This window comes from Zea mays, chromosome 1, assembly GCF_902167145.1.
Source record: "Zea mays cultivar B73 chromosome 1, Zm-B73-REFERENCE-NAM-5.0, whole genome shotgun sequence".
Taxonomy (NCBI): Eukaryota; Viridiplantae; Streptophyta; class Magnoliopsida; order Poales; family Poaceae; genus Zea; species Zea mays.
The window spans coordinates 129,825,300-129,897,388 of record NC_050096.1 but is presented as its reverse complement, the minus strand read 5'-3'; the positions used below and the strand labels follow the sequence as shown (position 1 = coordinate 129,897,388).

The 72,089-nt window shown below is 48.4% G+C and overlaps 2 long non-coding RNA genes across 2 annotated transcripts; both read left to right on the top strand.

Annotated features, from left to right (window-relative positions):
* The first annotated feature begins 33,163 nt into the window (after positions 1–33,163).
* On the top strand, positions 33,164–37,267 carry LOC118476047 (uncharacterized). The gene is made up of 3 exons (XR_004855320.1): positions 33,164–34,352; positions 34,441–34,528; positions 37,224–37,267. It is a non-coding gene; the product is annotated as an uncharacterized lncRNA (long non-coding RNA).
* Positions 37,268–41,419: 4,152 nt separating this feature from the next.
* Positions 41,420–45,746, top strand: LOC103638623 (uncharacterized). Its single transcript, XR_558921.4, has 3 exons — positions 41,420–42,728; positions 42,817–42,904; positions 45,600–45,746. It is a non-coding gene; the product is annotated as an uncharacterized lncRNA (long non-coding RNA).
* Positions 45,747–72,089: the final 26,343 nt, after the last annotated feature.

Sequence of the window (72,089 nt, the reverse complement as noted above, 5' to 3'; positions counted from 1 at the left end):
TGCAAATACATCAGCTGACGCTGAATGCCGTGGTGGCCCTGTCGAAGTATGTCTGGGCGACGACTTCGTACGGCGGACAGCCATCGGTCGAAGTTTTTGCGAAGCATTATTGTTTACACTGGCAGAAGAGGATGATCGGGGACGAAGTTGCTCAGTTTGGGTCCTGCACATTCACGCCGAAGACCGGCAAGACCACGATGCCAGTAGTCGAGTTGGTCCCTTGCGCCCGCAACAAGTGGGGCAACTGGAATGAATTTTGGTTTTACGTTGCTGAGGGTACCGTCGAAGGCCACGAGGGACTTCCCGTGTCCGAGATGTGCTCTCATTTTTACTCAGCGTACCCGCCCTTTGAAGTGGCGGAGGATGATGTGGACGAAGGGGCCCTTCGGTGTGCCGCCGGCCAGAGTAGTGGGCGCGACTTGGTTGAAGAGTTTGTGGCGTACGGGGTATGGCCCTTGGCGCATGGTTGGGCGTTGGGCGAAGTATGCCCTCGCCAGATGCCTTTCCGTGGGGGAGAGATGGTGCGGAGTCCTGCCTTCGCGCTAAATCTGCGAAACCGTGATCCGGCCGCCTTTGTGCGTGAAGCTGAGGATGAGGCGGTGCGGCTTGTTGGGCGTTATGTGCCGAGGACCGAGGGCCAGCGCAGCTGGGAGATCCGCGGGTCGAATGACCGTTTGAATAGGGTCTTCGAATTGAACCAACTGCCGTATGACGGCTATCCTGGTCAAGACGATGCGGACCGCCGAGGGAAGAAACCGGTGGTGGAGACTAAAGACGACCCTGCGCCGGCGGCCGCCCCATCCTCTAAGAAGAGGAAACTAGGTACTGCCATGGGAGGACTTGGGGTTTCCGATGGGTTTGCTAGAGAGTTGATGAGGACATGCGCGGCCCCGGGGGAAAGGATGTCTTCGCCCGAGCTCCGGGAGTCTTCGGCTCGGATGCTGGAGGTTACCGGGGGTTGCTGGCCTAGGAATGTTCCTATCCCCCGCGCGGCCAGCGGGGACATTTTTACATCTCGCATGGTTCGCAAATGGAAAGTTTTTCCTTACGGGCGGAATATTGCTGCTGTTGTGTCGGCAGTGATGGACAAGGATCGCCAGGGGGCTGCGCAAAAGCGGCAGGCGGCTATCAGGATTGTTGAAGCCAGGCCAAAGAGGCAAAAGCGGGAGTCGGCGAAGGCTGCGGCCCCCGGCGGAGGCAAGCCGCCGCTGGCGGCGAAGTCAGGCGTCCCTGCATCTAGCAAGGCGCCAGAAGCAGCGGCGGGCGCCGGAGGCTCCAAACCGGCGAAGGCTGTGCCGCCGCTCAGCAGGGTGGCGGAGGCCGCGAAGGCGGCCCGAGCGTTGCCGTCGGCAGGCAAGCGTGTCGCCGACTTCGCCACCGACATTTGTGTGGAGGACTATCTTGGTGGTAAGTCGCTGGTTTTTTTTTAATTCGTTAGTGCGTTGCAGGGTCGGGCGAGGGCCAGCTTGCTATGGTTGCGCCTGCCGCGGCGATCACGACGGCTGCCATAGTGCCGAAGGCGAGGGGCGAGGCTCTTGGCTCTGGAGGCGAGGTGTCGGCCCTCGCGGTTGTCAGGGACGAGGCGGGCGCAGCGACCCGCCGGCTGAAGGGGGTGACGGAGGCGCTGAGTCAGGTGACGGAGGCGCTGAGTCAGGTCCGCTGAGCTATACTCTCTCCCCCCCCCCTTTTTTTTTACGGGAAACGGCTTTACATGTGCTCTGCAGGTGGCTGACTTCGCCAGCCGTACTGCGTCGGGGGCCCTCACGGCAGCTGTGTCTACCGAAGTCGAGAGACTTCGGACGCAACATGCTGACGCTGTCCGTGAGAAATCAGCCTCCGACAGCAAGTGCCGAAAACTGACGGACAAGGTGGCCGTGCTGGAGAAGGAGAAGGCTGACCTCCGGCGCCAACTGGTGGCGGAGAGGAGGGAGGCCAACGAGGCCATCGCCAAGGAGCAGGCTGCTCAGGCGGAGGCCAAACTGGCGCGGGCGGTGGGCAATCTTGCCAAGGAGCTCGCCGAACATCTGCAGGAGCGGCTCACCGCCCTGGAGAGCCGCGCGAAGGGGGCCGAGGCCGTGGTGCGTGCGGAGGCCGAACGGACGCGCACACAACTTATGGATACATATCGTGAGCTGGGTGCGCGGACCGATGACTTCGAGGTGCCGGAGCGAGAGCCCGGGCTTCGCTGTCTGCAGTGGGTGCTGGAGGAGCTGCAGGAACTCCCCGCTGTCGTGGGGGGGTTTATGTCGTACGCCTCCCTGGTCACCTGCGAGGGGGCGATGAACGCGCTCTCCCGCGAAGGGTGCCGGCACTTCAAGGTCTTCGACCAGGCGGATGAAGATTTTGATCGAGATGTCTATAAGGTTGAAGACCTCGTGGTGAAGGATTCTGCTGGGGCCCTCTACGACCGGATGTGGGGTCCGCACGGTCGCGAGGTGGTCAGGGAGCGGGCGGAGACGGCAATGGCTCAGGTAATATTTTCGTTTGTTTGGCATTTGTTGGATGTGGGGTGTGCGTGTGTTTGCTGAATCTTGCGTGTTTTGGCTTAGGCGTTGAGTGGCGAGCGGGTGGACGACCTCGGGGCGCTGAACAGCGCGCTGCCTGACCCGGAGCCGACCCCTGCGGAGGCCGTGTCCGGGGTCGCCCTGGAGCCAACCCCAGAGACCGCGGCGATCGCGACGGCTGCCCCCACATCTGCTGCGACCGGCGAAGACCTACCCCCAAAGGTGGCCGAAGGCGCCCCTGATGCCCCCGCAGCTGCTGTGCCGAGTGCTGAAGATCCCGCGGTGGAGGCGACGGAAATAACAGCAGAAGCGGCGGCGGAGCCAGCGGCGGAGGCTCCCGCAGCGTCAGGGCCTTCGCAGGTGGCATAGTGGGTGTAATAGGGTTCGGGGATTTTGGATGTGTTACTGAATTTTGGTTGCTGCGCAGGTTCAAGATTTTTGGCCTGCGCACGCAACCGCTACTGCTAAATTTTTGGCGGCTTCGACCGCGGAAGGTGGTAATGAATGTGGTGGATCTGGATCTGAATTTTCTGAGTTTTTTGATGTTGCTGATTCTGGGAGCTCGGTTGAGTGGACTGAGGAGTCGTCGGAGGAGGATTTGGACTATTTCGCGGCTTTGGATGTGGCTGCGGCGGAGACCTCGCCGCACGCTGCGGACACGCAAGATGTGCCAGGTCCCAGCACCGGGCGCCGACGGCGAAGGGCGGTTGCGAAGCGTAGAGTTAGTACGGAGGAAAGGTCTCGGCTTCGTGTGAGTAGGGCTGGTCGGCAGGAGCTGTTGTCTTTGCCGGCCGCCGCGAGTACAGGGGAAGGGGAACTGCGGAGTCTTTTTGCGGGTGAGGAGCTTAGGATAATGTTATTTAATTATAGGGAGATGGGAATTATTCCTAAGGTTGAGCCGATGTAGAGTGTGGCGCCCTCGCGTGTATATGTGTAAAGGCTTGTACGATGAAGTGGTGTGCCATCGCTTGCCTGTGCCTACGGAGGCGTTGTGTACTTTGTCTGGTATGTTTTGTTATGCTGTGCTGGTGTGGTTATAGTCGGTCTTAACGCGGACGGTTTGATGCTGTCGTTTCTGCTTTTGTTGTACTAGTTCGGCTGCGCCTTTTAGGCGGCTTCTGCGTGGATAGTCTCCGCGGTAGACTTCGGGTTTTTTTCGCACTTGTTGTGCTATTCCGGCTGCACCCTTAGGCGACTTCTGCGCGGATAGTCTTCGCGATAGACTTCGTGTTTGTCGCACTTGTTGTGCTAGTCCGGCTGCACCCTTAGGCGACTTCTGCGCGGATAGTCTTCGCGATAGACTTCGTGTTTTTTCGCACTTGTTGTGCTAGTCCGGCTGCACCCTTAGGCGACTTCTGCGCGGATAGTCTTCGCGATAGACTTCGTGTTTTTTCGCACTTGTTGTGCTAGTCCGGCTGCACCCTTAGGCGACTTCTGCGCGGATAGTCTTCGCGATAGACTTCGTGTTTTTTCGCACTTGTTGTGCTAGTCCGGCTGCACCCTTAGGCGACTTCTGCGTGGATAGGCTTCGTGATAGACTTCGTGTTTTTTCGCACTTGTTGTGCTAGTCCGGCTGCACCCTTAGGCGACTTCTGCGTGGATAGTCTTCGCGATAGACTTCGTGTTTTTTCGCACTTGTTGTGCTAGTCCGGCTGCACCCTTAGGCGACTTCTGCGCGGATAGTCTTCGCGATAGACTTCGTGTTTTTTCGCACTTGTTGTGCTAGTCCGGCTGCACCCTTAGGCGACTTCTGCGCGGATTTGTCGCACGCGAGGGTGGCTAGCGCTTAGCCTCGCGGTGACCTCGAATTGGTCGAATGTCGAAGACCGTCGTCGCGGTCTTTTTTCGACGCATGTTTTTGCGGGGGATTTTTCACACATATATTACATGGCTCCGCCTCGTTAAAAACCTCACCCCCCGGGAGGAAAAGAGTGCGGGCCGGTACAAGATTGTTTTTGGCGAATTACAAGGGCGAAATCAGCCCTAATGAGTCAAACAAAAAATTTGTGAAGGTTGTCGATGTTCCAGGAGTGCTCCAGGTCCTCGCCGTTTGGCGTTGTGAGCCTGTAAGCGCTGGGGGAAGCCTTTGTCTTGACTATAAAGGGGCCCTCCCACTTGGGCTCCAGCTTGCCCCTGGACTCCGTCCGAGCTGTTCGGACGAGTACGAGGTCCCCCTCGCTGAACTCCCTTGGGATGACTGCGTGGTCATGCCATGCTTTGGTCTGGGCTTGGTATTTGTTTAGGGCCTGTAGGGCGAAGACCCGGTCTCCGTCAATGAGATCTTTTGAAGTTGGCTCGTCCACGTCGGGGACGGCTGACGGAACTGTACGCGGGGACCCATGCTTTATTTCTTGCGGGGTCATGGCCTCCGATCCGTATAGAAGGCGGAAAGGAGTGAACCCAGTCGCCCTGCACTCAGTTGTGTTTAGCGCCCAGACCGCCTCCGGTAACAATTCGGTCCATCTGCCTTTTTTTCATCGAGGAGCATCTTCTTGACAGCTGTGAAGATTTTCCCATTGGCGCGCTCCACGACCCCGTTGGATTGCGGATGATAGACTGAAGCGAAGGCAAGCTTGGTGCCGATGGAGAAACAAAAATCCTTGAAATCTTGGCTGTCAAACTGCTTGTCGTTGTCAACTGTTAGCTCGGACGGTACTCCAAAGCAGCAAACAATATTTTGCTAGAAGAATTTCTGGGCAGTCTTTGATGTTATTGTAGAAACAGCCCTCGCTTCGATCCATTTGGTGAAGTATTCGACGGCTACGAAGGCGAACTTGAGGTTCCCCTGAGCGGTGGGCAGGGGCCCGACGATGTCCAGGCCCCAGCGCTGGAGAGGCCATGTATGGGCAATCAGCTTTGTATACTGCGAGGGGCTGCCTGACCGAGGAGAAAACTTCTGGCAGGCTTCGCAGGACCTTGTGACCCGATTTGCGGCGCAGATCATTGCGGGCCAGTAAAACCCTTGGCGGATCACCTTGGCAGTTAGGGCCCTTGGCCCTGCGTGCGAACCGCACGTGCCACTGTGGACTTCACGTAGGATCTGCATGCCTTCGGTTTCGGTGACGCACTTAAGCATTGGCTGACTGACCCCTTTCTTGTAGAGTTGGCCCTCAATCAGTGCGAAGTCCCGGCTTCGATGTCTGAGGCGCTTGGCCTCACTGACGTCGGTTGGATGATAGTACCCCTGTAGGAACAGGGTTATTGGTGCCCGCCAGTCTTCGGTCATGATTAGGTTGACCATGCGGTGGCCCTCGCTGTCATTAGTTATTTGGAGCCCTTCGGGGCTCCGGACGGCTGACGTGCCGATGGTGTGAAAGAACACGTCGGAGGGTAAGGGCTCGCCCCTGGCGGCAGCCTTGGCCAGTGCATCGGCCTCCTCGTTCTTGGCCCTATCCACATGCTGCAAGGTGAATCCCTTGAACTGTCTCTCGAGACTTCGGATGGCCGCGAGGTATTGCATGAGCGCGGGGTCTTTTGCTGCATAGTCCTTCTCGACCTGGCCGTCAACTATCTTGGAGTCTGTTTTGATGATACATGTGGTGACTCCGAGGGCCCTTAGCTTGCGGAGGCCCAGGATAACCGCTTCATACTCTGCTATATTGTTTGTGCATCTGTCGGATTCCAGAGTGAAGCTGAGGCGTGCTGCATATCTGTGTTTGACTCCGGCTGGTGAGGTGACGACTGCAGCGACGCCTGCCCCCGCATGGCACCATGCGTCGTCGCAATGGATGGTCCAAACCTTCTCTGTGGACGGGTCCGGCTGTGTTATTGGCCCAGTCCAGTCGACGCCGAAGTCTGCCAGGACTTGTGACTTGATGGCTGTCCTGGGCTCGAAGCTGATGTGGTAGCCGGAGAGTTCGGCTGCCCACTTGGCAATCCTCACCGATGCCTCCGGGTTTCTGAATAGTTCGCCGAGCCCCCTGTCTGAGGTGACTCGGACCTTGAATGCTTCAAAGTAATGGCGCAGTTTGCGCGAAGACATAACAACTGCATAGGCGATCTTCTCCAGCTCTGTCATGTTGCATTTGGACGGTGTCAGGACCTCGGAGACATAGTAAACAGGGCACTGTCTGACCGTGCCCTCAACTGTCTGCTCCTGCACTAGTGCCGCGCTGACCGCGTGCGGCGAAGCCTCGACATAGAGCAATAGGGGGGGCGAGGAGTCGGGGCTCGTGAGGATGGCCAGCTCCGACAGGTACTGTTTTAGTGAGGCGAAAGCCGCTGCTTGCTCCGGTCCCCAGGCGAAGTCTTTTGCACCGCGGAGTGTTTTGAGGAAGGGGAGACTTCGCTCGGCGGACCTGGAGATGAATCTGTTGATAGCGGCCAATCTGCCTGTCAGACGCTGGACGTCCCTGGCGGACTGCGGAGGCGACATGTCGACGATGGCCTGGATCTTGGTTGGGTTGGCCTCGATGCCGCGGTGTGACACCAGGTAGCCCAATATCTTGCCCTGGCGAACACCGAAGACGCACTTTTCCGGGTTTAGGCGGAGTCGTGCATCTCGCATGTTCGCGAATGTCTCGGCGAGGTCGGCGAGATGGTCCTCCTTATTCTTGCTGGCGACGACGATGTCGTCCACATATGTAAATATGTTTCTGCCAACCTGCCCTTCGAGTACTGTTTTGGTGAGTCTGGAGAAGGTGGACCCGGCATTCTTGAGTCCCTCTGGCATTCTGATGAAGCAATAAGTGCCGAAGGGTGTTATAAAGCTGGTGCTAGCCTTGTCTTCCTCCTTCATGTATATCTGGTGATAGCCGGAGAAGCAGTCGAGGAGTGACATGACCTCGCATCCGGCCGCGCTATCGACTATTTTGTCGATCCGCGGCAACGGGAAATTGTCCTTTGGGCAGGCCTTATTGAGACTGGTGAAGTCTATGCACATTCGCCATTTCCCGCTTTTTTTCTGCACCATTACGACATTGGAGAGCCACGTGGGGTAAGCCACTGGCTCGATGAATGTAGCTTCTAGGAGGCGGTGCACCTCCGCCTTGGCGGCCTCTGTCTTTTCGTCGGACATTTTGCGAAGCCTTTGCTTTTTTGGTCGCACCGAAGGGTCAATTCCCAAGCTGTGCTCAATTATGGATCGGCTGACTCCGACCAGGTCGAGGGCGGACCAGGCGAAGACATCTTTATTCTTGGCCAGGCAGCAGAGAAGCTTCTCTTCTTCATGTGAGGTAAGGTCTTCGCTGACAGTGACTGTCTGCTTGGGCATTGTGACACCCCAGGTGTCAGTTTCGTGTTGTGTCGGGAGATTTATCTTAATCTCGGATGCTCAGTGAAAATTTCTATCTCTTTATCACATTTATCTCCATTTATCAAGTTACTCATGAATGTTTCACCAAATTTGGAATTATTTGATCTCAAGAATAGCCAAATTTGGAGCCTGTTAAAACTTTTATTTCTCGGAGCAAATGCAAATTCGAAAGTCAATATCGTCTCGCAACTCCTGTCCAGACTCATTTATTCGAACCCTTGACAGTTGTGATATTATCTGATCTATGTCCGAATCCGCCTTCTCGATTTATAAATCTCGTCTAAAGCTCATTTGATCAAGCGCTCGACAGTTGCTAGTCGAGCTGTGTCCGAATCCAATTTCTCGATGTTCGGTCTATGTCCAAAAATTAATCCGAGTCCGTACTCTCAAGCGGAATCTCCAATGTGTTGTCCTCTAATAAATTTTTATCCAACTCGGCTAAAAATCCCTGTGTCCAATCTAAATTCGAAAATCAACATCGACAATGATTTTTATTAATCCCACTTGGTTGGCAAGTAATGTGGTGCCAACCACAAGGTGCAGTCGGTGGACGACCCAAGGAAGGATGGACTTAACCAGTGGATGCTCGCCAAGCGAGTACCTCCCCCAGCAAACACTACCTAAGTGTTAAATTAAAGGCAAGCCCCGGTTTTATGCATAACCGTTTATATATGCTATTTTACTACACTTAATGTTTGTAGGCTTGTACCGTGCACTTAAGTGTAGGAGTTGCTTGAAACCCTAGTTGCATGAACTCAGGATTCCTTTTGAGATGGATACTAGTATGCTAGGTCGAGTAGCTGCTATGCTAAATCAGGATCTCGGTAGAAGTCGAGTGATTTTTCTAGCACTCGCGCGAGGTCAGGAATTGGTTGTATCCACTTTTGATAACAGTATGGTGATGGTCTATGGACACGGATCCATGGGGATGCGTTGTCTATGAGACAAAATTGGAATAAGGATTAACGTGCGGATACCTATGTCAAGCGTTTGAATGTACTAAACACATGTCGGGAAAAATGGTAACCGGTAAACCTAGTACCTGAGTGAAGCCGGGCGCGGACTTTATCCCTCACGTGACCTGAGACTAGGTCTCCCATTCTAGATATGGTGGGTACAAGTGCGGCCACTGCACGGCGGCGGTCGGGGTCAGTGGAGCATTGTATGCCAAGGCGGTGAGGCCTGGACGCGAACGGGGAATCGATGGGGACGGTTGACGTGTGTGGGGACGGAGTGCCCTGACATGTCGTGTGTTTAGGTTTACCTTGCAAGGTTAAAACTCGATTCGAATCGTCTGCTTCTCGCAGCTAATGAGACTGCTTGATCCATTGTACTGCATTGAGTAATAAGTGGAAATGAGGTGACTGGCAAAAAGATGTTGATTGATAAAATGTTTGATACCATGTATGAATAGCTAGGTACACATCTAGTTAAAAGGATCATACTGAAACTTGAAAAGCTAAAACTTGATTTTAGACTCAGCTAGTGCTTTTGGCAAACCAAACCCCTCAGCCAAGCAGCTGCATGTCTAGAGGTAGAGGAGTAGACTCCTCACACCGGGTAAGTCTAGCTGAGTATTAGTATACTCAGCCTTGCTTGTGGCATAATTTTTGCAGGTACCTCCTTGATTTGGTTGATGGTGTGACTTGGCCTCCATCCCTGCCATCGGGATAGACGGTCGAGTGGGTTACTGCTTCCGCAGGAGAGGACCAGGAGGAGTAGCGTGGCCAGGCTTCGCCATGATACTCGGTTTTCTCCGTTAGTTATTTCCGCTGCACTAAAAACTATTGTTACTACTTTTGAAACTCCGATAATGTAATCACTATTAATACTTCTTAAATTTGTGGTATTATGCTTTATTGTATTTCTCTGTGCCTCGCCTTCGAGTGAGCTAGTGGTATTCGATCCTGGTAAGTGGCTTTATCGGACTAGATCCGAGGGACTGACGGGTTATTCCGGTTTAAGTGTGTTGCTGCCCTTACGGGCGTGACTTGGGCACTTAAGCGGGAATAATTCGGGCGGTTCTGCCAAAATCTGTGACACCCCAGGTGTCTATTTCGTGTTATGACGGGAGATTTATCCTAATCTCTGATGCTCAGTGAAAAATTCTATTTCTCGATCGCGTTTATCTCCAATTATCAAGTTACTTGTGAAGGTTTCACCGATTTCTGGTTTTATTCAATCCTAGAAAGGCAGGATTTGGAACCTGTTAAAAACTTTTATTTCTCGGCACGAATGCGAACTCGATAATCAATCTCGATTTATAAATCTCGTCTAAAGCTCATTTAATCAAACGCTCGACAGTTGCTAGACGATCTATGTCCGAATCCAATTTCTCGATGTTCAATCTGTGTCCAAAAATTAATCTGAGTCCGTATTCTCAAGCGGAATCTCCAATGTGTCGTCCTCTAATAAATTTTTTATCCAACTCGGCTTCAAATCTCTGTGTCCAATCTAAATTCGAAAATCAACATTGGCAATGATTTTTATTAATCCGACTCATTTTATTTCGATGCCGAATCTGTAACACCCCTGGTGTTACTATAACTAAAACTTGAGCATGGCATCATGAGCATTGGCATTGCATATGTTTGACACACCTAGAGTGCATTCACTAGGCAAAAATTTCAAACAAGTTGTGTTGTTTTAATGTTTTTGCAAATGAAACCCTGGTTAATGGACTTAACCCTAAATAGTGGTTAAAGGGGTAAAACTTAACCCAAGTTAAGAAAACCTAAAAGCTTTAGGGTAAAAGTCATAAAATGACCCTAAGAATAAACTTGAATCACTTTTATACCCCTGGGATACCAGAAACTTTAATTGGAACCCAGAAAGCTCTAAGTCCAAACCCTAGGGGCTTATGTGCAAAAGTGATGAACCTTTGGACTAAAGTATAAAAACTACTATGTTTGGACATATAAAGTCATTTGGTTCACAAATATGTGAATTTACAAGCCAAACCCTGAGATTTGGACTTAAGTGCAAAATGGACCTCATTTGAGTTCTACACTAAGTCTGAAATTCAGTGTTAAAGGCTCCACTTTAGGGCTTTGTAGCTTGCAAAGCATAGGGTTTTTGCCCTAGGTCACCACATCAAAGTTGAAGACCCATTATAGGAGAACAACTTTGCTAAAGAGTGCAAGCATAGTTGTTATGAGAAATTTAGAGAAAAACCCCATCAAAGTTCGACTGTCAGGTTGTTTTGAACTGAAATTCTGTTTAGCAGTGAACTGACATCAACTTCTAGCTCAGATTCAAGCATGATCCAGTGCTCAAATATGTTCAAGTCCTATAGTCGAATTGTAGATGGTATATTGCTCTACAATTTTGTTTAAGAAAGGCAATCGAGTTGCTGCACAAAATTGGAAGTTATGGGCTCTGGAAACTGGACTCTCAGTCACTCTGAACCGGTATTCCCATGGTACAGTGACCGCTTAACTGAAGAAGATCGGGTTTGTCCTCACCGCCGGTAGCCGCCGCCGTTGATCGCGACTCGTCACGATTCGTGCTCGGTGGTCTTTGGATAAGCACTGCCGATACGTGTCCTCAACGACGGTGAGCTGGAAGTCACCCCGCTCGGCCACGGCACGTTCTCCCCCCCTGGCTCACCGCCCGCGGTAAGTACTCGCCGTCGACCGCCGCCTCTCGGCCGGGTGCCGCGTGGCTCTACACTTTCACCGTGTCGCCATGACCTTCTCTGAACCCTCCGTAGCTCACCGGAGTTACTGCCACGCTATGGGACACGTACTCCGTGCGCCAAGCTTCTTCCTCCCATCCGGCCGCCAGCGCAATTTGCTCAAATTGATCGCCGCCGCCCATGAACTCTATAAATTGAAGCCACCACACGCTCCGTATGGTAGTCAAGTACCTCGATGTCCAGTATTGCTCCCAGTGGTTCACCGACGAGCTCTAATTCCAAGTTTCCCCCAATTCCATCCGCCGCACCGTGAAAACTAGCCCTCCCGTGGCCAGCTCGTTCTGGTGAGTCGCCATCCAATTCGTATACTGTTTTCGTGCCTCTGCATGCTTGTGATGCTCTCGGTGGCGTCCGTTTGCTCAGTCCGGCCATGGTTGTACGAGAACGTGAGCTCGACGCCCCGGTTTCCGCCCTGAGCGTGGGCAGAGCAATTTCTTGGAGCACCGTTCGAAATTGAGGGCCGTTCTTAGGTCGCCTTAGGTCCGTAGAGACTCTTCGACCATTAGCTTGAGTAGTCCTCGCCGGCCATGTCCAGTACGGGTCATGCCGGGAAGAATCCAGGGCGCGGCGTGGTCAGGGGCTATCGCGGGGAAGAAACAGAAGCTTGAGGGCGTTTCTGCAAATCGTCAGTGACTGCGTACAATAGTAAAAGGACCTTTTTCGGATTAGCCAGAAGCGCGAGGCCCTTTCTGCAAAATCGCCTGGGCGCGGGCGCGCGCGCGCGGGCGCGAGCGCGCTGTTCTCCCTGGACCTGGGCTTGTTGGGCCAGAATCGGCCCAGTACTGTTTTATCGTTTTCCTTTTTCTTTTCAGCAGAACTTTGAAAAACTGTAGAAAATAGTAGAAACATCCTAAAATTATGAGACCAATTTTCCTAGGCTTGTTATTTTCCATAGTATTTAATAAAAATAAGTTGGTGATTTTTAGTGGAAGTAAGAAATTTTAGGGTATTTAAAGTAGTTAAAAGTCTTGATTATAGATTTTTAGAAAATAATTGATAGGTCCTAAAATGCCCAAAATTTTTATATGAGTGTTATTCAATATTGAGAAGCCTTGGGTAAAGTTTGAATTGATTTGGACCTTGTTTGATCACCAAACCCCAAAACACCCCCCCCCCCCTGCCCTATGAACTCCTTTACCGACTCCGTAAACCCTAAGTTCCCGGAACTCCGTGAAGGCAAGTTGTATTCAAGACATAACTAATAAGTTTATGTTATCTTTGCATCCTCATGAGCATCCCATGGCATCCATTCTTATACTTATGTATGGTTATGAGTAGAACGTGAAGAAGAGGTAGAAGTCCCCGAAGAGCAAGTGCAACCACCTTTGGACACTCAGGCCAGGAATAGTTTCTGCTTCGACATTTGTGGATCCGAGCCTGAATCACCTGTTAACGAAGGCAAGCCCCGGTGCATTTGCCACCTTCCTTGATGTTTTTAAAATCTTTCTCACTTGCTTGCTGCATTAGGTAATAGGAGTTGATTGAGTAAACAATTCCTGCATTGCCTTCCTTGATTTTGATTACCCTCCTTAAAACCCTGTTTTTACAAAAAGGTTTTACTATGCTTAGTATTGCTTTAGAAAAACAAAAGGATTTGTTTTACAAAAGATGTTTGGCAAAAGTGGTCGGGATGTTTTCGAAAACAAAACTTGATGGTGGATCCATCATGGCCATGATGGGTCCAACATCGGAAAAGATGTACCTCTGTCAGGTACCAAGTTTTTGGGTTAAAAAGATTAAGCTGAGACCGGGCGGGTGACTTGCACGAGAAAGAGAGTCTCGGTGTAGTGTCTCCGTCTGAGTCAATTAAGGACCGTCTCGATGTAGGCCTGCTGACCGAGGACCCTTTAACTGGTCACATGCCTCGTCATGGGTAAGCCTTGCCTCGGGCAGACTAAGGCCGGAATAAGATACCACGAAATGGGAGTGGAGCGGTGGCGAGAGTAGCGTGTACCCTCCGTGGCAAGAGGCTGGACGGTGGTGTATCTGTGCTCTCGGTTTGCGTGAACCTGATCCGGTCTTAAGAACCCCGGTGGCGGGTTGACATATGCAAGGGTTAAGTGCTACATATGTCGTGTGATCGGAGATCCTCAGCTGAGTATAATCGATTCGGATCGCCGTACCTCCGCGGTTATGGAGACTTGGCCACTGACTTACACGTAGCATTCCACTAAAGACGATGGGCTCTTGTTAAGAAATTGGCTAGTGCAGGACCAGTGATTGAACTAGGGTAGAAAGAACTCTAGTGCAGGTAATTTTACTTAACTTAACAAATAAAACTGGATTTTTAAGGATCCACTTTAGTAAGCATTTCTGCAAAAACAGAGTCTTTGAATATTGAAAAGCCTTACCTTGACTCCCATATAGCCAGCATACCCTTGAGAGTCTTTTCTTTAGTCGGGTAAGACTTGCTGAGTATTCCATACTCAGGGTTTATCCCTTCGTTGTTTTTAGGTGAGGAAGTAGCAGACTTTTGCTGCTTCTGTGCCAAGGTGGTTCCAAAAGAAGAAAATCAAGACTGAAGTGCGGGAGGACTCGGTCCTCCACCTAGGATCTTTTGCTTTTGTCTTCTCGGGAGGAGTTTTTGCCTCCCTGGTTTGTATAATATTACTCTATGCACTCACTTTTAGTCTGGTCTGTAATAAAAATAACTCAAGCTTGCTTTTGAAATAAAATGTAAGTTTATGTAATTCGCTTCCGCATTTCTGTATCTCTGATGTTCTGTAATGTCTGCAAGACGGGTGAGACGTTCCTGGTAAGGTAAGGAAAGATACCGAACTTGTCAAGTAGTTTAGGGGCACCTACAGGGTTGTCTGATGTCCGTTGGACAAGGACAACTGTAGGTGGGCCTAATTACTTGGGAGGTTCCGTCACAGCTGGTATCGGAGCGTAGCCCTTCTTTGCAGATATTATGAGGCATCTTCAAAAGGATTTTCAAAAGTCTTACCTAAAAACTCTTTTCTCTTCTTACCTAAGTATTCTAAAGAGTCTATCTTAAAGACCAGATAGGAAGAGTGCAACGTATAGAAGGATTGAATCGACTAAGGTTGATTCTGTAATTATACATGCATCATGCTAAGAATCTTACTAATAACATTTTCCCCCTTAGAAAATATGCCGCCACGTACCAGGCTAACGGCACGCAAGTCCACGGGACCAATTGGGGTGCCTCGGCATCAATTGGCTCCCCGACATGAAAGTAGCAGCAGTGGAAGCAACGACCCCATCGGAGACCTTGAAGCTCGTGTGAGTCGACTTCAGGCAGCACTACAATATAGGACTGATGCTTGGGTCGCTGACGGTGATAGAATCAACGAACTGAGAAGGGACATCCGACACTTGCAGGATCAACTCGCTGATCGAGACTTAGCTCTTGACTGGGTCGTCCAGTCTCGTTTGCTAATGTGTGCTAAGGAAGCAAGGGCTCAGGCCCGAATTAAAGAACTTAGCTCGACTGTTGATAACCTACAGGTTTACTGCAATACTTTGCACGAGGAAGTCCATATATTATACTCACAACTACACCCAAGTGAGCCTGCGCCACCTGCTGAGGCAGAAGCTGGACCATCTCACGTTGCGGGACGTGCGCTGGGTGGGGAGTTAGACCTTTTTGAGCCCCCTCCTTCTTTGAGGTTGGTTGACGTCTGGACTCCCACACCTGACGATGAGGCCGCCAAGACTGATGGCAAGCAGGAATAAGGGTGTAATAGAAGTAGAGTAGTGTATGGTAGGGTATTGTAGGGTGTATTGCTGTATAATGGGTATTGTATCCTGTTAATAGGTTGAACTTCTGTATAATGGGTATTGTATCCTGTTATGTACTATCGAGTCTGTATCATTACTTTTTATAGTAATGTAAAATGGGAGGTTTTCTCTGGCACATTATGTTTACTTCAAATGTTTTTGCCACAGATGCCGACCAGGACTCGTGCACAGGATGCAGCCGGAACATCCGGGGGTCGGGACGTTACCCCGAATCCGCCTCCCGTTCCACCCACGCTTGCCGAGGCAATTGCTGCCTTGGTGAACGCCACAGCCGATAATACCCGCTTCCTGAGGGAGATGGCGGGTCAGCAACAGCTTCAACAACAAGCAGGAAGAGGATTCCAACAAGGTCCCCGTGAGACTACTTATCTGGATTTCTCTGAGACTCGTCCGCCTCTCTTCATCAAAGCAGAAGACCCGCTCGAGGCCGACGAATGGATACGGGTCATAGAGCAGAAGTTTGGCCTTCTACGCTGTTCGGAAGTACAGAAGCCACTGTTTGCAGCACAGCAACTCCGAGGACCTGCCAGTACTTGGTGGGGGAACTTTGTGGCCATCCAGCCGGACAACCATCAAATTACATGGAACGAGTTCAAAGCAGCATTCCGCGAGCATTACATTCCTGAGGGAGTGCTGCACATGAAACAAGAAGAGTTCATGAAACTGAAGCAAGGGGGAGATACTGTTAAATCAGTATCTCAACAAGTTCAATCACCTGTCACAATACGCAATTGATCAGGTGAATACGGATTTGAAAAAGAAGAATTGTTTTATGAGAGGACTGAACGACCGGATGCAGCGAAAAATGGCTGCATGTATTGATCTTACTTATGGAAAGGCTGTCAGCACAGCCTTATCTGTGGAGGCCAAATATGCAAATTCTGGGAAAAGTAAGGGATTCAGTGGTGATCGGCCTAATCAGGGCCCGGTAAAGAGGCAACGGTTTATTCTCCGGCCCTCTAACCAGAACCGTGCAAGTGCACCATCTTTCCCTTTCAAGCAGCCTATAATTATTCGTTCCAACAAAGCCCCTACTGCCTCAAGTCAGCCGGGTGCCCCAGGCACTCGATTCCCTGCGCTGCCAAGTTCTTCAACTGGATGTTTTAACTGTGGCAAATCTGGGCATTTTATTAAAGATTGTCCCTATCCAAGGCAAAATCAGGCTAATAATCAGCAAGGATCGGGAAATTCAGCTCCAGGCAAGGGAAGTACTTCGGGCAAGAATACCAAGAAAACGGGGCGAGTATATTATACGCAAGTGGCTACCACACCGGAGGGAGAGCCGGTGATGATGGGTACGTTCCCTGTGGCCAGTCACCCAGCAATTATTCTTTTTGATTCTGGTGCTTCACATACATTTATTAGCAAGAAGTTTGTGGAACAACATCATATTGCATACCATGAATCAAAGGAGGGATTTAAAATTCATTCACCTGGGGGAGACATTTATACTAAAGAAGTGGCCTATGGAGTGCCAGTAACAATGGCCGGACGGAACTTTCCTGCTAACATGATTGTTCTGAAGGGCCAGGATATAGATGTAATTTTGGGAATGAATTGGTTAACCCAACACAAGGCAATCCTCAACACTGAACTCAGAACCGTCAGGTTGAGCTATAACCAAGAAGAGATTCTCTTGACTCTCCCCGCAACCAATCCAGCCAAAGCTTCTGGTAGAGTCTATGAAGCCATTGTACCGGAGATCAAGAACATTCCGGTAGTATGTGAGTTTCCAGATGTATTTCCGGAAGATTTGCCTGGACTACCCCCTGAAAGAGAGGTAGAATTTGTGATTGAGCTAAAGCCCGGTACGGCTCCGATTTCCCGAAGATCGTACCGTATGCCCCCTAATGAATTGGCAGAATTGAAGATTCAATTACAAGACCTGCTGAATAAGGGATTTATCCGGCCAAGCTCGTCCCCGTGGGGTTGTCCCGCCATTTTTGTTAAAGAAGAAAGATCAAACCTTGAGAATGTGCGTGGATTATCGACCCCTAAATGAGGTCACCATCAAGAATAAGTACCCCCTTCCCAGGATCGACATCTTATTTGATCAACTAACTGGGGCGAGGGTATTTTCCAAAATTGATCTCAGGTCGGGCTATCATCAAATCCGTATTCGGCCCGAGGATATACCGAAGACCGCGTTTACTACGCGGTATGGATTATTTGAATACTTGGTAATGTCTTTTGGGCTCACAAATGCTCCTGCCCATTTCACTTATTTAATGAACTCGGTGTTCATGCCCGAGTTGGACAAATTCGTGGTAGTCTTCATCGATGATATCTTGATATATTCTAAGAATGAAGAGGACCATGCTCAGCATCTACGGATTGTATTGACGCGCCTAAGGGAGCATCAGCTATATGCTAAGTTCAGTAAGTGCGCATTCTGGCTGGAAGAAATTCAATTTTTGGGGCACGTGTTATCAGCTAAAGGAATTGCGGTAGATCCTAGCAAGGTCAAAGATATTCTGGAGTGGAAACCCCCAACAACTGTTCACCAAGTCCGGAGTTTTCTTGGACTAGCTGGGTATTATCGCAGATTCATACCAGATTTTTCTAAGCTTGTGAAGCCAATCACAAGTTTGTTGAAGAATGACACTAAGTTCAATTGGTCTTCTAAGTGCAATGAAGCCTTTGAGCAATTGAAGACACTATTGACCACTGCTCCGGTATTAGCTCAACCGGACATCACTAAGCCTTTCGATGTGTATTGTGATGCATCTGGCAGTGGGCTCGGCTGTGTACTGATGCAAGAGGGCCGAGTGATTGCGTATGCTTCAAGGCAGTTGCGCCGACATGAGGAGCACTATCCAACTCATGATCTGGAGTTAGCTGCTGTGGTTCATGCCCTAAAGATTTGGCGTCACTATCTGCTGGGAAATATCTGTCACATATATACAAATCATAAAAGTTTGAAGTACATCTTCACCCAGTCAGAGTTAAATATGAGGCAAAGACGATGGCTTGAGCTCATTAAAGACTATGAATTGGAGATCCATTATCACCCAGGCAAGGCCAATGTGGTGGCAGATGCATTGCGTCGTAAGACTTCCTGCCACTGTCTTATGGCGAAGATCTTCGAGAACACTTTGTGTCAAGAAATGGAAAAGCTAAACCTGGGGATCATTCAACAAGGAACTCTAAATCAGTTAAGGCTTGAGTCAATCATTTTGCAAAGAATAATTGATGCTCAAAAGGATAATCTGGGTATGAAGCACATACGAGAAAAGATAAGGGCTGGAACAGCCAAGTGTTTCAAAGAAGACGATCAAGGTGTGGTATGGTTTAAAAACCGCATAGTTGTACCAAAGAACGAAGAGCTCCGCCAGCAAATTCTGGATGAAGCACATCTTAGTCGTTATTCTATTCATCCCGGAAGCACTAAGATGTATCAAGACTTAAAGCAACATTACTGGTGGACAAAGATGAAGATTGAAATTGCACGCTATGTGGCTAAGTGTGACACCTGCAGACGTGTCAAGGCCATACACATGAAAACTGCTGGTCCATTACAATCATTATCAATACCAACATGGAAATGGGAAGACATAAGCATGGACTTCATTGTGGGATTGCCCAGGACCGCAAAAGGATATGACTCTATCTGGGTGATTGTTGATCGACTTACAAAGATTGCTCACTTTCTGCCGGTCAAGACAAATTCCCCGGTTACTGTCTACGCCCAATTGTACATTGCTCGTATTCTTAGTCTGCATGGTGTTCCAAAGACCATAGTGTCGGATCGTGGACCTCAATTCGTATCTAAATTCTGGGAAGAACTTCATAAATTCCTGGGTACTAAACTGCTCCACAGTTCGGCCTATCATCCTCAAACCGGTGGACAAACTGAGAGAGTGAACCAAATACTTGAAGATATGCTACGGGCATGTGTCCTGGATTTCTCACTAAAATGGGATGAATGTCTACCTTTAGTGGAGTTTTCATATAATAACAGTTATCAAGAAAGTATCAAGATGGCACCCTTTGAAGCTTTATATGGACGACGGTGTCGGACTCCACTAAATTGGTCTGAACCTGGAGAAAGATACTTCTTTAGACCTGATATGGTGAAAGAGGTTGAAGAAAAGGTTCAGAGAATTATCCATAATATGAAGAAAGCTCAAGCACGGCAAAAGAGTTATGCAGACAAACGGCGAATGCCCTTATATTTTCTTGAAGGAGACTATGTCTACTTGAAGGTCTCACCAATGAAGGGTGTATCGCGTTTCGGAGTTAAAGGAAAACTTGCACCACGATATATTGGTCCTTTTCTTATTCTGGAAAGATATGGGCCAGTGGCGTACCGACTTCAGCTCCCCGAAACATTGTCTGCTGTGCATAATGTATTCCACGTGTCACAATTGAAGAAGTGTCTTCGGGTTCCTGATCGAACCATTGAAGTGACTGATGTTGTCCTGGAACCAGATTTAACATACTCGGAACATCCTATTCGAGTTCTGGATCAAAAGGACAGGGTCACCCGAAGAATGTAATGCCCAAAATTGGTAAAACGAAAAAAAAAATATTATTAATAAAATAAATAAATAAGTAGTAAAACAATGAATTTTCAAATGTACCTTTAAAGAGACCATACATTTAAAAGAGTATTATCTTAATTGTGTGTGTGCATAAACTAAATTGAACCTTGTTGAAAGGTATGTGTTAAGTTCATTCAAACTAAATGATTGATGGATATTCATTTTTGAAGAAACTCACAATTTTATCACACACTCAAAATACTATTTCTTATAAAGAATAATATATAGATCATACTTGAAGCATGGCCTAATAAATTAATAAGGTAATTAATAAATACATTAAGCATCTCATGCTGGGATTTATTTTGTATTTGTATTTCAGTTTGAAATTTGAATTTGATTTGAATGATAGAAATTTGAATTAAATAGAAATGAACAAAAGAAAACAAAAAGAAAATAGTTTCCAGCTCCTGGGCCGATTTCTTCCTCTGCTCGGCCCACCTATCGGCTAAGTCGCGCCTGCCGGCCCACTACCGACTTATCCCCCCCCGTCGGCCTGCTTCTCTTCTCTGGTTTCGCTGACGGCTGGGTCCCACCCGCAGACGCTTCTTCCCCAAACCGATGGTGGCAGACTCTGCTAAACACGCGCAACCTTACGCCTGGGCGGTGAATGTCGCGCCCCCGCGATGCACTGGAGTCGTTACCTCAACTCCTTTCGGTGCGAAAATAGGGCAGCAGCATCCTCGGATAACAAACCTCTCCTCTTTCCCCGTGATCCTATCCGATATCCTTCTCGGGTCGGACTCATCGCTGTGAACAGAATCCGCGCAAATGTCGCGGGCACCAACAAATCGCGCGATCTTCTCCTCACCATGCGCCCGTCCAACCTCGACCTCTGGGGTATATAAACATGCCGTCCGCGCTCCTCCTTTGGGCCATGGTTCAGCTTGGGGATAGCTTAAGCGCGCAGCACCAATGGAACAGCGGGAAGGTTGGGATCTGGTGGCGGCCGTCCCGAGCAATCCTCGCCCGCACCATCGATTCATCCACTAAGCCAGCCCTGGAAGTTCCTCTTCACCGTCGGGGATGCGTCTGTGGGCGTGGCGTGGAAGAACAACCATGCCGGCATCCCCAATTGCTCGCCAGACGTCTCTGGATCGCCCCGTCGCCGTACACCCCCATGGCCGGATGAGAGAAATTAGTCGCCGTCGGTGCCCTGCTTTCCTAGCGACAGCCGGGTTCCAAGGAGAAGACAAGAAGGGTCGTGAGCGCATGTGGAAGCTTCTGCAACCCTCAATTCGACGTTAAGAGAGCTGGGGCACCGCGAATTGCTCACCGGAAGACTCTGCACCGCCGTGTCGCCGCTCCGTGCCGCGGGCCGACCTCACCATAGCACCTCAGCCGGTAAAACTTGGCTCATTAATTCACCTTCGCCTCCGCATTGTTTTGCGTGTATCCAATCGGGGGTTAACTCACTGATCGACGATCGGGGCGTCGGCGGGGGAGGGGATCTCCACCGTGGGCCGCGGCTCGGTGTTCACGGAGTCGGGGGGAGGAAGAGAACTCCGTGGCCGTTGATCCATGGATGGACGGTCCCGATTAGATCAAGCTTACCCCTTCGTCCAATCCAACTGCGTCCGTCGATGCGAGATCCAGCGGTGCAGAGTAGATCTTTGATTCATTAAATCCGTGCCGTTAATCTTTAATCCAACGGCTCTGATCGCGTACCGATTCGGCCCGAGATACATCTAATCCTAGCGGTCGATAGTCGATCGTGCGGCTGAGATTGCAAGATACCTCTTCGGCCGTGCTTTTTGCTAAAGAGACCCTCTGTTTTATTAAAATCAACCCGCCATCCCCGTTTTACTGTTTCCTGAGTCTGGGACGACTTACCCCGAGCCCCCTGACTTTTCTTATAATTGAGGCCCAGTCCAGTAAATAGGAAAATCATAGAAAATGATTTAGAAAATGATTTTTAGTGTTAAAATAAATCCAGAAACTTAATTAATTCATAACTAATTCATTTTAGCTCCAAATTGAGTCATTCCAATTCCTAAAATTTTGTAATAATATTCTCTACCATTTAGAATCACTGTTTTGACATGAACTCTGTCAGAAAATTTATTTATCATTTAATCATATTTTAATCACATTAAACCTTAGGAAAATCATAACTTGAATTCTATAACTCAAAAATTAATAATTCTTTTTCCTGTGATCTTATTTTAATATGTATATTATTAATGTGTATTTTGTTCTTATGTTTGGTGTAATGTTAATTTTGCCTACACCATGTTTGTTTGAATTGCTACGACTAGCAGTGAGGTCACGTACCATCTGAAGATCATCCTGGTACCTGGATTCTCAAGGCCCAGGCAAGTTGTGCCCTTGATCACTTCTTTTTACCCACTCATGTTCTAATTAATCATAATGATCTGCATAGGTTAATTTGATGGGACCCAATAGGTTACCCTAGTTTGTCTATCTTTATACCTTGTTTACCACTGAACTTTTTGGGTAGTACTTGCTAGTGCTTTATGTGGTTTTGGGTATGAAGATACATTATTCATGATCACACTTTTATTATCTGTTTATTATCACTGTTCATGATAAGATCATTATGTTAATTGGAACATGGAGAACCACCCGGGAAAACAGTGCTACCACAAGGGTTTAATGGGACGCCCTTGGCCGATTAATTAGGAAAGCTAGTGGAAGACTACCTTACCCGAAAGGGGCAAGGGCAGTAGGGGAGTGGTCAGTGTAGGGAGGCCCTCGGGAGGATTTTGCTGTGATGGCGGTCCTGCAAGGGATTCCTGGGAAGGCCCTCGGGAGGATTTTGCTGTGATGGCGGTCCTGCAAGGGATTCCTGGGGAGGCCCTCGGGAGGATTTTGCTGTGATGGCGGTCCTGCAAGGGATTCCTGCATTGGAGCTTCCTATAAACTGTAGCGGGTTTTCTGAAGCTAGTGGAACTTTGTAAAGGCCTCGTAGTGTTACCCTGCCTCGCCTCCTCGGTAGAGGTGTATGGGAAGTCGCGATCCCTTGGCAGATGGGTAACATGACTTGTGGGTAAAGATGCGCAACCTCTGCAGAGTGTAAAACTGGTATACTAGCCGTGCTCACGGTCATGAGCGGCTCGGACACTCACATGATTAATTTATGGAACTTAAACTCAATTTGTCATATGCATTGCATCGCAGGTGATGTTGTTACTTCTGTTCTACTATTTAATTGGGTTGGTATTTACTTATACTTAGTAATTGCTAATAAAATTTTGACCAACTTTAAAAGCAATGCTCAGCTTCAACCATCCTCTTTGGTAAGCCTTACACTTCACGTGAGCTCCCACCTTTGGCGAGTTCATGCACATTATTCCCCACAACTTGTTGAGCGATGAACGTATGTGAGCTCACTCTTGCTGTCTCACATACACCACAGGTCAAGACCAGGTACTGCAGGATGATGCTCATGGAGGATGCTGCGATGAGTTCGTGAGTGGTCTAGGTCGTCGTCTCCCAGTCAACTTTGGGTTGCTGGACCGTTGTCTCCTTATAATGTAATTATTTATTTTGTATAGAACTCCTGTTATATATAAAGATGTGACATTCGATCCTGTGCCACTTTACATCATATGTGTGAGACTTGGTCCCAGCATACCTGGTGTTTATGTTAGCGCCCGGGTTTTGGACCCCTAAAATCCGGGTGTTACAGAAGTGGTATCAGAGGAATGTTGACTGTAGGACGAAACCTAGATAGAAATGGACAAAACTATTATCTACTTACCTTTACTACTCTGATTCTTTCTAAACTTTTCTTATTCTTCTCTCATCTATTTCCGCTTTACTCTGATTATTCTTACCTGTTCCTTCTAAAGACAAAAGTGGATTTCACACTTTGAAATCTCGTACCTAAAGGGACCTTTAGAAATAGGAAACCTAATCTTAGGAACAAAATCAAAACTATTTTTGTAAGTACCTGCATGCCTGAATGTTTGTTCTTGTGATACATATATGATTTGGATCTTTGATTGAGTGTGATGAGTTGTGGAGTAATGACCACAATTCCATCTACATATACACATAGGCATAATTTTTTTTTTATATAAAATAATTAAACAACCTATATTGTCTCTCTATTTAAAAAAAATATATAGCTAGTATCCCATATCTATCTTATCTTGGCAGATTCTATTTTACCTTTTGAGATTCATCTTATCTCAAAAGATTCTAACTTATCCTAATAAAGATTCATCTTACCTTAATAAACCTATCTAATCTAAACTAGTCTCATCTAGATCATATCTAATCTAACACATTCTAATCTAGTGGGAGTAACTTAAATGCTGGTACAAAGGATAAGGCCATACTCCTAATTCACTTAAGACTAAATTGGTGACTTAAATCAACTCGGCTATACCCAACAACTTGACCTACATAACAGATCTATCTTAACCTCTTGTCCCAAACCCAGATGGAGACACCAAAGAGCAAGAAGGAGAAGATCAACCTCGACATGGAAGAATAGGAGTCAAATCAGATCTCGAGATTATTCAAGATTTACCACCTTGGATGGAGTCTTCCCTTACCAAGTTCTTCTTACCATCAGCTAACCTCACTCTGACCATCTCTCTTCTTACCTAACTGTGTGTCTAAACATATAAGATACCCATGCAATTCTAATTACCTGCTAAATAGTAAAAAAAAAAAAGAGAGACTTTTAATTTTTGAATCAAATAGAAACTACAATCTCAATTACAAACCAAACTTGGTATAATCTTTTTTTTCCTTACAAATCTCGAGGACGAGATTTCTGTTAAGGGGGGTAGGATTTGTAATGCCCAAAATTGGTAAAACGAAAAAAAAATATTATTAATAAAATAAATAAATAAGTAGTAAAACAATGAATTTTCAAATGTACCTTTAAAGAGACCATACATTTAAAAGAGTATTATCTTAATTGTGTGTGTGCATAAACTAAATTGAACCTTGTTGAAAGGTATGTGTTAAGTTCATTCAAACTAAATGATTGATGGATATTCATTTTTGAAGAAACTCACAATTTTATCACACACTCAAAATACTATTTCTTATAAAGAATAATATATAGATCATACTTGAAGCATGGCCTAATAAATTAATAAGGTAATTAATAAATACATTAAGCATCTCATGCTGGGATTTATTTTGTATTTGTATTTCAGTTTGAAATTTGAATTTGATTTGAATGATAGAAATTTGAATTAAATAGAAATGAACAAAAGAAAACAAAAAGAAAATAGTTTCCAGCTCCTGGGCCGATTTCTTCCTCTGCTCGGCCCACCTATCGGCTAAGTCGCGCCTGCCGGCCCACTACCGACTTATCCCCCCCCGTCGGCCTGCTTCTCTTCTCTGGTTTCGCTGACGGCTGGGTCCCACCCGCAGACGCTTCTTCCCCAAACCGATGGTGGCAGACTCTGCTAAACACGCGCAACCTTACGCCTGGGCGGTGAATGTCGCGCCCCCGCGATGCACTGGAGTCGTTACCTCAACTCCTTTCGGTGCGAAAATAGGGCAGCAGCATCCTCGGATAACAAACCTCTCCTCTTTCCCCGTGATCCTATCCGATATCCTTCTCGGGTCGGACTCATCGCTGTGAACAGAATCCGCGCAAATGTCGCGGGCACCAACAAATCGCGCGATCTTCTCCTCACCATGCGCCCGTCCAACCTCGACCTCTGGGGTATATAAACATGCCGTCCGCGCTCCTCCTTTGGGCCATGGTTCAGCTTGGGGATAGCTTAAGCGCGCAGCACCAATGGAACAGCGGGAAGGTTGGGATCTGGTGGCGGCCGTCCCGAGCAATCCTCGCCCGCACCATCGATTCATCCACTAAGCCAGCCCTGGAAGTTCCTCTTCACCGTCGGGGATGCGTCTGTGGGCGTGGCGTGGAAGAACAACCATGCCGGCATCCCCAATTGCTCGCCAGACGTCTCTGGATCGCCCCGTCGCCGTACACCCCCATGGCCGGATGAGAGAAATTAGTCGCCGTCGGTGCCCTGCTTTCCTAGCGACAGCCGGGTTCCAAGGAGAAGACAAGAAGGGTCGTGAGCGCATGTGGAAGCTTCTGCAACCCTCAATTCGACGTTAAGAGAGCTGGGGCACCGCGAATTGCTCACCGGAAGACTCTGCACCGCCGTGTCGCCGCTCCGTGCCGCGGGCCGACCTCACCATAGCACCTCAGCCGGTAAAACTTGGCTCATTAATTCACCTTCGCCTCCGCATTGTTTTGCGTGTATCCAATCGGGGGTTAACTCACTGATCGACGATCGGGGCGTCGGCGGGGGAGGGGATCTCCACCGTGGGCCGCGGCTCGGTGTTCACGGAGTCGGGGGGAGGAAGAGAACTCCGTGGCCGTTGATCCATGGATGGACGGTCCCGATTAGATCAAGCTTACCCCTTCGTCCAATCCAACTGCGTCCGTCGATGCGAGATCCAGCGGTGCAGAGTAGATCTTTGATTCATTAAATCCGTGCCGTTAATCTTTAATCCAACGGCTCTGATCGCGTACCGATTCGGCCCGAGATACATCTAATCCTAGCGGTCGATAGTCGATCGTGCGGCTGAGATTGCAAGATACCTCTTCGGCCGTGCTTTTTGCTAAAGAGACCCTCTGTTTTATTAAAATCAACCCGCCATCCCCGTTTTACTGTTTCCTGAGTCTGGGACGACTTACCCCGAGCCCCCTGACTTTTCTTATAATTGAGGCCCAGTCCAGTAAATAGGAAAATCATAGAAAATGATTTAGAAAATGATTTTTAGTGTTAAAATAAATCCAGAAACTTAATTAATTCATAACTAATTCATTTTAGCTCCAAATTGAGTCATTCCAATTCCTAAAATTTTGTAATAATATTCTCTACCATTTAGAATCACTGTTTTGACATGAACTCTGTCAGAAAATTTATTTATCATTTAATCATATTTTAATCACATTAAACCTTAGGAAAATCATAACTTGAATTCTATAACTCAAAAATTAATAATTCTTTTTCCTGTGATCTTATTTTAATATGTATATTATTAATGTGTATTTTGTTCTTATGTTTGGTGTAATGTTAATTTTGCCTACACCATGTTTGTTTGAATTGCTACGACTAGCAGTGAGGTCACGTACCATCTGAAGATCATCCTGGTACCTGGATTCTCAAGGCCCAGGCAAGTTGTGCCCTTGATCACTTCTTTTTACCCACTCATGTTCTAATTAATCATAATGATCTGCATAGGTTAATTTGATGGGACCCAATAGGTTACCCTAGTTTGTCTATCTTTATACCTTGTTTACCACTGAACTTTTTGGGTAGTACTTGCTAGTGCTTTATGTGGTTTTGGGTATGAAGATACATTATTCATGATCACACTTTTATTATCTGTTTATTATCACTGTTCATGATAAGATCATTATGTTAATTGGAACATGGAGAACCACCCGGGAAAACAGTGCTACCACAAGGGTTTAATGGGACGCCCTTGGCCGATTAATTAGGAAAGCTAGTGGAAGACTACCTTACCCGAAAGGGGCAAGGGCAGTAGGGGAGTGGTCAGTGTAGGGAGGCCCTCGGGAGGATTTTGCTGTGATGGCGGTCCTGCAAGGGATTCCTGGGAAGGCCCTCGGGAGGATTTTGCTGTGATGGCGGTCCTGCAAGGGATTCCTGGGGAGGCCCTCGGGAGGATTTTGCTGTGATGGCGGTCCTGCAAGGGATTCCTGCATTGGAGCTTCCTATAAACTGTAGCGGGTTTTCTGAAGCTAGTGGAACTTTGTAAAGGCCTCGTAGTGTTACCCTGCCTCGCCTCCTCGGTAGAGGTGTATGGGAAGTCGCGATCCCTTGGCAGATGGGTAACATGACTTGTGGGTAAAGATGCGCAACCTCTGCAGAGTGTAAAACTGGTATACTAGCCGTGCTCACGGTCATGAGCGGCTCGGACACTCACATGATTAATTTATGGAACTTAAACTCAATTTGTCATATGCATTGCATCGCAGGTGATGTTGTTACTTCTGTTCTACTATTTAATTGGGTTGGTATTTACTTATACTTAGTAATTGCTAATAAAATTTTGACCAACTTTAAAAGCAATGCTCAGCTTCAACCATCCTCTTTGGTAAGCCTTACACTTCACGTGAGCTCCCACCTTTGGCGAGTTCATGCACATTATTCCCCACAACTTGTTGAGCGATGAACGTATGTGAGCTCACTCTTGCTGTCTCACATACACCACAGGTCAAGACCAGGTACTGCAGGATGATGCTCATGGAGGATGCTGCGATGAGTTCGTGAGTGGTCTAGGTCGTCGTCTCCCAGTCAACTTTGGGTTGCTGGACCGTTGTCTCCTTATAATGTAATTATTTATTTTGTATAGAACTCCTGTTATATATAAAGATGTGACATTCGATCCTGTGCCACTTTACATCATATGTGTGAGACTTGGTCCCAGCATACCTGGTGTTTATGTTAGCGCCCGGGTTTTGGACCCCTAAAATCCGGGTGTTACAAAGAAAGACTCTCAAGTTCTACAAGATACAGTGGAACCAGCATTCGGAAGCTGAGGCTACATGGGAAACCCAAGACTTCTTGGATAAGAATTTCCCAGGCTTTTTAGCCTCATGTAAATTGTAAAGCCTGTATAGCTGTTGTAATAAAGAAGTAACCCCCACATCACCCCTGTCTTGTACCAAAAATAAGGAAATAAAAATGTGATGCGTTTCCTTTACCATTACTTACCCTAGGATTTTTAATCTCGGGACGAGATTCTTTTATGGGGGGAAGGATGTAACACCCCTGGTGTTACTATAACTAAAACTTGAGCATGGCATCATGAGCATTGGCATTGCATATGTTTGACACACCTAGAGTGCATTCACTAGGCAAAAATTTCAAACAAGTTGTGTTGTTTTAATGTTTTTGCAAATGAAACCCTGGTTAATGGACTTAACCCTAAATAGTGGTTAAAGGGGTAAAACTTAACCCAAGTTAAGAAAACCTAAAAGCTTTAGGGTAAAAGTCATAAAATGACCCTAAGAATAAACTTGAATCACTTTTATACCCCTGGGATACCAGAAACTTTAATTGGAACCCTGAAAGCTCTAAGTCCAAACCCTAGGGGCTTATGTGCAAAAGTGATGAACCTTTGGACTAAAGTATAAAAACTACTATGTTTGGACATATAAAGTCATTTGGTTCACAAATATGTGAATTTACAAGCCAAACCCTGAGATTTGGACTTAAGTGCAAAATGGACCTCATTTGAGTTCTACACTAAGTCTGAAATTCAGTGTTAAAGGCTCCACTTTAGGGCTTTGTAGCTTGCAAAGCATAGGGTTTTTGCCCTAGGTCACCACATCAAAGTTGAAGACCCATTATAGGAGAACAACTTTGCTAAAGAGTGCAAGCATAGTTGTTATGAGAAATTTAGAGAAAAACCCCATCAAAGTTCGACTGTCAGGTTGTTTTGAACTGAAATTCTGTTTAGCAGTGAACTGACATCAACTTCTAGCTCAGATTCAAGCATGATCCAGTGCTCAAATATGTTCAAGTCCTATAGTCGAATTGTAGATGGTATATTGCTCTACAATTTTGTTTAAGAAAGGCAATCGAGTTGCTGCACAAAATTGGAAGTTATGGGCTCTGGAAACTGGACTCTCAGTCACTCTGAACCAGTATTCCCATGGTACAGTGACCGCTTAACTGAAGAAGATCGGGTTCGTCCTCACCGCCGGTAGCCGCCGCCGTTGATCGCGACTCGTCACGATTCGTGCTCGGTGGTCTTTGGATAAGCACTGCCGATACGTGTCCTCAACGGCGGTGAGCTGGAAGTCACCCCGCTCGGCCACGGCACGTTCTCCCCCCCCCCCTGGCTCACCGCCCGCGGTAAGTACTCGCCGTCGACCGCCGCCTCTCGGCCGGGTGCCGCGTGGCTCTACACTTTCACCGTGTCGCCATGACCTTCTCTGAACCCTCCGTAGCTCACCGGAGTTACTGCCACGCTATGGGACACGTACTCCGTGCGCCAAGCTTCTTCCTCCCATCCGGCCGCCAGCGCAATTTGCTCAAATTGATCGCCGCCGCCCATGAACTCTATAAATTGAAGCCACCACACGCTCCGTATGGTAGTCAAGTACCTCGACGTCCAGTATTGCTCCCAGTGGTTCACCGACGAGCTCTAATTCCAAGTTTCCCCCAATTCCATCCGCCGCACCGTGAAAACTAGCCCTCCTGTGGCCAGCTCGTTCTGGTGAGTCGCCATCCAATTCGTATACTGTTTTCGTGCCTCTGCATGCTTGTGATGCTCTCGGTGGCGTCCGTTTGCTCAGTCCGGCCATGGTTGTACGGGAACGTGAGCTCGACGCCCCGGTTTCCGCCCTGAGCGTGGGCAGAGCAATTTCTTGGAGCACCGTTCGAAATTGAGGGCCGTTCTTAGGTCGCCTTAGGTCCGTAGAGACTCTCCGACCGTTAGCTTGAGTAGTCCTCGCCGGCCATGTCCAGTACGGGTCACGCCGGGAAGAATCCAGGGCGCGGCGTGGTCAGGGGCTATCGCGGGGAAGAAACAGAAGCTTGAGGGTGTTTCTGCAAATCGTCAGTGACTGCGTACAATAGTAAAAGGACTTTTTCGGATTAGCCAGAAGCGCGAGGCCCTTTCGGCAAAATCGCCTGGGCGCGAGCGCGCGCGCGCGGGCGCGAGCGCGCTGTTCTCCCTGGACCTGGGCTTGTTGGGCCAGAATCGGCCCAGTACTGTTTTATCGTTTTCCTTTTTCTTTTTAGCAGAACTTTGAAAAACTGTAGAAAATAGTAGAAACATCCTAAAATTATGAGACCAATTTTCCTAGGCTTGTTATTTTCCATAGTATTTAATAAAAATAAGTTGGTGATTTTTAGTGGAAGTAAGAAATTTTAGGGTATTTAAAGTAGTTAAAAGTCTTGATTATAGATTTTTAGAAAATAATTGATAGGTCCTAAAATGCCCAAAATTTTTATATGAGTGTTATTCAATATTGAGAAGCCTTGGGTAAAGTTTGAATTGATTTGGACCTTGTTTGATCACCAAACCCCAAAACACCCCCCCCTGCCCTATGAACTCCTTTACCGACTCCGGAAACCCTAAGTTCCCGGAACTTCGTGAAGGCAAGTTGTATTCAAGACATAACTAATAAGTTTATGTTATCTTTGCATCCTCATGAGCATCCCATGGCATCCATTCTTATACTTATGTATGGTTATGAGTAGAACGTGAAGAAGAGGTAGAAGTCCCCGAAGAGCAAGTGCAACCACCTTTGGACACTCAGGCCAGGAATAGTTTCTGCTTCGACATTTGTGGATCCGAGCCTGAATCACCTGTTAACGAAGGCAAGCCCCGGTGCATTTGCCACCTTCCTTGATGTTTTTAAAATCTTTCTCACTTGCTTGCTGCATTAGGTAATAGGAGTTGATTGAGTAAACAATTCCTGCATTGCCTTCCTTGATTTTGATTACCCTCCTTAAAACCCTGTTTTTACAAAAAGGTTTTACTATGCTTAGTATTGCTTTAGAAAAACAAAAGGATTTGTTTTACAAAAGATGTTTGGCAAAAGTGGTCGGGATGTTTTCGAAAACAAAACTTGATGGTGGATCCATCATGGCCATGATGGGTCCAACATCGGAAAAGATGTACCTCTGTCAGGTACCAAGTTTTTGGGTTAAAAAGATTAAGCTGAGACCGGGCGGGTGACTTGCACGAGAAAGAGAGTCTCGGTGTAGTGTCTCCGTCTGAGTCAATTAAGGACCGTCTCGATGTAGGCCTGCTGACCGAGGACCCTTTAACTGGTCACATGCCTCGTCATGGGTAAGCCTTGCCTCGGGCAGACTAAGGCCGGAATAAGATACCACGAAATGGGAGTGGAGCGGTGGCGAGAGTAGCGTGTACCCTCCGTGGCAAGAGGCTGGACGGTGGTGTATCTGTGCTCTCGGTTTGCGTGAACCTGATCCGGTCTTAAGAACCCCGGTGGCGGGTTGACATATGCAAGGGTTAAGTGCTACATATGTCGTGTGATCGGAGATCCTCAGCTGAGTATAATCGATTCGGATCGCCGTACCTCCGCGGTTATGGAGACTTGGCCACTGACTTACACGTAGCATTCCACTAAAGACGATGGGCTCTTGTTAAGAAATTGGCTAGTGCAGGACCAGTGATTGAACTAGGGTAGAAAGAACTCTAGTGCAGGTAATTTTACTTAACTTAACAAATAAAACTGGATTTTTAAGGATCCACTTTAGTAAGCATTTCTGCAAAAACAGAGTCTTTGAATATTGAAAAGCCTTACCTTGACTCCCATATAGCCAGCATACCCTTGAGAGTCTTTTCTTTAGTCGGGTAAGACTTGCTGAGTATTCCATACTCAGGGTTTATCCCTTCGTTGTTTTTAGGTGAGGAAGTAGCAGACTTTTGCTGCTTCTGTGCCAAGGTGGTTCCAAAAGAAGAAAATCAAGACTGAAGTGCGGGAGGACTCGGTCCTCCACCTAGGATCTTTTGCTTTTGTCTTCTCGGGAGGAGTTTTTGCCTCCCTGGTTTGTATAATATTACTCTATGCACTCACTTTTAGTCTGGTCTGTAATAAAAATAACTCAAGCTTGCTTTTGAAATAAAATGTAAGTTTATGTAATTCGCTTCCGCATTTATGTATCTCCGATGTTCTGTAATGTCTGCAAGACGGGTGAGACGTTCCTGGTAAGGTAAGGAAAGATACCGAACTTGTCAAGTAGTTTAGGGGCACCTACAGGGTTGTCTGATGTCCGTTGGACAAGGACAACTGTAGGTGGGCCTAATTACTTGGGAGGTTCCGTCACAAAATCCGAGGCCGATCGACCTCGATTCATTTTATTCTACTTATGCACGAGAATTTAATTTCCAAGCGACACCCAAATAAGATGTCTCGGTTCATTTTATTCAGTGGCCTCTCATTCATCCGTACGTTAGTTCGCTCCGTTCCCTGCGTCGGTCTCAGCCAACGAGTGAGCGCTGCGCGAATCGGCTAACGAATGACCACTCCTCTCCAACCAATAAATTGCCCCCGTCTTAATATACAACTCATACGGGAGCTCTTGTCTCAGAGAAATCAAATAAAAAAAATTAATTAGCTCCTAAACAATCATCTCGTTTTCTCTTTAAATAATCAACCAGCGGCCACCATCTCCCTGTCTTCTTCTCCAGCCGACCGCACTAGTCTGCCACTGCCAGCCCCTAGCCAGTGGCTGGCCACCAAATTCTGCGCCAATGGTTGCAGCCGGGCAGCAGATGGCTACCGCCCACGGTGGCCAATGGGCTACCAGCAGCTCCTGTTAAATCAACCAGTGTCGAGCGACTGCGCCTCTAGGCCAATGCGCCGCGCCGCCCAGGTGAGCCAATCGCCTGGCAGGCTGCGCCCTCTATAGTTCTCGAGGTCCCCTGTCGTCTTCCACACCACGCCATTTCCATGCCGACACTCCCACACCATCGCTCTCCCTCCTGGCGTCTTCCCCTTCCTCTACCACCGCTTAGGATGCTCTTCGCTTCAGCCATGGATGAGACTCCTACGTGCCTCTGCTCCAGCGATGGACGCCGGGGCGCCCTTCTCTGGCCCATGGCCGCCACGGTGCGCAGAGCAGAGAAGCACCTCTGTTCCTCCTTCCTTCCTCCAATGTCGACCGACGCCATGGAACCAAACCCAAGATCTCCATCTCTAATCCAGCGCGCAGGGCATTTCTCAGGGTCCGAGCTCGAGCAGGTGAGCTCGTCCCCTTGGCTTGGGCTCCTTGTTTGCTTTCTGCACGTACGCTCCCTCTCCCATCTGGCTTCCTGCCCTTCTCAAGTCCGGCCACCCCCGCCTTGCCGTGGATTCCATCGAGCAGCCCCACCTGGCCGCCATCCTCCCCAGACCGACGCCCCCTTCCACTCCTCCCATGTTCAGCGCCTGGAGCGAACCCCTGCCGCGCCTGAGATCCAGGCAGCCATGGAGGGCAGCCGAACCCCTTCTCCATGGCTTGAGCCAGCGCCCTCTCCCTGCTGGTTCCTTGGTCGTCCCTTCCCTGGTGGGTACTCAGTCACCCTCCCCTATCTCTATTCTAGCAGCTAGCACACGAAATCCTCCTCGGTGCCTAGTGCCCATGCCGACACCACGCCTTCTCCCATGGCTGAGCGTGGGCGCTCTTTTCCCCATGCCATGGATGCACCTCCACCTGCTCCTGTTGCATGGACGCAAGCCCCAGCTCGTCGTGGTCAACACGTCCAATGTGCCCCTCCTAGAGACGCTCGACCTCCTTGTTGTGCTGCCTCACCCTCACTTCCATCTTCCTCGCTGTTCTCTACAACGCCCATTGACTGTTCGACGAAACGTCTGAGAGGAGCATCGTATCATAAACAACATCCCATGGCGCTGCTGCCCCCATGGTCTACCTGCTGCAAGTTTTGCCTCGTCCCACTCGTCGTCAGGCTCGAACCGGGTGTGCGCAGCCCGTCCGCGACAGCGTCGACCCCGCGGCGGCCTTGTACTTGTGTTGCTTCCCGAGCTGAGACCTTGCACGCAACAGCAAGTCCTGGATCCCCTCTGCATCGCGTGCTTCGCTGGGTCTGCGCAGCGCTGCGCGTCGTCGTCGAAACCCTCGGTGAGCCCCTCGCTGTTCTCATTATTCCACACTCTAGGTGTTAGGCAAGATGACTAAATTAGTACAATGTGTGTGTTAATGATTACAGCCTCTCGGTGTCGCGCCTCACGCACCCCGCGTCCAACGAGACGCCTAAACCATGGACGCATGCGCAACTCCACTTGGGTTTCAGCCAGGTTGTTCGCTTTAGAAAAATTGTGGTTTTTGTTTTATTTACGATTCAGTCAATGGCGTAAATATGTGTGTGAAAATATAATTGTATGAATAAACGCGTGTAGAGAAGAAACTGAAGTAGAAAAGAACTCGGGCATTTTTATATTTTGATAGGAAAATTATGCGATGCGTTGTTTGATGCGAAAAACTAAGTTACAAAATACGGATTATGTTTTGGGAAATGCGTCGATATGTGTTTATGTGAAAAGTATAATTGTTTTATGCAATGTGATGGGATTGATTATATCGGGAGTATATTTATTAATGTGACGAGTAGTTTAGAAAATGCTAGTTTGCGTAGAGGATGTATTGTTAAGACATGAGTGTCGGAGTTTATATATTAGTGGCCGCGCCACATTGATCGAAGTATCTCGAGTGCACGCCACAATATGGTTGTATGCGAGACAGGGTTATGCGCACGATGAGTTTAGTAAAAATCCATCGGTGTCACTGGTGTTTAGTTGAGGTTTATTTGTGTGTGGAAAATAATAATGTGTTTATTACTTAGAACTCTTAGTCGATAGCAGAAATTATTTTGGCTTATATAGTGAGGTGATGACATGCCGTAAGTAGTCATCGCTTCCTCTATATCTAGAGTCCGGTCGATACACGTTATGTGTTCATGGTTTGGGAAGTAAATGCATGGTGATTTCGATTTGGATATTGGTGGTTTACGATTCGTATGCTTTGGTCGGTGTGCAAAAATACTTGTGAATATATATGTTTATAAAAACGTTGTAGTATATGTTGTGTCTTGGATTGTGGTAACAATGGACTAGCCGACGTGTATGTTATTTAGCGGGCTATGTCGTTACTCTAGTTAGCCGAATCGTTGGACGGCTTTAGTTAAGCACGTAATCGCGATAAATTGCTTGTTGTAGTCTAAATGCGCATGGTTACAGTCGCGGGTAAAAATTAGTAGTGTTCATGTGATGCCCAAGTTAAACTGCAAATTACTATGTGAAGAGCGCATCGATAAACACATATATGCCGGGTAAGATTATTGTGGTAGATGCGTTGCTAATTGTGTATGGCAATTCTAGTGCAAAAAAAATGAATTGTATAAAATTAGTAAGTCTACTTGTTGGTTCTAATTTGATTGTTTCAACTTTAACAAATGGTAAGGTGTTAAAATAATTCAAGTCTCTAGAACGCGACAATTTTTAAGTGAATAGGAGCTGAATTTTATTAGTTGCTGTTTTGGGCTGCACACATTGATTTCCCTGTGCTGTATGTTTGATGAACTAAATTGTATTTTCTGTAGATATGTGCTATAGAAAAGTGGTAGATAACCTTAATATCTTACTTGTGTTAAAATTTGACAGCCATAAGTCTGATCGTTTAGAAGTTGTGCTTTTCGCAAATTCAGTAACTCAATCTGTCCAAATTCTGTACAGATTTCAGAAACTGCATTGTTTGCCTAATTTAACGTTACAATCTGTTCATGGTCGTTATAAGAAAGTTGTAGATGCTTTTCTTATCTTGCTTGTGTTAAAATTTCATAACCATAGACCTGACAGATTAGGAGTTATGAATTTTACAAACTGGTTGCTGTATTCTGTCCACTGACAGAACTGATTTCGAAAACTGAATTTTTGATTCAGTTCAGCATATAATCAATTCTTGGTGATTATAGAAGTATGTAGTGCTTTTGCCAAGCTTTCCAAAAAGTCTTGGATCACTCTTTTTGGTGATCTGAAGATTAAGTTATGGATGTTTAAAGTCTGAAGACTGAATCTGTCCAATTCTGGACAGCAAAGCCTTCTAGTATCTTTTGTCCTTAGTTAAATATTGAATCACCTTGATATGTTTATAAATGATATGTAGACAATTTTATTACCTTTCCAGAAAGTCTAGGATCGCTTTGTTTGGATGTCTGAACCTGTAGTTGTGAATTTTTGAAGTTGCAAGTCTGAATCTGCCCAAATCTGGATAGATCTGTTGTGTTAGCACTTTTAACCTTGTTAAGTGTCTAGTCACCTTGTGATGACAATACTAAAGTTGTAGAGCCCTTTCTAAGCTTTCCAGAAAGTCATAGTTTGATATTTTTGGACTAATAATTGAAGAGTTATGATTAAAACAAACAACTGTTGTGCGGCTGTCCTAATTTTATTATGTTTGGTGGATTGCTCTACTCTATGGTGTATTTCTTGAGTCGACTGTTTCCTCGTTTTGACTTTGGTTGAACACGCAGTAATGATAATATAACTAATATAATTGAGCCTAAGTATATAGGTAACTAGTACATGTCTCGCTAAATTAGTGAACTAAATTGGTTAAGGTCTAATAAGTGTTTGCCTAGTAAATAATTGTAAAGCCCAATTAAGTGTCTAGTTCCCTTTCAACTAAGTCTGTCTACATATCAGTAGTAGCGAACTTAGGTACTTAACTAACTTAATGATTAAGTAACTAGTGGATGATTAAGGTGAGCGTAGTAAATGTATGTACTTGTGATGTCGTAGTTGTGTTGCGTAAATAAGTAAAAGGTTGTCGTCTTTTAATGGTGTTAATGATGAACGCCGATAACGTATGAATAGCTAGCGCTTGCGTATAGTCGTTGCAGTGTCTTACTAGTTAATGCTAGTTCGCTATCATGTACTTGGAGTATCTTGTGCTATTTCATCATATTCATACATATGCATCCTGCATCTCATTTAGGACCGAGAGATGGTGATCATGCAAGTGATGTGGTGCCAACCACAAGATGCAGTTGGTGGACGACCTGAAGAATGGTGGACTTACCCAGTGGATGCTCGCCAAGCGAGTACCTCCCCCAGCAAACACTACCTAAGTGTTAAATTAAAGGCAAGCCCCGGTTTTATGCATAACCGTTATATATGCTATTTTACTATACTTAATGTTTGTAGGCTTGTACCGTGCACTTAAGTGTAGGAGTTGCCTGAAACCCTAGTTGCATGAACTCAGGATTCCTTTTGAGATGGATACTAGAATGCTAGGTCGAGTAGCTGCTATGCTAAATCAGGATCTCGGTAGAAGTCGAGTGATTTTTCTAGCACTCGCGCGAGGTCAGGAATTGGTTGTATCCATTTTTTATAACAGAAGGATGATGGTATGTGGACACGGATCCATGGGGATGCGTTGTCTACGAGACGAAATTGGAATAAGGATTAACGTGTGGATACCTGTGTCAAGCGTTTGAATGTACTAAACACATGTCGGGAAAAAATGGTAACCGGTAAACCTAGTACCTGAGTGAAGCCGGGCGCGGACTTTATCCCTCACGCGACCTGAGACTGGGTCTCCCATTCTAGATATGGTGGGTACAAGTGCGGCCACTGCACGGCGGCGGCCGGGGTCAGTGGAGCATTGTATGCCAAGGCGGTGAGGCCTGGACGCGAACGGGGAATCGATGGGGATGGTTGACGTGTGTGGGAACGGAGTGCCCTCACATGTCGTGTGTTTAGGTTTACCTTGCAAGGTTAAAACTCGATTCGAATCGTCTGCTTCTCGCAGCTAATGAGATTGCTTGATCCATTGTACTGCATTGAGTAATAAGTGGAAATGAGATACTGGCAAAAGGTGTTGATTGATATAATGTTTGATACCATGTATGAATAGATAGGTTCTCATCTAGTCAAAAATTATTATTCTAGAACTTGAAAAGCTAAAACTTGATTTTAGACTCAGCTAGTGCTTTTGGCAAACCAAACCCCTCAGCCAAACAGCTGCATGTCTAGAGGTAGAGGAGTAGACTCCTCACACCGGGAAAGTCTAGCTGAGTATTAGTATACTCAGCCTTGCTTGTGGCATAATTTTTGCAGGTACCTCCTTGATTTGGTTGATGGTGTGACTTGGCCTTCATCCCTGCCACCGGGATAGACGGTCGAGTGGGTTACTACTTCCGCAGGAGAGGACCAGGAGGAGTAGCGTGGCCAGGCTTCGCCATGTTACTCGGTTTTCTCCGTTAGTTATTTCCGCTGCATTAAAATTTATGATTATTATTTCTGAAACTCCGATAATATAATCACTAATGATACTTATTAAATTTGTGGTATTATGTTTTATTGTATTTCTCTGTGCCTCACCTTCGTGTGAGCTAGTGGTATTCGATCCTGGATAAGTGGCTTTATCGGACTAGATCCGAGGGACTGACAGGTTATTCCTGTTTAAGTGTGTTGCTGCCCTTAAGGGTGCGACTTGGGCACTTAAGCTGGAATAATTCTGGCGGTTCCGCCACAGCTGGCATCGGAGCGAATACCATTACAGAGAAGTCAATAAGTCATGATTACCAACCTTTTCTAAAGTAAAACTTGCTTAGAAACCAAAGTTGGATAGATGTCAGGACGATAAGGGTAGACCTAGGACGTGAAGCCTTTGGAAATAGATGGGTAGCTAGGTGGCTATATTTAATTAGGCCATAAAGGCTACTACTATTATTATTAAGGATGCTATAGAAGCACCCGAAAAAGTAGTTAGGTCTAAGAAGACGACTAGAATGAGCATGCATCATGATTGTCGCATTATAATTGCCTCTTGTGCATCAACATGCTTCTCTCACCTTTATTCTAATAATAATAACTTGTGAATAATGTGATGTACTGCTATGTTAGGAACTATAAGAAATGCCTTACCTCGTGTCAGATTGGTAAGTCTTGTTAGGTCGTGCTATACAATTCTCTTGTCTTGCTATCTGGGTGGTATTGTAATTGTTCAACCCTTTTTACAAAAAATATGTTATCTGTTCTACTCATGAAAAGACCCCCAAACAACCTTTTGGTTAGCAAGTAAAACCTTTTAAAAAAAACTATCATATGCTTGTGTTGGTGTTTCTGACCCTTGTGTGTTTCACACTTGAATTTACACATGCACAACTTGTAGAATCCCATAGCTTGACCCCTAAATTGACTAAAACTTCATTGTGCACTTGTTTATGTAAAAAAAATTGGTTTATTGTCTGTTCACGCAAACCATGTCTAGCCTCAAATTATTTTTGGAAACCTTGTCCAAAATCATCATTAAATTCTCTTCTGCTCAACCCAGAAGCCATCTAGGTTGATGACCTCTCTTTTCACTTGGATCTGGTAATCTTTTCCGTGTGAATCATGTTGTGACCATATCTGTCGAGTCCCTAGATCATTCATCGAGATATACCCCGTCATCTTGTTATCTGCTATAACCCATTCTCAAGCATTACATGTGGATCAGTCTAATATCTCATTTATGATCGTTCTCATACTCTTCTCTCTGATGATCATGACGCTGCTTTATCGGTTTTATCTATAGACAATGTATCCATTTGGATCAAGGGATTTTGTTGTTATCTTGTGGTTCTCTAATGTCTCTGAGAAGCTCAGTAATCATGATCTCTTGAGTGCTTCCTTCTGGTATCCCATCTCATACTAATCTCTGGCCTGGTAATCTCCGTGTTAATCATAAAATAATTCTCTGAGTCAAAGAAAATTCTCATGTGATGCTCTTTTGCCAGCAATCTCTGCTTCAACTCCGACCACATTCTTATTTTCTGAGCCATACTCTCATGGGCTCCATCTATTTATGTCACGTGGATTTATCATTGGTTGCGTTTGATAATGGTATTATGACTAACGACTGATGGTGCCGCGACGAAATCGAGAGCCTACTATGGTGCACACATGGTTGAGCTGCTCGGCACGCGCTGGTATCGCGGTTAATAGTCGTGATCCGTTACGAAACTATACTGATGTGCTATCTTTTGTGGATATTATCTCAGAGTGATCGTGGCATTTTGTCTCAATATGTCACGGTATTCGGTCCAAATCTATCTTCCATATCTGTCAGATGACATCTCATGAATTTGCATCTATCTTTAGTCTGGGAGTTACATGCTTCTCCACCCTTAAAGATCCTCATTCGAATCTCGGGACGAGATTCCTTTAAGGGGGGAAGGCTGTGACACCCCAGGTGTCTATTTCGTGTTATGACGGGAGATTTATCCTAATCTCTGATGCTCAGTGAAAAATTCTATTTCTCGATCGCGTTTATCTCCAATTATCAAGTTACTTGTGAAGGTTTCACCGATTTCTGGTTTTATTCAATCCTAGAAAGGCCGGATTTGGAACCTGTTAAAAACTTTTATTTCTCGGCACGAATGCGAACTCGATAATCAATCTCGATTTATAAATCTCGTCTAAAGCTCATTTAATCAAACGCTCGACAGTTGCTAGACGATCTATGTCCGAATCCAATTTCTCGATGTTCGATCTATGTCCAAAAATTAATCTGAGTCCGTATTCTCAAGCGGAATCTCCAATGTGTCGTCCTCTAATAAATTTTTTATCCAACTCGGCTTAAAATCTCTGTGTCCAATCTAAATTCGAAAATCAACATTGGCAATGATTTTTATTAATCCGACTCATTTTATTTCGATGCCGAATCCGAGGCCGATCGACCTCGATTCATTTTATTCTACTTATGCACGAGAATTTAATTTCCAAGCGACACCCAAATAAGATGTCTCGGTTCATTTTATTCAGTGGCCTCTCATTCATCCGTACGTCAGTTCGCTCCGTTCCCTGCGTCGGTCTCAGCCAACGAGTGAGCGCTGCGCGAATCGGCTAACGAATGACCACTCCTCTCCAACCAATAAATTGCCCCCGTCTTAATATACAACTCATACGGGAGCTCTTGTCTCAGAGAAATCAAATAAAAAAAATTAATTAGCTCCTAAACAATCATCTCGTTTTCTCTTTAAATAATCAACCAGCGGCCACCATCTCCCTGTCTTCTTCTCCAGCCGACCGCACTAGTCTGCCACTGCCAGCCCCTAGCCAGTGGCTGGCCACAAAATTCTGCGCCAATGGTTGCAGCCGGACAGTAGATGGCTACCACCCACGGTGGCCAATGGGCTACCAGCAGCTCCTGTTAAATCAACCAGTGTCGATCGACTGCGCCTCTAGGCCAATGCGCCGCGCCGCCCAGGTGAGCCAATCGCCTGGCAGGCTGCGCCCTCTATAGTTCTCGAGATCCCCTGTCGTCTTCCACACCACGCCATTTCCATGCCGACACTCCCACACCATCGCTCTCCCTCCTGGCGTCTTCCCCTTCCTCTACCACCGCTTAGGATGCTCTTCGCTTCAGCCATGGATGAGACTCCTACGTGCCTCTGCTCCAGCGATGGATGCCGGGGCGCCCTTCTCTGGCCCATGGCCGCCACGGTGCGCAGAGCAGAGAAGCACCTCTGTTCCTCCTTCCTTCCTCCAATGTCGACCGACGCCATGGAACCAAACCCAAGATCTCCATCTCTAATACAGCGCGCAGGGCATTTCTCAGGGTCCGAGCTCGAGCAGGTGAGCTCGTCCCCTTGGCTTGGGCTCCTTGTTTGCTTTCTGCACGTACGCTCCCTCTCCCATCTGGCTTCCTGCCCTTCTCAAGTCCGGCCACCCCCGCCTTGCCGTGGATTCCATCGAGCAGCCCCACCTGGCCGCCATCCTCCCCAGACCGACGCCCCCTTCCACTCCTCCCATGTTCAGCGCCTGGAGCGAACCCCTGCCGCGCCTGAGATCCAGGCAGCCATGGAGGGCAGCCGAACCCCTTCTCCATGGCTTGAGCCAGCGCCCTCTCCCTGCTGGTTCCTTGGTCGTCCCTTCCCTGGTGGGTACTCAGTCACCCTCCCCTATCTCTATTCTAGCAGCTAGCACACGAAATCCTCCTCGGTGCCTAGTGCCCATGCCGACACCACGCCTTCTCCCATGGCTGAGCGTGGGCGCTCTTTTCCCCATGCCATGGATGCACCTCCACCTGCTCCTGTTGCATGGACGCAAGCCCCAGCTCGTCGTGGTCAACACGTCCAATGTGCCCCTCCTAGAGACGCTCGACCTCCTTGTTGTGCTGCCTCACCCTCACTTCCATCTTCCTCGCTGTTCTCCAGAACGCCCATTGACTGTTCGACGAAACGTCTGAGAGGAGCATCGTATCATAAACAACATCCCATGGCGCTGCTACCCCCATGGTCTACCTGCTGCAAGTTTTGCCTCGTCCCACTCGTCGTCAGGCTCGAACCGAGTGTGCGCAGCCCGTTCGCGACAGCGTCGACCCCGCGGCGGCCTTGTACTTGTGTTGCTTCCCGAGCTGAGACCTTGCAAGCAACAGCAAGTCTTGGATCCCCTCTGCATCGCGTGCTTCGCTGGGTCTGCGCAGCGCTGCGCGTCGTCGTCGAAACCCTCGGTGAGCCCCTCGCTGTTCTCATTATTCCACACTCTAGGTGTTAGGCAAGATGACTAAATTAGTACAATGTGTGTGTTAATGATTACAGCCTCTCGGTGTCGCGCCTCACGCACCCCGCGTCCAACGAGACGCCTAAACCATGGACGCATGCGCAACTCCACTTGGGTTTCAGCCAGGTTGTTCGCTTTAGAAAAATTGTGGTTTTTGTTTTATTTACGATTCAGTCGATGGCGTAAATATGTGTGTGAAAATATAATTGTATGAATAAACGCGTGTAGAGAAGAAACTGAAGTAGAAAAGAACTCGGGCATTTTTATATTTTGATAGGAAAATTATGCGATGTGTTGTTTGATGCGAAAAACTAAGTTACAAAATACGGATTATGTTTTGGGAAATGCGTCGATATGTGTTTATGTGAAAAGTATAATTGTTTTATGCAATGTGATGGGATTGATTATATCGGGAGTATATTTATTAATGTGACGAGTAGTTTAGAAAATGCTAGTTTGCGTAGAGGATGTATTGTTAAGACATGAGTGTCAGAGTTTATATATTAGTGGCCGCGCCACATTGATCGAAGTATCTCGAGTGCACGCCACAATATGGTTGTATGCGAGACAGGGTTATGCGCACGATGAGTTTAGTAAAAATCCATCGGTGTCACTGGTGTTTAGTTGAGGTTTATTTGTGTGTGGAAAATAATAATGTGTTTAATACTTAGAACTCTTAGTCGATAGCAGAAATTATTTTGGCTTATATAATGAGGTGATGACATGCCGTAAGTAGTCATCGCTTCCTCTATATCTAGAGTCCGGTCGATACACGTTATGTGTTCATGGTTTGGGAAGTAAATGCATGGTGATTTCGATTTGGATATTGGTGGTTTACGATTCGTATGCTTTGGTCGGTGTGCAAAAATACTTGTGAATATATATGTTTATAAAAACGTTGTAGTATATGTTGTGTCTTGGATTGTGGTAACAATGGACTAGCCGACGTGTATGTTATTTAGCGGGCTATGTCGTTACTCTAGTTAGCCGAATCGTTGGACGGCTTTAGTTAAGCACGTAATCGCGATAAATTGCTTGTTGTAGTCTAAATGCGCATGGTTACAGTCGCGGGTAAAAATTAGTAGTGTTCATGTGATGCCCAAGTTAAACTGCAAATTACTATGTGAAGAGCGCATCGATAAACACATATATGCCGGGTAAGATTATTGTGGTAGATGCGTTGCTAATTGTGTATGGCAATTCTAGTGCAAAAAAATGAATTGTATAAAATTAGTAAGTCTACTTGTTGGTTCTAATTTGATTGTTTCAACTTTAACAAATGGTAAGGTGTTAAAATAATTCAAGTCTCTAGAACGCGACAATTTTTAAGTGAATAGGAGCTGAATTTTATTAGTTGCTGTTTTGGGCTGCACACAGTGATTTCCCTGTGCTGTATGTTTGATGAACTAAATTGTATTTTCTGTAGATATGTGCTATAGAAAAGTGGTAGATAACCTTAATATCTTACTTGTGTTAAAATTTGACAGCCATAAGTCTGATCGTTTAGAAGTTGTGCTTTTCGCAAATTCAGTAACTGAATCTGTCCAAATTCTGTACAGATTTCAGAAACTGCATTGTTTGCCTAATTTAACGTTACAATCTGTTCATGGTCGTTATAAGAAAGTTGTAGATGCTTTTCTTATCTTGCTTGTGTTAAAATTTCATAACCATAGACCTGACAGATTAGGAGTTATGAATTTTACAAACTGGTTGCTGTATTCTGTCCACTGACAGAACTGATTTCGAAAACTGAATTGTTTGATTCAGTTCAGCATATAATCAATTCTTGGTGATTATAGAAGTATGTAGTGCTTTTGCCAAGCTTTCCAAAAAGTCTTGGATCACTCTTTTTGGTGATCTGAAGATTAAGTTATGGATGTTTAAAGTCTGAAGACTGAATCTGTCCAATTCTGGACAGCAAAGCCTTCTAGTATCTTTTGTCCTTAGTTAAATATTGAATCACCTTGATATGTTTATAAATGATATGTAGACAATTTTATTACCTTTCCAGAAAGTCTAGGATCGCTTTGTTTGGATGTCTGAACCTGTAGTTGTGAATTTTTGAAGTTGCAAGTCTGAATCTGCCCAAATCTGGATAGATCTGTTGTGTTAGCACTTTTAACCTTGTTAAGTGTCTAGTCACCTTGTGATGACAATACTAAAGTTGTAGAGCCCTTTCTAAGCTTTCCAGAAAGTCATAGTTTGATATTTTTGGACTAATAATTGAAGAGTTATGATTAAAACAAACAACTGTTGTACGACTGTCCTAATTTTATTATGTTTGGTGGATTGCTCTACTCTATGGTGTATTTCTTGAGTCGACTGTTTCCTCGTTTTGACTTTGGTTGAACACGCAGTAATGATAATATAACTAATATAATTGAGCCTAAGTATATAGGTTACTAGTACACGTCTCGCTAAATTAGTGAACTAAATTGGTTAAGGTCTAATAAGTGTTTGCCTAGTAAATAATTGTAAAGCCCAATTAAGTGTCTAGTTCCCTTTCAACTAAGTCTGTCTACATATCAGTAGTAGCGAACTTAGGTACTTAACTAACTTAATGATTAAGTAACTAGTGGATGATTAAGGTGAGCGTAGTAAATGTATGTACTTGTGATGTCGTAGTTGTGTTGCGTAAATAAGTAAAAGGTTGTCGTCTTTTAATGGTGTTAATGATGAACGCCGATAACGTATGAATAGCTAGCGCTTGCGTATAGTCGTTGCAGTGTCTTACTAGTTAATGCTAGTTCGCTATCATGTACTTGGAGTATCTTGTGCTATTTCATCATATTCATACATATGCATCCTGCATCTCATTTAGGACCGAGAGATGGTGATCATGCAAGTGATGTGGTGCCAACCACAAGATGCAGTTGGTGGACGACCTGAAGAATGGTGGACTTACCCAGTGGATGCTCGCCAAGCGAGTACCTCCCCCAGCAAACACTACCTAAGTGTTAAATTAAAGGCAAGCCCCGGTTTTATGCATAACCGTTATATATGCTATTTTACTATACTTAATGTTTGTAGGCTTGTACCGTGCACTTAAGTGTAGGAGTTGCCTGAAACCCTAGTTGCATGAACTCAGGATTCCTTTTGAGATGGATACTAGAATGCTAGGTCGAGTAGCTGCTATGCTAAATCAGGATCTCGGTAGAAGTCGAGTGATTTCTCTAGCACTCGCGCGAGGTCAGGAATTGGTTGTATCCATTTTTGATAACAGAAGGATGATGGTATGTGGACACGGATCCATGGGGATGCGTTGTCTACGAGACGAAATTGGAATAAGGATTAACGTGTGGATACCTGTGTCAAGCGTTTGAATGTACTAAACACATGTCGGGAAAAATGGTAACCGGTAAACCTAGTACCTGAGTGAAGCCGGGCGCGGACTTTATCCCTCACGCGACCTGAGACTGGGTCTCCCATTCTAGATATGGTGGGTACAAGTGCGGCCACTGCACGGCGGCGGCCGGGGTCAGTGGAGCATTGTATGCCAAGGCGGTGAGGCCTGGACGCGAACGGGGAATCGATGGGGACGGTTGACGTGTGTGGGAACGGAGTGCCCTCACATGTCGTGGGTTTAGGTTTACCTTGCAAGGTTAAAACTCAATTCGAATCGTCTGCTTCTCGCAGCTAATGAGATTGCTTGATCCATTGTACTGCATTGAGTAATAAGTGGAAATGAGATACTGGCAAAAGGTGTTGATTGATATAATGTTTGATACCATGTATGAATAGATAGGTTCTCATCTAGTCAAAAATTATTATTCTAGAACTTGAAAAGCTAAAACTTGATTTTAGACTCAGCTAGTGCTTTTGGCAAACCAAACCCCTCAGCCAAACAGCTGCATGTCTAGAGGTAGAGGAGTAGACTCCTCACACCGGGAAAGTCTAGCTGAGTATTAGTATACTCAGCCTTGCTTGTGGCATAATTTTTGCAGGTACCTCCTTGATTTGGTTGATGGTGTGACTTGGCCTTCATCCCTGCCACCGGGATAGACGGTCGAGTGGGTTACTACTTCCGCAGGAGAGGACCAGGAGGAGTAGCGTGGCCAGGCTTCGCCATGTTACTCGGTTTTCTCCGTTAGTTATTTCCGCTGCATTAAAATTTATGATTATTATTTCTGAAACTCTGATAATATAATCACTAATGATACTTATTAAATTTGTGGTATTATGTTTTATTGTATTTCTCTGTGCCTCACCTTCGTGTGAGCTAGTGGTATTCGATCCTGGATAAGTGGCTTTATCGGACTAGATCCGAGGGACTGACGGGTTATTCCTGTTTAAGTGTGTTGCTGCCCTTAAGGGTGCGACTTGGGCACTTAAGCTGGAATAATTCTGGCGGTTCCGCCACAGCAGGCCTGATCGAGGGGGACAGTCTTGGTCCCATCTTGGCTCTGCAACTGTGCCTTGTCATGCAGCTTATCAGTTGGGCTGGCGGGCGCAGGGACCTCGCGCTGGGTCGTGAGACAGTGCACGTTCCTCTGACCAGGCACGAAGTCCTGCTCTATGTTGCGCGCCGTCTACTGGTTGCCGTAGATCGTAATAGCGCCTAGCGGACCTGGTATCTTCATACATAGGTACAGTCCGTGGATGGCAGCTTCGAACTTATTGATGGAGCCCCGGCCCATGATGGCGTTGTATGGATATACCATGTCGACAATGTCGAAGGTTACTTGCTCACTTCGGGCATTGGGTGCTACACCGAAGGAGAGGGGCAACTCTATTTTGCCAACGGGAAAGGTGCCCTTGCCGCCGAAGCCATACAACGGGTTGTCCGAAGGCTTGAGCAGGCTGTGGCTTATACACATGCGGTCGAAGGCGTGGAGGAAGATGATGTCCGCCTGACTGCCGTTGTCGACTAGGACTTTGTGTAAGTCCCAGCCTGCCACGCTGCAATTGATGACCATGGCGTCGATGTGGGGGGCGCTGCGTAGGTCGACGTCTCGTGCGTCGAAGGTTAGCGGTATGTGGGACCACTTTGTCTGCACGACCGGGCCAGTGACGGCGACATGGTTGATGCTGCGGTAGTGGTCCCGCTTCTGCCGCTTGGTGTCGAAGTCAGTGCTTGATCCCCCTGTTATCATGTGAATGACTCCGCGATATGGTTGATCGGCGAAGTCTTCCTGCTTTGGGGCATGGGGGATGTTTTGATGTTGCTGGTGTGGAGGTGGGGGTGGAGGAGGTACGATTTGTACTTCCTGATGGTGTTGGTAAGCGTGGTGTGGTGGATGCGGAGCGGGGGCGTGGATATATGGTGGAGGGGGTTGCTGGTAGTTGTGCGCGACAATTCTGGGGTTGTCGGCTGGCTGCGCCCGTGCCATTCTGTCTCTGGTGGCCTTCGTTTCGGGGCAGTCTTTGGTTTGGTGGGCGTAGTCTTCGCCGTGAAAAAGGCAGTAGAATCGGCGCGGCGGCTGTGCGCGCCCTCGGCCCCTGCCACGAGTTCTATTTCCGCGGCCTTGGGGGGGATATTCCTGGCGGCGAGGGGGGTCAGCAGCGGGATGCTGGTTGGCGATGTTGTGCACTTGCTGCTGACTGCGGTCGTCTCGACCGGAGTCTGGCTGCGGAGTCCTCGTCCATGTGCGGCTGGACTGTGGGGCATCTTTGGGCTTCCGCTGTGACTCAACCTTGCGCTGGTGGAGCTCTTCGGATTTGGCATATTTTTCAAAGAGCTGATATAGCTCCTGGAGGTTTTTGGGTGGATCTCTGATACAATGACTGTAGAGGACGCAGGCACGAAGGCCACTGATGGCGTAGTGGATAGCGATCTGATCATCGACGGAGGGCAGCTGTGACTTGAGTGTTAAGAATTTGCGGTAATACTCCCGTAGAGTCTCCTTTTCCAGCTGCTTGCAAAGCGAGAGCTCGGCCAAGGCGTCGGTGTCTGGGCGGTACCCTTGGAAGTTGAGCAGGAACTTGTCCCTGAGACTTCTCCATGAATCAATGGACAGCGGAGGCAATCTGGTGAACCAGGTGAGTGCTGGGCCCTCTAGGGCGATGATGAAAGACTTCGCCATTGTGGCGTCGTCCCCTCCGGCGGATGCGACGGCGACCTGATAACTCATTATGTATTGCGCCGGGTCGGTGCTGTCGTTGTACTTGGGATAGGTCCCTGCTCGGAAGTTAGCTGGCCAAGGCGTCACTTGCAGGTGTGGCGCCAGGGGACATCGCTCGTCGAGATAGTTGACCCCTTGGAATGGCGCGCCGTGCTGGAAGGTGTAGTCATGCTGGGGGAAACGCGGGTTCTCCGGCTGCGCTCGGTGTTGCAGGGGTGGGCCATGCTGCAGGCCGAGGTGGCCTTCGCGCGTGTCTTCCGGTTGCGCGCGCTGCTGGAGGGGCGGCTCTTGCTGTAGACCGAGGTGGCCTTCGCGCTGCATCAGCGCGATCTCGCGCTCGAGGTCTTGGGCCCTCTGCTCCTCATCGCGTATCATTTGCCGCACCTTGGCTAGTGCGGACACACGCTGGCGCTTGGCCTCCAGTATCTCTTTCTGCCTCTGGAGATTGCGGTTCTTGAGGCGCAGGGCGCGCAGCTATAGCTGTTCTTCTGTTGAGACGCCGAGGACCTCGCCGTCCTCGGTGAGATCCGCGCCTTCCAGTGGGGCGAAGCCTGGGGGCGGCTGCGATTGTCCTTCGGGCCCGCAGGTGCGGAAGGTGTCGTCTTCGCTGGTGTGGGGAACGTTGTCTTCAGTGGGCTCTTGGTGGGTGGATTGGGTGAGGACGAAGGCCTTGCCCTTTCTTGCGGCAAGCAGTGCTGCCTTCGCAGCCTCGTCAGCCTTCGGGTTTGCTCTCTTGGGTGCCATCGCGGGTGGTTTTGTCGTAGCACGAACGGTGGGCGCCAAATGTTGGAACTTGCTATCAGTCGCAAGAAAGCCAACAGGGGTGAACAGTGTGGACAGTAGGGTTACGCGTGAGATGGCAAATAGCTCTATTAACCAGGCCTCTCACGGGCACTGTGCGGGGGTATTTATAGGTACCTGAACGCCCAGCGCCTTGTGTTAAGGACGCATGTGCCCTCAGCTACCTAGGTTATCCCCAGAATATTCCCATAAAGCAGGGTTACAGACTGTAATTACAGGGATGCCTTTACAAATTAGGCCCGTAACACGCGGCGGCCACGCAGGGCCCGTTACAATGGGTCGGATCGCACGTGGGCCTCTGAGCTGGACGAGGCCGCACTGTGGGATGCCTTCGTCGCCGGTCTTCGTCTGGTGCCGATCAAGCGAAGGGTGTCCCTGCCTGCTTTGTCTCTGTCAGGGCAGCGGCTAAACAGCGGAGACTTCGAGCGAAGGGTGGCATTTCTGCCTTCGCTCCAACACTTATGTCACCCAATATTTGGTCGACGGGATGATTCCTTTGAATCATCGCTCGAACTTGGGTTGGAGGTGCCGGTTGTGCTTCTTCCTCCATTAGATGATCATCTTGTGCTCCCCTTGATCACACGCCTCCTCTTGATGAACCAATTCATCTTCTTGAGTTGGGGGATGCACCATTGTTGAGGAAGAAGGTTGATCTTACTCCTTTTGTTCCAGTGGCCTCACATCTCCAATCGCCATTGTGCGCATTGCGGCCGTTGGAACATCTTCTTCATCGGTTAGAAGCTCATATGAAGTCTTCTTGAGGAGGCGATGAAGGTAGACCCGGTTTATGGCGTGGCAAGCCGTGCTCACGGCTTCCGTCCAAAACCGTTTGGGCGTCTTGAATTCACCAAACATCGTCCTCGCCATGTCTAGTAGCGTCATGTTCTTCCTCTCTACCACACCATTTTGCTGTGGTGTGTAGGGAGCGGAGAACTCGTGCTTGATTCCTTCCTCCTCAAGATACTCCTCCACTTGAAGGTTCTTGAACTCGGACCCATTGTCGCTCCTTATCTTCTTCACCTTGAGCTCAAACTCGTTTTGGGCTCTCCTTAGGAAGCGCTTGAGGGTCCCTTGGGTTTCAGATTTATCCTGCAAAAAGAATACCCAAGTGAAGCGGGAAAAATCATCAACTATAACAAGACCATACTTACTTCCTCCTATGCTTAGATAGGCGACGGGTCCGAAGAGATCCATATGAAGTAACTCCAGGGGTCTTGATGTTGTCATCACATTTTTGGCATGATGAGAGCTTCCCACCTGTTTACCTGCTTGACAAGCTGCACAAGGTCTATCTTTTTCGAAAGTTACATTAGTTAGACCTATCACGTGTTCTCCCTTTAGAAGCTTATGAAGGTTCTTCATCCCCACATGTGCTAAACGGCGATGCCATAGCCATTCCATGCTAGTCTTAGCAATTAAGCATGCATCTAGACCGGCCTCCTCTTTTGCAAAATCAACTAAATAAAGTTTGTCGTCTAGTACACCCTTAAAAGCTAATGAACCATCACTTCTTCTAAAGACAGTCACATCTACATTTGTGAATAAACAGTTATATCCCATATTACAAAGTTGACTTACAGACAACAAGTTATATCCAAGCGACTCAACTAAGAACATATTAGAAATAGAGTGCTCGGATGAAATAGCAATTTTTCCTAACCCTTTCACCTTGCCTTGGTTCCCATCACCGAATATGATTGAATCTTGGGGATCCTTGTTCTTGACGTAGGAAGAGAACATCCTCTTTTCCCCCGTCATGTGGTTTGTGCATCTGCTGTCGATAATCCAGCTTGAGCCCCCGGATGCATAAACCTGCAAGGCAAATTTAGGCTTGGGTCTTAGGTACCCAACTCATGTTGGGTCCTACAAGGTTAGTTACAATAGTCTTAGGGACCCAAATGCAAGTCTTGTCTCCCTTACATTTGGCCCCTAATTTCCTAGCAATTACCTTCTTATCCTTTCTACAAATAGCAAAGGAAGCATTGCAAGCATAATAAATTGTAGAAGGTTCATTCATTACTTTCCTAGGAACATGAACAATATTTCTTCTAGGCATATGATGCACAACATTTTTTCTAGCCAAATTTCTATCATGCATAATAGAAGAACTAGAAGCAATCATGGCATTAGAATCAAAAGCATCATAACTTCTATAAACATTCCTAGAATGTCTCCTATCATGATACATGAAAGCATGGTTCTTTTGAGCACTACAAGCCATAGGGGCCTTCCCTTTCTCCTTGGCTGAGATGGAAGCCTTATGGCTTGTTAAGTTCTTGACTTCCCTCTTGAAGCCAAGACCATCCTTAATTGAGGGGTGTCTACCAATCATGTAGGCATCCCTTGCAAATTTTAGTTTGTCAAATTCACTCTTGCTAGTCTTAAGTTGGGCATTAAGACTAGCCACTTCATCATTCAAATTAGAGATTGAAACTAGATGTTCACTACAAGCATCAACATTAAAATCTTTACACCTATTACAAATTGCAACATGTTCTACACAAGATGTTGATTTATTAGCTATTTCTAACTTAGCATTCAAATCATCATTTATGCTTTTTAAGTTAGAAATAGAGTCATGGCATGTAGACAATTCACAAGAAAGCATTACATTCCTTTTAATTTCTAAAGCAAGGGATTTTTGTGCCTCTACAAACTTATCATGTTCTTCATACAAAAGATCCTCTTGCTTTTCTAATAATCTATTTTTATCATTCAAGGCATCAATTAATTCATTAATCTTATCTACCTTAGTTCTATCTAGGCCCTTGAATAAACATGAATAGTCTATTTCATCATCGCTAGATTCTTCATCACTTGAGGAAGCGTAATTACTAGTATCACGAGTGCTTACCTTCTTTTCCCTTGCCATGAGGCAAGTGTGATGCTCTTTGGGGAAGAGGGTCGACTTGTTGAAGGCGGTGGCGGCGAGCCCTTCATTGTCGGAGTCGGACGACGAACAATTCGAGTCCCACTCCTTTCCAAGATGTGCCTCTCCCTTAGCCTTCTTGTAAGCCTTCTTCTTTTCCCTCTTGTTCCCTTGTTCCTGGTCACTATCATTATCGGGACAGTTAGCGATAAAATGACCAATCTTACCACATTTGAAGCATGAGCGCTTCCCCTTCATTTTGGTCTTGTTGGGATGCTCCTTGCGACCCTTTAGCGCCGTCTTGAAACGCTTGATGATGAGGGCCATTTCTTCATTATTAAGCCCGGTCGCCTCAACTTGTGCCACCTTGCTAGGTAGCGCCTCCTTGCTCCTCGTTGCTTTGAGAGCAATGGTTTGAGGCTCTTGGATTGGGCCATTCAACGCATCATCAACGTATCTAGCCTCCTTGATCATCATCCACCCACTTACGAACTTTCCAAGTATCTCCTCGGGCGTCATCTTGGTGTACCTAGGATTCTCACGAATATTGTTCACAAGATGTGGATCAAGGACAGTAAAAGACCTAAGCATTAGGCGGACGACGTCGTGGTCCGTCCATCGCGTGCTTCCATAGCTTCTTATTTTGTTGACGAGGGTCTTTAGCCGGTTGTATGTTTGGGTTGGCTCTTCGCCCCTGATCATTGCGAATCTCCCAAGTTCGCCCTCCACCAACTCCATCTTGGTGAGCATGGTGATGTCGTTCCCCTCATGTGAGATTTTGAGGGTGTCCCAAATCTGCTTGGCGTTATCCAAGCCGCTCACCTTATGGTATTCATCCCTGCACAATGAAGCTAGAAGAACAGTAGTAGCTTGTGCATTTTTGTGAATTTGCTCATTAATGAATATGGGACTATCCGTACTATCAAAGTGCATTCCATTTTCCACTATCTCCCATATACTTGGATGGAGAGAGAACAACTGGCTACGCATTTGTGACTCCAAAATCCGTAGTCCTCTCCATCAAAGTGGGGGGTTTACCGAGGGGAATGGAAAGCAAATGAGCACTGGAACTTTGCGGAATACGAGAATAATCAAAGGAAAAGTTTGAATTAACCGTCTTCTTTTTCTCGTAGTCGTTGTCGTCGTCCTTTTGGGAAGAGGAAGATTTGTCGCTGTCGTAGTAGACGATCTCCTTGATGTGTCTTGTTTTCTTCTTCCTCCCGTCTTTTCTTTTGTAGCCTGAGTCAGTAGGCTTGTCATCCTTTGGATCATTGACGAAGGATTCCTTCTCCTTATCATTGACCACCATCCCCTTGCCCTTAGGATCCATCTATTCGGGCGATTAGTCCCTTTCTTGAAGAGAACGGCTCCGATACCAATTGAGAGCACTTAGAGGGGGGTGAATAGGTGATCCTGTAAAACTTAATACTTAACACCACAAACTTGATTAAGAGTTAGAACAATGAAATGAAGTGAGTAGAGAGGAGAGCTCTTGTGAAGCACAAAAGAAACAATAAGGATAAGCACAAGAGACACGAGGATTTATCCCGTGGTTCGGCCAAGTACAAAACTTGCCTACTCCACGTTGTGGCGTCCCAACGGACGAGAGTTGCACTCAACTCCTCTCAAGTGATCCAATGATCAACTTGAATACCACAGTGTTCTTCTTTACTTTACTCTTTCCCGTTTGCGAGGAATCTCCACAACTTGGAGTCTCTCGCCCTTACAATAAGAATCTCAATGAAGCACTAGAGTAAGGGAGGGAAGCAACACACTCAAATCCACAGCAAATACGCACACACAAGACCAAAACTTGAGCTCAAAAGAGTATCACACGGTTCTCACTAGAACGGAGCTCAAATCACTAAGAATGTCGAACAAGTGTGCAAGAATGAAGTGTGAATGATCAACAATGCTCAAGGGTTGCTTGGTGTTCTCCTCCATGTGCCTAGGGGTCCCTTTTATAGCCCCAAGGCAGCTAGGAGCCATTGAGAGCATTTCAAGAAGGCAATTCTTGCCTTCTGTCGTCTGGCGCACCGGACAGTCCGGTGCACCACCGGACACTGTCCGGTGCGGATTTCTTTCCTTCTTTGGCGAAGCCGACCATTGGCGCTTTGGAGCCGTTGGCGCACCGGACACTGTCCGGTGCACACCGGACAGTCTGGTGCCCCTTCTGACCGTTGGCTCTTGCCACGCGTCGCGCGCGGATTATGCGGCCGACCGTTGGCCCGGCCGACTGTTGGCTCACCGGACAGTCCGGTGCACCACCGGACAGTCCGGTGATTTATAGCCGTACACCGTTAATTGCTTCCCGAGAGCAGCCAGTTGACAGTCGCCGGCCTGGCGCACCGGACACTGTCCGGTGCACCCAGATTGAGCTGTCTTTGGCTGAACAAAGCCATCTCTTTTCCAACTTGATTTCTCCTATTTCCAGCACTTAGACACAATACATTAGTCTCCAAAACAATGTACTAAGTCTTAGAAACATACCTGTTTACTTGATTTGCACTTTATCCATCACTTTGCATAGATTAACATGAGTCCACTTGTGTTGGCACTCATTCACCAAAATACTTAGAAATGGCCCATGGGCACATTTTCCTTTCAGCCTTTGAACTGTATCCAGGTATTTCTCAAGCTTCGGGCCTCTTGCCCTACAACTCTTGTCAACATGACCAGAAATAACTTGGGAATCAGTTTTAAGGACCACCCTTCTTATCCCCATTGCCTTTAACTTCTGAAGCCCCAAAAGTAAAGCTTCGTATTCAGCAATATTATTTGTGCAGCTGAAATCAAGCTTTACTGCATAACATGTTCTGACTTTAGAAGGTGCAACTAGAACAGCAGTTGCACCTGCTCCGAAGATTCCCCAGGAACCGTCGCAGAACACTGTCCAAGCTTTGGCATCTTTATTTGCTTCTTCTTCCTGAGCCCCTGGCATCCAGTCAGCGATGAAGTCTGCTAACGCCTGGGACTGGATTGAGGATCTATGCACATAATCAATGCTGAATTCATTGAGTTCCGCAGCCCACTTTCCAATCCTTCCAGTAGCTTCTCTGTTCCTGATAATATCCTTCAAAGGCTGTGATGAAGGAACAATTATATGGAATGCTTGAAAGTAGTGCCGAAGCTTCCTGGAGGCCATTAAGACAGCATATAGCACCTTCTCCAATTCTGTATAGTTTTTCTTTGATAAACTGAGGACTTCAGAGACAAAGTATACTGGGGCTTGCTTTTTAGTTTGTCCTTCAAGTTTTTCCTGCGCAAGCGCTGCACTTACTGCAGAATGCGAAGCTGCCACGTATAATGTTGTTAGATCAATCAGGTATTGCTTCAATTCTTCGAAGGCTTTCTATTGAGTTGGGCCCCACTGAAAGACTTCGGCTGACTTCAATATTTCAAAAAATGGTAGGTTTTTTTCTGCTGATCTGGATATAAATCTATTCAATGAAGCTAGTCGTCCTGCCAACCGTTGGGCCCCCTTCTTTGTACTTGGTGGTTCCATTCGAAGGATTGCTTCAATCTTGCTTGGGTTAGCTTCGATTCCCTTTGTTGATACCAGACAACCAAGGAACTTACCCTTCTTTACCCCAAAAACACATTTATCTGGATTTAACTTCAAACCAGCTTGCCTAAAGTTAGCAAATGTTTCTTATAGATTAGTGATATGATTTTCTTGCTTCGTGCTTTTTACTATGATGTCATCAACATATGTTAGAACATTTCTGCCTATCTGAGAATGAAGGACATTGGCTGTCATTCTGCCGAAGCTTCCACCAACATTCTTGAGCCCCTCATGCATCCGAAGATAACAATATGTACCACTGGGGGTTATGAAGCTGGTTTTCGGCTCATCTTCCTTCTTCATCCAGATTTGGTGGTAGCCTGAGTAACAATCTAGTAAACTCATAAGCTCTGATGAAGCTGCTGCATCTACTAGAGAATCTATTCTTGGCAATGGGAACTCATCCTTTGGACAATCCTTGTTAAGATCTGTAAAATCGATGTACATTCTCCATTTACCATTTGCCTTCTTCACCATAACAGTGTTAGCTAACCACTCTGGGTATTTGACCCCTCTGATAACGCCAGCACTAAGAAGCCTCTTCACTTTGTTTCGAGCACCTTCAGCTTTGTCATCGGACATTTTCCGAAGCCTCTGCTTTCTTGGCTTGAAAGACGGGTCGACATTGAGTGAATGCTCAATGACATCTCTGTTGACACCGCAAACATCATTGGCTGACCAAGCAACACATCTTTGTTGTTGAATAAAAACCTTATCAAGGTTTTCTCCTGCTCTTCAGATAACTGAGATCCCAGCAATACCTTCTGCTCTGCTATGTCTTCACATAGAAGCATAGGCTTCGGCTGATCAGCCGAGGCAGCCTTCTCTCTTCTGTACTTGTACTGCTCACAAGCTTCATTTCCATCTATGTTGTGGATTGCCTTTGAATCTGTCCAGTTTCCTTCAGCTTTTCTAGCAGCTTCCTGACTACCATGAACAACAATGGGTCCTTGTTCTAAAGGTATCTTCAAGCATAGATATGCTGGATGAAGTATTGCTTCGAAAGCATTGAGTGTTCCACGACCAATGATTGCATTGTAGGGGTATTCCATATCAACAATGTCAAACACAACTTGTTCAGTCCTTGTATTGTGGATGAAGCCGAAGGTCACTGGCATCATGATTTTGCCGAGCGCTGTAATCTGTCTTCCTCCGAAGCCACAAAGAGTGTGTGTAGCATCATGAATTTTGTCCTCTGGCTCCTGCATCTGTCTGAAGGCCTTAGCAAATATGATGTCAGCTGCACTGCCTGTATCAACCAAAACATTGTGGACCAGAAATCCCTTGATGACGCAAGATATGACCATAGCATCATTATAAGGATAATCCTTGAGCTGAAGGTCCTCTTGGGAGAAGGTGATTGGGATGAGGGACCATTTTGACTAGATGAAGGGTCCCTGCACCCCAACATGCTGCACCCTTCTTTGAGCCTCCTTCTTCTGCTTCTTGTTGGCTGGTTCTGAGCATGGACCGCCTATTATTGGGAGCACCAGCTTCGTAACCAAAGCAGCTTCAGCTTGGTTGTTGGACGAAGCCATCAGCTCAAAAGTGGAAGTGAGTTCACCGGAGGTGGGCGCCAATGTTGGGGACTTGTTCTCAAGTGCTAAGAGTCAAGAACATGGCAACACAGAGTATTAAATGTTAATGTCCTTCGTCCTTCGAAGCATTATTCCCCTTAGGATATAACGATTTTCGGACGAAGGTCATGAAGGACATACCTTCATGATCACGGTTATAAGATAATGAAAGATGAAATATATGAAACATGAAAGATAGTTACGAACAGGCACACAATATCAGTCATATATTTCATTATACAAACTTGAATATTTAAATACAATATTTAATTATATTTATACCTTCGGCTTGACAGAAGGTAAAAATCCAAGTGTTGTGTGCAAGCGATTACAAGATAGCGTGAACAGTACGGGGGTACTGTTCATCTATTTACAAGCACAGGATGCAGCCTGTGGAGAATTACATTCATGCCCTTTACAAAGGTTTACAATCATAATACAAGTTATCTTGGACCATTTGGTCATTTCATCTTTAAGTCGGTGCAGATGGAAATGTACTCTGAAGCCTTCTAATTGATAGCTTCGGCTTTGTGCCAGTCTTCCGAAGGTGTTTCTTCTTATGGGACCTTCGGCGATGAAGCAGACCCCAAACAATAATTATACGGCATCATAATATACCTTTTATTATATAATTATGAATGAATGAGAATAATATCGAATTACATTTGTACCTTCAGCTTGACAGAAGACAAAAATACAAGCGTGATGCACAAGCGAGTCCAAGTCAGCCTGAACAGTACGGGGGTACTGTTCATCTATTTATAGGCACAAGGCGTAGCCTGTGTGGATTTACATTCATGTCCTTTATAACTGGTTACAATCATGATGCAGATTATCATGGGCGGATCAGTCTTTTCATCTTTAAGTCGGTGCAACCCTTCATCTCAAGGCGTGTCACTATGCTGAAGCTCCCTGGATGATAGCTTCGGCGTTGCTTTTGTGTTGATCTTTCGAAGGTATTTCTTCTTACCGGACCTTCGGTGACGAAGCAGACCCCCCAACAGCAGCATCGTGCGAGTCCCCTGGGTTAGTGCCAGGAACTCATTTAGCTTGCGGTCCAATATGCCTGGAGGAATGTGATGTCCCCTGAACGTAGCCTTGAATTCCTCCCACGTCACCATGTGGTTGGCGGGAAGCATGGCGAGGAAATGATCCCACCATGTCCTTGCAGGTCCACAGAGCTGCTGCGTGGCGAAGCGAGCTTTGGCGACGTCAGGTCAAGCTCCCGTGAGAAGGGGAAACTTGGACTCCACCACCATGAGCCACACATTGGTGTTGAGTGGGCCTTCCGCCCTTGTGAATGGCAGTGGTTGGGTGCTCAAGAACTCCTGGTAGGTAGCTACGGCCGGTGGGCGCTGCTGTTGCCCTCCACCAAACTGCTAGGGTGGAGCTGACGTTGCACCATTTGTCTCAGGATTTTGTTCTGTTGAGCCATTAACTCCTGCATCGTTGGAGCTTGGGGCGGTGGGGGGGATCTGCTCGTTTTGCCCACGACAGGGTCTAGCTGCCATCTGAAAAATATGAATTTGCCACTGTTACTTAAGCCCAAATATTTCAAGCAGTGACTTAATATTATGAGGAGATAGCGACACAAAATTATATCGAACCAAAAGAAGATAATCATTCATTCATCTTGCATTACCCATACAGGTTTTTCCGGGTTACAAAATATTAGGAGATCTACTCTATAGCCTAGTACAATAGTTGGTGCCAAAAGCTAAGCTTATGTGGTCTTCCCATCTTTCTAAAATGCTTATTCTTGACCCATCTAACCCTGAGTAGAAGAGGCAGCACTGGCCGTAGGTGAAGGGGGTACTCCAAAGTAAGCCGTGTCCAGACTGGAAGCTGGTTTAAACTCCTAAGGATCCTCCTCATCCTCGCTATTTCCGTCTGCCTCCATTGCTTGGTTCATATCTTGATGGCGCATATCTAGATGAACGTTGGCCTCATCCAGCTCCTCTTGCACATCGTGGAGTTGATTTTCTAGGACTTCAATGGTCTTGTACCGTATCTCCACTTGCTGCTCCAACTCTTGGGTGCGATTGCCCATTTGCTCAATCTGGAGATCCTTCTCCACCAACTCCGAAGACAGATCAACCATGAAGACTTCCCTTTCATCAAGGGTAGTCTTTGTAGTATGAGCGAGCCCAGTTAAATGTGTCATAGCATCACTTTGCAGGGCCTGCAGGCGATACAGCGCACTCATGCACTGGATGATGATCCTCCCAACCTGGTCGGGATGCATGGCCCACACATCCTTAGCATGGCGCACTCGGTCACCACATCGGATCATCCCTCTTCTTAGCGGGGAAGAGTCCGAGTGGGTGCATCATCATCTCAAGTGGATAGTATCCAAAGAAGGTCGTCAAGGCCTTCAGTGCCGCGACCTCAATGGTGTCGTCCGCCCTAAATCTGACAGTTTCTGAATCAAGTGAATGCCACCTATGCTATAGAGGGTGGGGCTCCAGGGTTAGCCAAACCCTACAGCATGGCATCGGGTGCTTCTCGTATAACTGTGTTGTGTACGGAGGAGGTGTGGGGTATCATGCTGCGTAGAGTACCTCCCACAAGATATAGCAGCAAAAGCCCTCTCGGGAAAAGGTAGTCGAAGCTGAAGCGGGTGTCTCCACCATCGGCGGGGGTAGGCGAAGCCATCTGTGTAAGTGTAACACCTCAGTGTTACCTAGGGTTCTTCTCAGTACCCCACTGAGGACCATGGTCACATGTAATCAAAATTGAGCAAAAGACCCCAACACTTGAGGAACAAAGATTTGAGTAAGTCCTTTCATCCTAAGAATCATATTAACCATATCATGCACCCCATGGTAAGAAAATGCACAAAACTTAAAATGACCTTAAATGAACCATTTAAGCAAAAAGGGAAAAGTTGTGAAAAATCATGAAAAACACAAAATCATGACGAGGACCAAATAACAAAGTTATAGTATACTAAATAAGCTACAAAGTATAGAAAGAAAAATTTATAAGAAGGGCTCTACAAAATTCTCAAAATGACCCCTGTTGGGGCGAAGGCGAAGACGCCACCCTTCGCTCGATGCCTTCGCCGACCTCGCTGCACCAACAGAGACAAGACGACGGGCAGACTTACCCTTCGTCCCACACGTCGCCGGACGAAGACCTGTGACGAGGTCGTCTCACCTTATGACCTCGTCCAGCATGGAGGCCCACGTGTGATCTGGACCATCGTAACAGGCCCTGCGTGGCAGCTGCGCATTACGGGCCTAATTTGTAAAGGTCTCCCTGTAATTACGGTCTGTAACCCCGCTTTATGGGAGTATTCCGGGGATAACCTAGGTGCCTGAGGGCACATGCGTCCTTAACACTGGACCCTGGGCACTCAGATAACTATAAATACCCCCGCACAGTGCCCTTGAGAGGCTAGATTAACAGAGCTATTGCCATCTCGAGCAAAAACCCTGTTTACGTTGCTACGCTCCCCCGTTGGATCAACTTGCACCGGAGGGCAAGTTCCAACATTTGGTGCCCACCGTTCGTGCTACGAAAAAACCACCTGCGATGGCACCAAAGAAAGCCAGCTCGAAGGCTGACGAGGCTGCGAAGGCAGCACTGCTGGCCGAGAAAAATGGCAAGGCCCTCGCCCTCGTCCACACCACCCACCAAGAGGCCACCGAAGACGACGCTCTCCGCACCTGCGGCTCTGAAGAACAGCCGCAACCTCCCCCAGGCTTCGCTCCACCGGAGGGCGTGGACGTCATCGAGGACGGCGAAGTCATCGGTGTCTCAGCGGAAGAACAGCTACAGTTGCGCGCCTTGCGCATCAAGAACTGTAATCTCCAGAAGCAAAAAGAAATACTCGAGGCCAAACGCCAACGTGTGTTTGCACAAGGCAAGGTGCGGCAAATGATACGCAACGAAGAGCAGAAGGCCCAAGAGCTCGAACAAGAAATCTCGCTAATGCAGCGCGAAGGCCACCTCGGCCTGCAAGACGGCCCACCCCTGCAACAGCGCGCACAAGTCGAAGACCCATACTTCCCCCAGCGCAGCCACACTATCCCACACGCCGCGGCATTCCAAGGTGTTAACTACCTCGATGAGCGAAGTCCCCTGGCGCCACACCTGCAAGTGACAAATTGGCCCGCCAACTTCCGGGCAGGGACCTATCCCAAGTACAACGACAGCACTGACCCAGCACAGTACATCATGAGTTATCAGGTCGTCGTTGCATCTTCCGGAGGGGACGACGCCACGATGGCCAAGTCATTCATCATCGCCCTCGAAGGCCCAGCCCTCACCTGGTACACCAGGTTGCCCCTGCTGCCCATCGACTCCTGGAGAAGCCTCCGAGACAAATTCCGGCTCAACTTCCAAGGGTACCGCCCAGACACCGACGCCTTGGCTGAACTTTCACTCTGCAAGCAGCTGGAAAAAAAGACTCTGCGGGAGTACTACCGCAAGTTTCTGACCCTCAAATCACAACTGCCTTCGGTCGATGACCAAATCGCCATCTGCTACGCCATCAGCGGCCTTCGGGCCGGCGTCCTTTACAGCCACTACATCAGGGATCCACCCAAGAACCTCCAGGAGTTGTATCAGCTATTTGAAAAATATGCCAGATCTGAAGAGCTCCACCAGCGCAAAGTCGAGTCTCAGAGGAAACCCAAAGACACTCCACAGTCCAGCCGCACGTGTACGAGGCCCTCGCAGCCAGACTCCGGTCGGGACGGCCGCAATCAGCAGCAAGTGCACAACATCGCCAACCAGCACCCCGCTGGCGAGGCCCCTCGCCGCCAGGAATATCCCCCCCAGGGCCGCGGGAACGGAACTCGCGATCGGGGCCGGGGACGTGCGCAGCAGCCACGCCGATTTTACTGCCTATTCCACGGCGAAGACTGTGCCCACCAAACCAGAGACTGCCCAGAGACGAAGGCCACCAGAGACATGATGGCACGGGCGCAACCAGCCGACAACCCTAGAGTTATCGCTCACACATATCAGCAACCCCCTCCGCCATACATCCACGGCCCCGCTCCGCATCCACCGCACCACGCATACCAACACCACCAGGAAGTACAAATCGTACCTCCCCCACCCCCACCTCCACACCAGCAACAACAAAACATCCACCACCCCCATGCCCCAAAGCAAGAGGACTTCGCCGATCAGCCGTATCGCGGAGTCATTCATATGATCACTGTGGGGTCCAGCGCCGACTTCGACATGAAGCGGCAGAAGCGGGACCACTACCGCAGCATCAACCACGTCGCCATCACCGGTCCGGTCGTATAGACGAAGTGGTCCCACGTGCCGCTAACCTTCGACGCCCGAGACGTCGATCTGCGCAGCGCCCCCCACATCGACGCCATGGTTATCAACTGCAGCGTGGCAGGCTGGGACCTGCACAAAGTCCTAGTCGACAATGGCAGCCAAGCAGACATCATTTTCCTCCATGCCTTCGACCGCATGGGCATAAGCCACAGCCTGCTCAAGCCTTCGGACAACCCACTGTATGACTTCGGTGGCAAGGGCACGTTTCCCGTCGGCAAAATAGAGTTGCCTCTCTCCTTCGGTGTAGCACCCAATGCCCGAAGTGAGCAAGTGACCTTCGATATCGTCGACATGGTGTATCCGTACAACGCCATTATGGGTCGGGGCTCCATCAACAAGTTTGAGGCAGCCATTCACGGACTTTACCTGTGTATGAAGATACCAGGTCCGCTAGGTGCCATCACGGTCTATGGCAACCAGCAGTCTGCGCGAAACATAGAACGGGACTTCGTCCCCAGACAAAGAAACGTGCACTGCCTCACGGCCTAGCGCGAGGTCCCCGCGTCCGCCAGCCCAACTGACAAAGAACACGACAAAGCACAGCTACAGAGCAATGACGGGACCAAGACTGTTCCCCTCGACCAGGCCACACCCAAGTAGACGGTCACCATCAGCGAAGACCTACTTCGCATGACGAGGAGAAACTCCTCTGCTGTTTGTCCAAGAACAAAGACGTCTTCGCCTGGTCTGCCCTCGACCTAGTCGGGGTCAGTCGCTCCATAATCGAGCACAGCTTGGGAATCGACCCTTCGGTGAGACCGAAAAAACAGTGACTCCGCAAAATGTCTGATGAGAAGACAGAAGCCGCCAAGGCCGAGGTACATCGCCTCCTGGAGGCCAAATTTATCGAGCCAGTGGCCTACCCCACATGGCTCGCCAACGTTGTGATGGTGCAGAAAAAGAGCGGCAAATGGCGGATGTGCATCAAATTCACCAGTCTCAACAAGGCTTGCCCAAAGGACAACTTCCCGTTGCCTCGGATCGACAAAATAGTCGATAACGCGGCCGAGTGCGAAGTCATGTCACTCCTCGACTGCATCTCCGGTTACCATCAAATATACATGAAGGAGGAGGACAAGGCCAGCACCAGCTTCATAACACCCTTCAGCACGTATTGCTTCATCAGAATGCCGGAGGGACTCAAGAACACCGGGTCCACTTTCTCCCGGCTTACCAAAACGGTGCTCGAAGGGCAAGTCGGCAGAAATATATTCACGTATGTGGACGACATCGTCGTCACCAGCAGAAGCAAGGAGGACCATCTTGCTGACCTCATCGAAACGTTTGCGAACATGCGGGACGCACGACTTCGCCTAAACCCCGAAAAGTGCGTCTTCGGCGTTCGCCAGGGGAAAATATTGGGCTACCTGGTGTCACACCGCGGAATCGAGGCCAACCCAACCAAAATTCAGGCCATCATCAACATGACGCCCCCGCAGTCAGCCAGAGACGTCCAACGCCTGACAGGCAGATTGGCTGCCCTCAACAGATTCATCTCCAAATCTGCATAGCGAAGTCTTCCCTTCCTCAAAACTCTCCGCGGCGCAAAAGACTTCGCTTGGGGACCAGAGCAGGCGACGGCCTTCGCCTCATTGAAACAGTACCTGTCGAAATTGGCAGTTCTTACAAGCCATGACTCTTCGCTACCCATGTTGCTTTATGTTGCGGCTTCGCCGCATGCGGTCAGCGCGACACTAGTTCAGGAGCAGACAGTAGAGGGCGTGATCAGGCAATGTCCAGTTTATTACGTCTCCGAAGTGCTCACACCATCAAAATGTAATATGACGGAACTGGAAAAGATTGCCTATGCAGTTGTTATGGCTTCGCGCAAATTGCGCCACTATTTTGAAGCATTCAAGGTCCGGGTCACCTTAGATAGGGGACTCGGCGAATTGTTCAGGAACCCGGAGGCTTCGGTACGGATCGCCAAATGGGCGGCCGAACTCTCCGGCTACCACATCACATTCGAGCCCAGGACAGCCATCAAGTCACAAGTTCTGGCAGACTTCGTCGTCGACTGGACTGGGCCAATAACACAGCCGGACCCGTCCGCAGAGAAGGTTTGGACAATCCATTGCGACGGCGCATGGTGCCACGCGGGGGCAGGCGCTGCTGCAGTCATTACCTCACCCACCGGGGTCAAGCACAGATACGCGGCATGCCTCAGCTTTGCTCTGGAATCTGACAGATGCACTAACAACATAGCAGAATACGAAGTTGTCATCCTCGGCCTCCGCAAACTAAGGGCCCTTGGTGTCACTGCCTGCATTATCAGAACAGACTCCAAGGTAGTCGCCGGCCAAGTCGAGAAAGACTATGCAGCAAAGGACCCCGCACTTATGCAATACCTCGCGGCTATCCGTAGTCTAGAGAGACAATTCAAGGGTTTCACCTTGCAGCATGTGGACCGGGCCAAGAATGAGGAGGCCGACGCATTGGCCAAGGCTGTCGCCAGAGGCGAGTCCCTGCCCTCCGACGTGTTCTACCATGTTATCGGCACGCCAGCCGTCCGCAGCCTCGAAGGGCTCCAAATAACCAATGACAGTGAGGGCCACCGCATAGTCAACCTTATTATGACCGAAGACTAGCGGGCACCAATAACCCTGTTTCTACAGGGGTACTACCATCCAACCGACATCAACGAGGCCAAGCGCGTCAAACATCGAAGCCGGGACTTCGCACTGATTGAAGGCCAGCTTTACAAGAAGGGGGTCAGTCAACCAATGCTTAAATGTGTCACCGAGACTGAAGGCGTCCAAATCCTGCGCGAAGTCCACAGCGGGACTTGCGGCTCTCACGCAGGGCCAAGGGCCCTAGCCGCAAAGTTGATCCGTCAAGGTTTCTACTGGCCCGCAATGATCTGTGCTGCAAATCGGGTCACAAGGTCTTGCGAAGCCTGCCAGAAGTTTTCTCCTCGATCAGGAAGCCCTTCGCAATTCACGAAACTAATCGCCCACACATGGCCTCTTCAGCACTGGGGCCTGGACATTTTCGGGCCCCTGCCCACGGCTCGGGGGAACCTCAAATTCACCTTTGTCGCTGTCGAGTATTTTACCAAATGGATCGAGGCGAGGGCTGTATCCACAATAACATCAAAGACTGCACCGAAATTCTTCTGGCAAAACATTGTTTGCCGCTTCGGAGTCCCATCCGAACTCACAGTTGACAACGGCAAGAAATTTGACAACCAAGACTTGAAGGATTTCTGCTTCTCCATTGGCACCAAGCTTGCCTTCGCCTCAGTATACCACCCGCAGTCCAACGGAGTTGTGGAACGCGCCAATGGAAAAATTTTCACAGCTGTCAAGAAGATGCTCCTCGACGATAAAAAGGGCAAGTGGGCCGATTTGTTACCTGAAGCGGTCTGGGCATTAAACACGACTGAGTGCAGGGCGACTGGGTTCACCCCTTTCTGCCTTCTATATGGATCGGAGGCCATGACCTCGCAAGAAATAAAACATGGGTCCCCACAGGCAGTCCCGTCAGCTGTCCCCGACGTGGACGAGCCCACTTCAAAGGACCTGATCGACGGAGACTGAGTCTTCGCTCTACAGGCTCTAAACAAATACCAGGCCCAAATAAAAGCATGGCGTGACCATGCAGTCATCCCGAGGGAATTTAGCGAAGGAGACCTCGTACTCGTCCGAACCGCTCGGACAGAGTCCCGGGGCAAACTGGAGCCCAAGTGGGAGGGCCCTTTCATCGTCAAGACAAAGGCGTCCCCCAGCGCATACAGGCTCGCGACGCCATCCGGCGAAGAATTGGAGCATTCCTGGAACATCGATAATCTCCGCAAATTTTTTGTTTGACTGCTCGAGGCCCGCTCGCCCTTGTAATTCCCACAACAATTTTATTCTGGCCCGCACTCTTTTCCTCCCGGGGGTGAGGTTTTTAACGAGGCGGAGCCATGTAATATACAAGCGAAAAATCCCCCGCAAAAATCTACGTCGAAAAAAGACCGCGTCGACGGTCTTCGACATTCGACCAATACAAAGTCACCGCGAGGGGCAGCGCTAGCCACCCTCGCGTGCGACACTCCGCGCAAAAGTCGCCTAAGGGTGTAGCCGGACTAGCACAACAAGTGCGAAAAATCGAAGTCTTCCTCAAAAAGACTATCCGTGCAAAAGTCGCCTAAGGGTGCAGCCGGACTAGCACAACAAGTGCGAAAAATCGAAGTCTTCCTCAAAAAGACTATCCATGCAAAAGTCGCCTAAGGGTAAAGCCGGACTAGCACAACAAGTGCGAAAAATCGAAGTCTTCCTCAAAAAGACTATCCGTGCAAAAGTCGCCAAAGGGTGCAGCTGGACTAGCACAACAAGTGCGGAAAATCGAAGTCTTCCTCAAAAGACTACCCGTGCTAAACCCTACACCAAACTGTCCGCGCAAAGACCGACTACAGGCGCGCCAGACCGACATAATAAACGTACTAGACCAAGTGCGCAACGCCTTTATGAACATACCCGGATGCGCGAAGGTGCACAACCTCATCATACAAACTATAGTTACATATGTACAGCGAGGGCATCACACCTTACATCGGTTCAACCTTCGGAATGATTCCCATCTCCCTATAGTTAAATAGCATTATCCTCAGCTCCTCACCCTCAAAAAGACTTCGCAACTCCCCCTCACCTACACTCGCAACGGCCGGCAAGGACAACAATTTCTGCTTGCCAGACCTGCCCACACGAAGCCGACCGCCATCCACCTCACTCACTCTACGCTTCGCAACCGCCCTTCACCGCCTACGGCCAGCACTCGGACCAGGCACAACTTCAGCATCCGCACCACGCGGCGAAGCCTCCGCCGCTGCCACATCCAAGGCCGCAAAGTAATCAAGTCCTCATCCGACGACTCTTCCGTCCACTCAACCGAACTCCTAGAGTCACCAAAATCAGAAAACTTAGAAGCACACTCATCTGATTCATTCCCAGCATCCACGGTCGAAGCCGCCACAAAATTAGCAGTAGCGGTTGCGTGCGCAGGCCCAAAATCTTGAACCTGCGCAGCAACCAAGGTTCAGCAACATAGACAAAATTCTCTAACTACCCACACCCACTAAGCCACCTACGAAGACCCAGCCGCCATGGGATCCTCCGCTGTCGGTTCCGTCGCCGTCTTCGGGGGATCCTCAGCACTCGGCACAACGGTTGGCGATGAGCCACCACCAGACATAGTAGCCGCAGGGGCAGCGAGGGAGCCTTCGCCGATTTCCGGGGGCAGCGCCGGGTTGACCGCGGCCTCGGCCGCCGCCTGGTTCGACTCCGCTCCAGGCCGCGTGCTGTTCAAAGCTCCGAAGTCCTCCACGTTCTCGGCACGCGCCGCCTGCAACACAACACTCCGATTCAGCAAGCCCACATATAACCCATATTCAACAACACTAAACAAAAGATAAACATTACCTGATCCCTCGCACGGTCAGACCGCTCCCTAACCACCTCCCGACCGTGGGGGCCCCACATCCGGTCAAAGAGGGCTCCCGCGGATTCCTTCACCACAGGGTCCTCGACCTTGTAAATCTCGCGCTCGAAATCTTCATCAGATCGGTCGAAGACCTCATAGTGACTGCCCCCTTCGCGGGACAGCGCGTTCATCGCCCCTTCGCAGGTGACCAGGGAGGCAAAGGACATAAACCCCTCCACAATGGTCGGGAGCGCCAACAATTCCTCTTGCAGCCACTCGAGGCAGCGAAGGCCTGACTCTCGGTCGGGCACTTCGAAGTCAGCGGTCCGCGCGCCCAGCTCGCGGTATGAATCCATGAGCTGTTTGCGTGTCCGCTCAACTTCCGAGCGCGTAGAAGCCTCGGCCCTCTCCATGCGGGCCTGCAGAGCGTTGAACCGCGTATCCCATTCCTCGGCGCGCTGGCCGGCGAGACTACCCTCCACCCACGCCAAATTGGCCTCCGCCTGCGCCGACTGCGCCTTGGTGAGGGCCTGATTAGCCTCCCTCCTCTCCTCCGCCAGCTGGCGCCAGAGGTCAGTCCTCTCGCCCTCCAGGGCGGCCACCTTCTCCGCCAGCTTGCGGCACTTGCTATCGGCGGCCGACTTTTCCCGGACGGCGTCAGCATGCTGTGCCCGAAGTCTCTCGACTTCGGCAGACACAACTGTAGTAAGGGTCCCCAACGCCACGCGGTCAGCGAAGTCAGCCGCCTAAAAGACACACATAAGACCGCAATCCCCACGAAAGCGGTACACACCGAAGTCTAGCTCAACTTACCTGACTTAGCCGCTGCGACACCTCCCTCAGCCGGCGGGACACAGTGCCCGCTTCGTCCTTGACGGCAGTGAGCGCCGGAATCTCACCACCAGCGCTGAGAGAGCTACCCTTTGCCCCAGGCACCGTGGCAGACACCACGGTCGCCACCGCAGGCGGAACAACAACAAGTTGCCCCTCACCTGATCCTGCAACGTATCAACAGTCAAAAAAACTCGGGCCAACGACTTACCGATGAGATAATCGTCCACACTAATATCGGTGCCGAAGTCGGCAACACGCTTCCCTGGCGAAGGCAATTCTCAGGCCTTCGCGGCCCCGATCGAGGCAGACTTGGTTCCGCCGGCTACGGATGCCTTCACGACCTCCGGCACCTTGCTGGACCCAGGGGTGGCCGACTTCGCCGCCAGCGTCGGCTGGCTACCGCCGAGGGCGGCAGCCTTCGCAGTCCCCCGCACCCTCTTCGGCCTAGCCTCGGGCAGCCTGATGACCGCCCGGTGCTTCTGCGCAGCTTTCTGACGATCCTTGTCCATCACTGCCGACACAACAGCAACAATATTCCGTCCATAAGGAAACACTCTCAAGTCACGAACCATGCGAGATGTAAAAAAGTCTTCGCCGGCCGCGCGGGGGATAGGAACGTTCTTAGGCCACCAACCCCCGGTAACCTTCAGCATCCGCGCCGAAGACTCCCGGAGCTCGGGCGAAGACATCCTTCCCCCGGGGGCCGCGAATGTCCCCATCAACTCCATAGCAAAACTATCGGAGACCCCAAGTCCTCCCTTCGCAGTACCTAGCTTCCTCTTCTTAGTGGATGGGGCGACCGCCGGCGCGGAGTCGTCTTCAGTCTCCGCCGCCGGTTTTTTCCCGCGGCGGTCGACAACGTCTTGCCCGAGATAACCGCCATACGGCAGACGGTTCAACTCGAAGACCCTATTCAAGCGATCGTTGGATCCGCGTGTATCCCAACTACGCTGGCCCTCCGTCTTTGGCACATAGCGACCAACAATCCGCACCGCCCCATCCTCCACCTCACGCACGAATGCGGCGGGGTCTCGGCCATGCAAATCCAGTGCGAAGGCGGGACTCCGCACCAGCATCCCGCCACGGGAAGGCATCTGGCGAGGGCATACTTCGCCAAACGCCCAGCCACGCGCACAGGGCCACACCCCATACGCGACAAACTCCTCAACCAGATCGCGCCCGCTACTCATGCCAGCCTCGCACCGCAGGGCCCCTTCGTCTGCATCCTCCTCCGCCACTTCAAACTGCAGGTACGCTGAGTAATAATGTGAGCACATCTCGGCCACGGGGAGCCCCAGATGGTCTTCGACTGTGCCTTCGGAAACGTAGAACCAAAATTCCCACCAGTTGCCCCATTTATTGCAGGCGCAGGGAACCAACTCAACGACTTCCATCGAAGTCTTGCCGGTCTTCGGCGTAAATGTACAAGATCCAAATTGAGCAATCTTATTTCCGATCCTCCTTTTCTGCCAATGCAGACAATAATACTTCGCGAAGACTTCGATCGATGGCTGCCTGCCGTATGAAGTCGTTGCCCAGACATATTTTGACAGGGCCACCACGGCATTTGGTGTCATCTGGTGGACCTGGACGTTGAATCTACGCAGAACTTCTCCCACAAATCGATGTGCGGGAAGACGAAGGCCAGCGGCGAAGAAAGCCTCGAAGACAACCAACTCGCCTTCTGGCTCGGGGACCTCCTCCGTCCCCGGGACACGTGCCACTCCGCCGCCAAAATAACCAAGCTGTTGCATGTCTTGCACGCGGACCGAGGACATCCGCGACACGCCGAACTCCACTGTGTCGCCGGCGCGCAACTCCTCCGCCGCCACATTGCTCAGCGTCTCCTCGGACGACGCGCCGGCCGGTGGTGTAGTGGCAGCAGAAGAGGAAGAGGACGGCATCGCTACGTACCGTCGGCGGCGGCGGGCGGTCTGCTTCACTCGGGCCAGATCTCCGACGAGCAAGAGCAAGGAGGGCAGACGAGCAGCGAGCGGTTTGAGAAGGCAGTTAGGGTTTTCGCGGAGCGCGGAAAGATAAAGTTCAAAATGCGCCGCCCCCGCCCCCTTTTATACACAGGGCGCGGCGCTTCGGGAAACCCGCAATCCAACAGTACGACGTCAATCAAAGGTCATGTCAAAAACCCCCGCTGAACCACTTCGAGCGAGGGCAGCGTCTCCACCATCTAGCGATGTCTTCGGCACCAGATGACTTAGTCGAACTGGTCCCTCGGAGGGCAAATGTTGGGGCGAAGGTGAAGACGCCACCCTTCGCTCGATGCCTTCGCCGACCTCGCTGCACCAACGGAGACAAGACGACGGGCAGACTTACCCTTCGTCCCACACGTCGCCGGACGAAGACCTGTGATGAGGTCGTCTCACCTTGCGACCTCGTCCAGCATGGAGGCCCACGTGTGATCCGGCCCATTGTAACAGGCCCTGCGTGGCCGCTGCGCATTACAGGCCTAATTTGTAAAGGTCTCCCTGTAATTACGGTCTGTAACCCCGCTTTATGGGAATATGCTGGGGATAACCTAGGTGCCTGAGGGCACATGCGTCCTTAACACTGGACGCTGGGCACTCAGATACCTATAAATACCCCCGCACAGTGCCCTTGAGAGGCTAGATTAACAGAGCTATTGCCATCTCGAGCAAAAACCCTGTTTACGTTGCTACGCTCCCCCATTGGATCAACTTGCACCGGAGGGCAAGTTCCAACAACCCCTCAAGTGAGAACTCCATAGAAAATTCAGAAAATTCAGAATCTGAATTTTTAACCCTTCCCAAAGTTCAGCTATGTTCTCTATTTTCGAAAGCTCAAATCCACAAAGTCAAAATACCAAATTGACGCCAAATTACCTTAGGCACATCCTAGAAACGTTTGGGGGCAAATC